At 37.7% G+C, this 72,089-nt stretch overlaps 1 protein-coding gene across 3 annotated transcripts; it reads left to right on the plus strand.

Annotated features, from left to right (window-relative positions):
- Window positions 1-4,136: 4,136 nt before the first annotated feature.
- Window positions 4,137-14,337, plus strand: MMH-1 (MUTM homolog-1). 3 transcript variants are annotated; one of them, XM_086417977.1, is made up of 11 exons: window positions 4,137-4,471; window positions 4,610-4,661; window positions 7,609-7,666; window positions 9,225-9,293; window positions 9,385-9,510; window positions 10,119-10,169; window positions 12,106-12,183; window positions 12,295-12,365; window positions 12,455-12,557; window positions 13,677-13,711; window positions 13,797-14,044. In XM_086417977.1, the coding sequence occupies exons 1-11, from the start codon at window positions 4,243-4,245 to the stop codon at window positions 13,828-13,830; spliced, it is 906 nt and encodes a 301-aa protein (XP_086274103.1). In that variant the 5' UTR covers window positions 4,137-4,242; the 3' UTR covers window positions 13,831-14,044. The 3 variants fall into 3 exon arrangements, with proteins under 3 accessions (XP_086274103.1, XP_086274102.1, XP_086274101.1); XM_086417976.1 differs by lacking the exon at window positions 12,455-12,557 and having other exon boundaries at window positions 4,142-4,471; window positions 12,295-12,394; window positions 13,797-14,337; XM_086417975.1 differs by lacking the exon at window positions 12,295-12,365 and having other exon boundaries at window positions 4,147-4,471; window positions 13,797-14,337.
- Window positions 14,338-72,089: the final 57,752 nt, after the last annotated feature.

Here is a 72,089-nt window from a genome sequence, read left to right on the forward strand (position 1 = left end):
ATAAACAAAAGTTGATTGAGGCACGCCTCCTTATTGAGTACGAATGGTGTTAGTAACCATTAATTGTAATTGTTGAACGGAAAAAGAAGCAGTAGAAGTGTGCATAGCATCCTGTGTATGACAACGTGAGCTAGAAATGTCTCTTTGCAATTTTTCCTTAAGAAAAAATAGAGGTGGTGTTATGTCTGTGGTGAATCTAGGAAGATACGAAGGTCCATTGCTAGATTTACCTATTTTGTCTTTCAATTCCAATTTGCTAACAAAAGTAGCAATTTGGATGTCTTTCTCTTCGACTGTCCTTGTCAATTTGGTAATAAGTCATCTGAAGCGAGTTGACCTTCAATAATCGTAGCTCTAATCATCATTGCGGCCCTAAAAGATGTGCGATCCTAAGATAGAGAAGTGGAAAATAGAAATCTAGATGACCCCTTACTGGAATGCATATCAGATGCAAAGTCCGAAAAGTTTTCTTCTTCGATCTCAACCCACGTCTTCTTTGCTGAAAGCTTAATTTTGACACATTTCTTGTAGTGTTGATAGAGAGGCTTTACCAAGTGGGAGCCACCAGTTTTTGGCGTAGCCTGCATTATAGGAACATCACGACTAATAACTGGAGTTGATTCAAGACTTGAGGTGATTATCTTATTGTATTTCTCTGTTATAGTGGTTATGATGGTGTTGATGTCATTGGAAGTCATCAATTTTGTTTTTGTTGGTGTCGTTGATGTTGACTAAGAGATAGGAGGCTGAGAAGGTCCCACCAATTATGATAGAAATTTGTTGACAACAAATTTCTCAAATATACCTCATGATTCATAAAATAAGATTGCAAATGATTTTATATTGATTTGATGAAAATGAGAGTACAAATCTCAGTATTATCCTCTGATTAACAGTCAAATGTAAAAAAAAAATAGTGGTGACGATGTGTGTGTGTGTAGTTTTCTTCTCTCCAAGCTTCGCACGTGATCAACTAAGAATACGACTTTTGACATGTAGATGATTGCTTTTGAGGCTTGATTTTCTTTAGAGATTTATATAGATTTTCTTTTTTATATAGATTTTCTTTTCTTCATGCTTCGCATGTTATCAACTGAAAATGATTTATTGACTTTTGAAGAAGGGCTTTTAGGCTTGATCTTCTCTTGAATCAGAATCCAAGTTTCTTTTAAAGAGATTTGCTTTGTCTCTAGAGAAAGGTTTGAGAGTTTCTTTTTCTCTAGAGGGAGAGCTTCTATTTTTTTAGAGAAAGTGATCTAAGATCTCCTTCTGAATGCCAAGGCTCTGGTATTTGTAGAATCAGGTATAATGATTTTTCAATTTTACCCCCAACTTAAAAGACTTTAATAAAAAAAATTTGAGGTCAAAAGAGTCTCTTCCCAAGTCAAGTAATTATAAAGACTTCTTAGTGGGTTTAGCCCATCTTTATAACTATAGGACCAAGATCAAGTTGTTTAATGATTTATCAAACCCATTTAGTGGGCTTTGATGGTTTGATTGTGGATTAACCCAACTTACAGGTGTGTGGGCCTACAACATGATTTCTATCACTTGGACAAAGAAAAACCAATAAATTTTATTTGTAAAAATTTAATTCCATGCCATAAAAAGCAATTTATAACAAGCATGCCCAATTTAGAGGTATAAGGCCCATTAGTAGTCTCAAGGACCCTTTTTATTATTTATGAAAAATAAAAAAAGGTTATCTGTAAATTTGAGAGAATTTAGAAACTAATATAAAAAAATTATTCCTACAGGTTTAAACCCATTTTTTTTATAAACGTCAAAATTTGTTTCACCCTCCTAATCTAAAATAACCATTTTCTTGTAACGATTTTCTCCCCTACTTAGTTTGAACCACGAGTACACAAGGGTCTAAGAAGTATTGCCTTTAGGATATAGAGAAGCTTACACTTAAGTTGTTAAATCAGATTATGCATGATTTGATTTAACCTAGAACATTAAAAAATTATAGAGAACTGAAGATGCCAATTACGTTTGGAAATAGGATAACTGAAGATTTTTTTGGTGTATAAAACTGATTTCTTGTTGGTTTTTTTATAGTTTTTTCTATGTTTGCTGACCAAGATGATGCATACATGAAAAGTGCAAAGTGAGTCACAAAACGCCCTAAAGGCCCAATTGCTCTTTAGCACGACGAGGGTGCACCACCTCGAAACATCATATCAAAGCTCTAAAGATATGGCACAAAGAGAACTAACTTTTTTTACTCCTTATTAGGTATTCCACATCCTTACTTGTGATCAATGTGGAACTAATCCTTATACACAAAATAATCCCTAAATTTCTAACTTAAAGAAAACAAATTAAAGAACAAAAAAACAAAAGTTATTTATATATTTTTGAAAATTTTCAACAGTTATCGCGGGACGTTAATTACCTTGCATGGCTTAAGAATTTATCATTGGGTTTTTTCTAAATCTTAGAAGAAAAAAAATTAAAGGTAAGAGCACCACAATTTCTCATCCATGAAATAATCATCTCATAATAAAATCAAACACACCACAAGAAGGAAATGAAATCAATATAAAATTTCCATTTTAGATGTGTATTTCTAACGAAAAATCATTTCTTGAGAAAATGGCCCACAAAAACCACAAATCCAGAGAAAATATTTGTTGTTGTTTGATTGCACTATGAAAATGGAAAGAAGAGAGTTGGCTTTTAATTTAGAGTGAGACTTATCAAGAGAATAAACTAATTAGGTTTTCTTGTACTTGAGACAAAATCAATTTTTCAAGGAGACAATGTGTGGCGAATACTTTCCCACCTTGATAAAAATTTATTTTCTTTAATAAAATAAGTTTTAATTAATTTGATATTTTGTTATCTATACCACATTCTCATCCTCCTTCTAAGCATGGTTTTAAAAGACGTAATGAACCACAATGATCAAACTAGGGAGTCGGTGTGAATTTTCCATCACAGTGACTAGTTCAAGATCTAAGATGAGATGATTAATCCAACATTTTGATAATTTGGGTGGGTTTAGGATTTTGATACTTTCACCTAAAATAATTAATTTTAATTATCTAAATATTTATGATCGTTGTTAAATGAATATTTATATATTTAAATCTATTTTAACAAAATGAGTCAATAGATTCAATTCGATACTATTTGTAGTGTGATGAGAAATCGAGTTTGAAAACCATTTTTTGAAGATGGCTAAATGTTCTAGCACGGTTTTAGATTTCATCTGAGACCAAGATGACTTGCTTAAGTTATTTCAGCATTGTTGAAGAATGTGTATTCAATGTGAATCTTTCCACATTCTCATTTGACAATCGAGGTGATTCGGGTGATATTTTGAAGATCGTAAAGTTGAGTTAACAAAATTTGTCTGACTCAATCAGATTTACGTGAATGAACATCTTCTAGCCTTTCATATTTTATAAAATGATATTTTAGGAACTCCACTAGTTAAATTGGTGATATTAGGTTTACCCACTTGCAAAATGTAAAATTAGGTTTACCCTCCTTGACCTTAAGTCCAAGTTGATTTGTTTTCTTCATGATTTAAGGTGAAATTTTGATTTAGTAATTTAAGCCTTTGATTGCATTTTGAAAAAAATAATAATCAAAGTTTCACCCTTAAATCCTAAAAAAAAAAAAAAAAAAAAAAAAGCAAAGTTGACTTATGGTGAAAGGAGTAAACCAAATCATGCATTTTTGCAAGGGAGTAAACCTAATATAAACCATTTAATAGGGACTTTCCTAAATCATTAAAATACCCTTTTATAAAAGAAAAGAAAATTATAAATTTTGAACCTAAATGCAATTTAATTTTTAGAAGAATTATATGAATGTATATTAATAAAAAAATGGGTGGGTTCCATTGAATCAAGAAATATGACTTAAGAAATGATGCAAGAATTTGACTGTGTAAACATAAAATCCAAGAATTGAGATTTTTTGGATAATTTTTTTTTTTTTTTGAATTATTAAATTTTATGTTCACATGATGAAGATCTTAACTGTCTCATATATTGGGTCAACCAAACCCAATCCTAAATAATCATAACAAAATTAAGAATGTGATTATTAACTTCACCGATACCGAGTCAAACAAGCTAGGTATCAGTGAGTGACGAGATGAAATGCAAAATACCGAGTTTTAAAGCAGATGGTTGCCACTGCCACAACAAGTCGGTGTCAGAGCACCAAAGTTGAAGTTGCAGAGGAAACAAAAAGCGCGCGAAACTCTGCTTCATCTCCGCCATGCCTGAGCTTCCCGAAGTAGAGGCAGCGAGAAGAGCAATCGAGGAGCATTGCCTTGGAAAGAAGATAAAGAGCTCCATTGTTGCAGACGACTCCAAGGTCATCGATGGTGTCTCTCCTGCTGATTTCCAGGCTTCTCTTCTCGGCAAAACCATCGTTGCTGCTCACCGAAAGGGCAAGAGCATGTGGATCGAACTCGAATCTCCCCCATTTCCTTCGTTCCAGTTTGGTCAGTTCATTCAAACCCTAGAAAGAAATTTCACCTTTTTTTTTTTTTTAGGGTATTATTTATGGGACTGTACGTCTCTCCTTTGATTAATAGACATAGTTATTAGTGCCTGGTTTATAAGCTTTGGTGGTGGTTCAGGAATGGCCGGTGCAATATATATTAAGGGTGTAGCGGTTACAAAGTATAAGAGGTAAGGCTTCCTGACCCTTTTTTTTTTTTTTTTTTGTGTGTGTGTGGATAATTTAAAAAAAAAATAATCCGTTACAATCGTAGAACAATTTAGACGTCAAGAACATAGAAGCCTTTATAATTAAAATATTAGCTTTGATCAAGGTTTAAAATTTTGTCTTGAAGCAATGTTTTTTATCAAGAGAATAATCGATACTGTCTCTCAACCGAAACATTCACATAACATTTAATGTTTGGTATCGATCTTGACTGATCCCGATCCTTTGAACCATGCTTTGATTATTTCCCTCCCTTCCTCAAATACCCTTTTATTGTGCTTCTTCCAAAGGTCACGATATTTTGCAAATGGGTGCATTTTCCAAAGGGTTCGACTGATTAAATAGATGGTGGGTACCATATTTTGGATTTTGATCGATTTAGTTCACGGATAGTGTGCCTGTTGCAGTGAAGTAGTAATTAATCAAATTTTACAAAAGAATTTGAAATTTTGGGAATTTTTTTTTTCTTGCTTTTCGATAATCTTAAATTTCTGACAATTAAAAATTTATCCTATTCTGGCCAAGTCTTTTATAGAATTTATAGCATCTTTAGGAGAAATTTTGGGATTATGTGATTCCATTTTTTATTTCAGCCAGGAGTTTGGAAATCAGAATTTAATTTAAAGTCTTAATTGTATATCTGATTTTACTTGTTTTTACGTACTATAAAGTTTTTATCATCAAACTCTATTAAATTGCTTTTTAGTTATGCTTTATCTGTCCGTACTAGATATATGTCTGAGCATATTGCCGGCCTGCATAGGAGAGGAGCTACTGATCTTGCAGTGGTCCTTGAGATTTGCACTGCACAAATTTCAGAGACCATCAACCATCTGGATCCCAGAGAGGATGTCCTCAGGATGATAATATCACTTTCCTATTAAAATTATGGTGCATACACTAATTCAGTACAAGTTTGGATTTTTTCATAGTATTTATAGTTATTTTTATGAACATATCTGATGCAAAATGACACCTTAACATTGTTAAGGCGACCCCTTTATGCCACGACATCCCATCAAAGATTCCTGAATAGAGTGGCACCTGAGAAAACACAAGAAAGTGAGTCTTCCTTACAAAGTCCTAGTGTTTATGCTATCGAGTTTCTACTGATTTTTCTAATCTAATCTGTATTTTTTTTTTTTTGGAATGTTTCTGGACCCAAAAATAGTAATCTAGTAACTTTAGGGTTTTAATGAGCTCTTTGCTTTTGTAATTTTGAAGATTCAGGTTGATTGTAGAATTTTTACTATTTTAACTTAATGAAATTGTTATTTGGTAGGGTTGAGCAGGGACTTGTTTTGAATTAATTTATGTAGGAGTTAATATGGGTAGGACATTTATGTAATCAGGAAAAAAGGTGATTGGTTGGATAGGATTAATATTACTGACCCCAATATTTGGGGAAAGTTATGTATGACTGTGATGGTGATAAAATTATGTCTAAATACACTCCATATTCTTATTCCTGGTGTAAGACCCACAAGGTATGGTTTAAATTAATGAATGATCCTGAATTGGATAGCCTGATTTAACTTGGGATTGTCTAGCCCCATTACGTTAAGCTCATGTGACACTAAGTCAAAGTGACTTGGGTTTGTCTTGCTTCTCATTTGTTCTACGATCTTGACTTGGTCTTACTCGATTTGACTTGGACTTAACTCAGTTTAGACTCATCCTTTGTATGCACTTCTTCTCACATTAATTCTAGTATGGATCTTTTCAGTCAACTTGGTCTTGACATTGGACAGTTAGGATGCTTGAGTTCGAGACTTAAAACATACCATTAGGAGAATATTTTTAACAATCCAACCGCAATGTGAATAGTCCATGAAGTAGGGACCATTCTTACAAATGATCAGTCCATTCCTATGTAACTAGTTCGTGGGTTCGCTTGGTTTGACTTTGAGTTCACAGTTCGCCACTTTAGTACAAACCCAGTTCATAGGGCTAGGCAGTGATAATTCATTTTGTTGGTTTGCTTGGGTTTGCTAGTTCGATTTGCTTTTACTGTTAAATAGAAAGAAAATAAAAAATCTAGATTTGCTTTTCTTATATATATGGATTTTGTTAACGTGTGCCCTAAGGGCACAAGTTAAACTGCAATAAATACACTTTGGAAATTGGAATTCGAGGGTATTTTGGTAAAAAGTAATTTTTTGAAGGTCATTTTCGGTACAAAATCCAATTCCCAAAGTTTATTTATTGCACTTTAACGTGTGCTCTTAGGGTACACATTAACAAGACCTTATATATTTTTATATACATGAAGGAAGTGAAGATTCCTAATTGAATTTTTCAAAAGGATACACTGCATCTTCACCATTTGGTTCTTTGAACCCAATGGAAAAAATTCAGCGAACCAATGGTTTGGTTCGCAAGTTGGTTCATATGGGGTCTATGCATTCCATGAACCCAATATGAACCATACCAAGAACGGGGTTCATTTCTTACGGTTCTTGGTTCGGTTTATTATGAACTAACATGGTAACATAGGTTCATTATAACGTTCCCAACCTCTTGAAATGTTGACTTGAATTTGTAAAATCTGGACCATCCAATAAAAGTGTTAGTTTACATCAACTTTTCATATGGTCATTAATGTCAAAGTGGGCTGGTTTTTGGGGATGATGATCATTATTTTATTTTATTTTTTTGATAAGTATGATGATGATCATTATAGCCAGGGCAACCCCATAGTTGGGCTGCCAACATGATCTCTATGTGAACCCACCACTAGTAGTAATAATAGAGACTGTATACCTATTATCTTTCTCTATTTGTTGAGTTTGAGCCTAATGGCACAATTTGTTTGTTACTAGTGAATTAACCTATTAGTATGTCGAAACTGGAACGTATCCATGCATGTGGAGGTTTCCAATTATTTATTTTCATGAGTGGTGCTTACAGGTCTGCAGTAAATGATACTGACGAGTGGCCTTCCAAATATTCCAAGTTGTTTATAGAAGTAAGATTAATCATCTTTCCCCAAGAAATAATTTTACTTTTATTTATATTCATGAATTAAATGATATTTAAGTTTTTAAAACTGATTAAAGTTACACTTAATTTGCATTGTGGCGTTTCATTGAACTTTTTTTCTGTTGTCTTGGTCTAGAGTCCTTGAAGTATTGGTGTTTTGTGTCTAACATGATATTACTATTTCCTTGATACATAAAAACTTTGTGTGTGGAAGTTATGATGTTTTATATCAATGTTTATAGATGTTGAAGCGTGAGGCAAGGTGCTCGACTTGCACCTCAAGGCATAAAGTGTAAGCCTCACACGTAGGATATTTTTAAATAGTTAAAACAATTAGGATAGCCACCCCATATTTTTAAATTTCAAATCCACATAATCAAATTCTAAGTTTTTATACATCACAATAAATAATAATATAAAATACTGTTTTTTATATTTAACAAAAAAATATTCTATATTTGAATAGTTGAAAGTTTCTACAATAAGTAATTATTTTATGTTTATAGCAAAAAATATAACTAAATATTATTTTTCAATAATTCTCTCTGTATAATGCTAAATACCACAAAAAATTATTTATGAATCAAATCAACTCAATGATTTTCATTACATATATAACTATTTTGTATTAGAATTTAATTTTAAGTATTCCAATTATGTTGGATGCTGATAGCAACAAAAATGGAAGTAAATAAGAAATTTATAAAATCTTAGTGACAAGGAAGTGAAGAAGCAAATAAGGGCTTTAGACCCATAGCTTAGTTGGTTTGACATATTGCAAAACAACTTAGAGGTCGTGGGTTCAAGTCCAACTTACCCATCCAAAAAAAAAACCAAAGAAGTGAAGAAGAAAGAAAAGAAACGAAGTAGAAGTGTTTAAAAATATATTATTTAAAATAAAATAAAAAAAACTAACATGAAGCGTAAGACTCGACCATGCGTATGCCTCAATCACGCTTTACACCGAGCTGTATGCCTGTTGCGCTTGGTCTGAGGCGTAAGCCTTAGCTACTTCTAGGTTTCAACCTTACACCTCATGGGTGTTTTTAATGAGCCTCATTCCGAGGTGCTCCTTATGGCGTAAGCCTCACATGCATGTACAATGTAAAAAACATGGTTTTATATAGTGATCCAATTTTAACTTATGTAAAGTATTTGCACTTTTGTAGAGTGCAAATTCTTGATTTTTCGAGCTCACCTTTTGGAACAACTGGGGGGGGGGGGGAATCTTTTTGGCCCATGGAATAAATGTTGGTGATAAGGTTGCAATTATAGTTTAAGACTCAAGAAATTTTTTTACTGAAAAAATATGATCATGTGATTAAATGGAATTTCCCCCCTTTTTATGAATATGCGATGGACATAACTATTCAATTCCAAGTTCACTTTGTTTTGAATACTTAACCGATTTCGAGTTAGATTGCTAGGCTTGTCATCAAAATGCATCTTCACTTATGTCCACTTATTCTCTTGGATTTTAACACTTTCTCCATTATTCTTTCATTTGTTGTTCATAACAAGAGGCCAATATTTGTTGTTTGCAGCTAGATGATGGTTTAGAGTTATCATTTACTGATAAAAGACGGTTTGCAAAAGTCCGCTTGCTCAAAGATGTATTATTTTGATCCCATGTAATTTTTTTGTTCATAATGTCATGCTCTTTGTCAGGTTTTCTCCTTATTTCTTGGTGGTGGTTTTTTGTAGCCAGCATCTGTTCCCCCAATTTCTGAGCTAGGTCCAGATGCATTGTTGGAGCCTATGACAACAGTCGAGTTTGTTGAATCCCTGAGCAAAAGGAAGATTGCAATTAAGGCTCTATTACTCGATCAGGTTAAAACAGATTGCATACTCTCAGGGCTCTGCCAATTGTTATGCTTATGTGCTTGCTGAGTAATGCATAGAATTTCTTTAGTAACTCGGCACTATAATTAAAGAGGTTCCACTTTTGTATCCTATACACTACTTTTGGAAACTTAAGAAGGTTCAGGTACTACTGTACTAAACTAACGATAAATGAACTATTGTTTGCCTAATTTGCTTCTAATGAGTGCACATCAGTGTTACTCTTTAAATAGCAGCCCTCTTTTCTTTTACAATATTGATTCCTATAATTTGTTCTTAAATGTTTGCACATGAGGGGATCATGCTTACATTATAATTAAAAAAGTGGATTGACCCGCAGAATGCTCACATCTTAAAAAAGTGGCTGAAACATATCTGCAATTGTAAATCAGTATATAACTTTTTCCATACTGAGGTGCATTATACAATGTTGACCATATTGAGGAACTGTCAAAGGTTACCTTGGACACTATCACAATTAGAACAATTTTAGTTTGTTGAAAATAAGTAGTGGCCTAGTTCACATGTCACATTTGGAACATTGCTTTGGTGCTTTACTATTTCAATGATGACTTTAAACGACTTCCACTATGCAGAGTTTCATTGCAGGCATCGGGAATTGGATCGCGGATGAAGTACTTTATCAAGTTAGTGCATTCTCTGCCTCTGGCGACATCCTGTTTTTTGTTATTTACATTTGCAATTTCATTATGCTTATCATTTCTTCCTTTTTGTTGATGAGGATGGGCTTCCATGCAATTCGTTAATTCATCAATGAATTCAAACTTTGGTAACATATATATTTGTGTTTCCTTTTGTAATGTATTACTTTATATTGATATGGATCCACTTCCATATAAATTCATTGATGAATTCAATGTTTTGTATCTTTTCACTTAAAATAATGTTCCTTTCAATTTGGTGTGGTTGAAAACTGGTATGGCTTAATTTGGGAATACGCAGCTTCAAGGGCATTTCTCTCCACACCACCACCATCGCACAGACATGCACCTAGATATAGGGTTTTGTATGATTTTGTTTTCTGCAGTTTTATTGTTTGAATCCATTGTAATTGGTTTTAGTCAGACAAACTAAGAATAGTTGTGCAAGTCCAAACAAGAACATTGTCACCATTGAATTGTGAAGTTTACGGCGTAAGTTATTATTATACATAATTTTTTTTTTTGGATAAATATTATTATACATATTACATAATAAAAGCTACCAAAATAATGCACACAATTAAAGTTAAAATGCATTACTGACTATGATTTTTTTATTGGTATAAACGTGAAGGCGGGGTTTCAGGTCTGTGGTATTGGCACTATCTATAAATTATGATATGGGTGTCTTTTGATTGGATCTAATTGTCATAATAGTAGATTTATTATGTGAATCTTCATGCCGATTATTTATGAAAAAAAACTTCAATCAGTGGTGAATCATGAGCTGAGTATCTTTGGATTTTCTTTAATTTCGTAATTTATATACTTGTAAGTGAAATCTTCAATTCTCTACAGCTATTTCCTTGATGGTTGGTTGATGATTTTGCAAAATCAATAACCCACTTATATGCTTGCATGTTGATGAACTAGTTGTGATATGTTGAACTATGAATTGACCTTTAATTCTTTCTTCTTCATTTTTTTCATCTTCTACATTTCTTGGATTCATTAGGCCCTACATTGCTCGGCCTAGCACAAAGTGGTGAGGTGTAAGCATAATAAAGTATTAAGATTTGATATAAGGATTAGAATTCAAAGTAGATTAGATTTTCTCTATTATAATTAATTTAACTTTCTATGTTTGGTTGTGTGATTTTTTATTTACATCCTTCTCGAGGTTTTGCGTTTGATATGTGGAGTTTTTTTTTATGTTGACGTGGTTTTGGATTAGAGTAATGGAAATCTGTTTTTCTATGTATTTTAAATTGTAGTTAATATTGTTGGAATGTATGGAGTTTTGGTAATTGAGATCCTCTTGTTTCCAGATGGAAACTAATTCAAAAGGTCTAAAGGCAAGTTGGAATTCTAACCATCACAAAATATGGGTTGAAATAACTCTAGACTTGGTGAGAAATTTGTGTCTAAAGGCAACTGATTCTATTAAGAGAAAGAAGAAATTTCTAAGGGCAAGTTGGTCAGAGAGTTCCCTGTGTACAAAACAAGTCTCTATATCATCTTCAACATCTCAAAGTATAAGAGAGGATAAGAGTCCATCTCCCAACTAACTCTATTGCAGTCTCTGGTATTCACCAACATCTATGTCCTTGAATCCTTCTCACTAACCTGAGCCAGTGAACTCAAGCCATTTTCACTAGACAACGGCATCTCAAATTATCCTTAAAATTTTGAGAAGTGACTTTTATCTTCGCTTCACTCTCATCCGTCACCCTTATCAAGCCAGATATTGTAGCAACTACTATGTTGCATTTTTTTTTCGAGAACCGTGTTAATTGTGTGTTTGAGTTGGCCACTACTTTCTCATGTTTCAATCGAACATACAAATGGTTCTAATATGTAAATGACTGTTACTTCAAAACAATGGAGTCTTGATTACCAACATTCTATTGTTGCCTCACAGGCAAGAATTCATCCGCAGCAAATTGCTTCCAACTTGTCCAAGGAATGCTGTGAATCTTTGCTCAAGAGCATCAAAGAGGTGGGATTAGTGTTTTGGCTTGTATTGTTTTCTTGCACTTACAGAATTTTTTTTCTTCAAAAGCAAGCATTCATGTGATCTTTATAGCAAATATGGAGTATACTACTGTAGGTTATAAAATTTGCCGTTGAAGTTGATGCTGACTGCAATCGCTTTCCAATTGAATGGTTGTTTCATTTTCGGTGGGGGAAAAAGTCTGGAAAAGTGAATGGTAAGATAGTTCTATTATATATAATGATCATTTTGATAAATAAATCAGTTGATTTTACAGGTCATTGAAAAGGCAGTTGAAGTTGGAGCAGATAGTAGTCAGTATCCTAATAATTGGATTTTTCATTCTCGCGAAAAGAAACCTGGCAAGGCATTTGTTGATGGTTTGATTCCTGACTTTAAATAATGACCAGTCATCGCATGACATTTGTTGATGGTTTCATTCTCTGATTTCTGAATGTTCAGGATTTTGATTCACTTATATGGACTTTAAATATTCAAAGTCCATCGTAGCCTAAATCACCTAATCCTTTATGTATCTGCTGATTTACTTATACTGACCTACGTGGCATGTAGCTCACAAATATTGTCGACTCAGGGGCTGAGCCAGGATTTTCTTTTAGTGGGGGCAAACTTATAGTTCATTGGAGGGGGAGGGGGAGGGGGCAAAAATTGGAGGGAGATGAGGGAGTAGGGGCAACAGTGTCAAATGGGGCATGTCAGTAGTTCAAAATGCAGGGGTATCTCAAATTTAAGCATAAATTCAAGGGTATCTAAAATGTCCAAAATAGTTGAGTGGGGGCAATTGCCCCCAATGTCTCCTTACTAGCTCCGCCCCTGATTCTCGTGTGCCACATCCTTTTGGCCACCAATCCCTCAAACTTTTAGCCGATTTCTTGGTTGACCTCTACACCTAAAATCAGCTTGATTGATGATTTATAACCGTTGGATTTGAACATTTTTCATCTACGGCTTCAAACCGTAATATTTTTTACCTGTTCTGGTTCAAACAAAAATGTGGATCCTTTGTTCAACCTCAATGAATTATCATCCAAGTGAGTTTTTGAAGATTTATTTGATCTTTCATAAATCCTACACAAGACCCAGTTCTTGAACTGTCAAGAAGAAAGGAAGAAGAAGAAGCTGGTAAAAGATAGGCTTTCTACTAAAGCATAAACCCAAAATTGAAATATCAATTCCACTAAGAAAAAAAGGGTGGGGGGTGATTTTGGTGTAGTATTTCTACACACAGCTCTGATTTTGGTTCACGATCGAAAATGCTTAGATGCAATGTGTAGAAATCATCAATCAGGCTGATTTTTGGTCTAAAGGTTCACCAAAAGTTTGATGGTTTGGTGAGCTGGAAGAGGCTCACATGACAAAATTTGGCATGACCAATAATGGGTTCTTAAATTCAAGGAACCTTTTTTCTATTTTCAAGACGCCTTTGATTACCAAAAAATGAAGAAATTGAAGCCTTTGTGCTTTCCATCTGATTGCAGGGGAGGAAATTGAATTTATCACTGCAGGTGGTAGGGTAAGTCATTCTAGAGCACAGCCTCTATTATTCTGTTTGTTTGCTTTGAACTGTTGATTTTATGGGTTCATCTCTTTGACCTCAGACAACAGCCTATGTACCAGAGCTACAAAAGCTAACTGGAACCCAATCGGTTAAGGCATCACATAAACCAAGAAAGCAATCTTCTGATAGACATGTCGAGGAAGAACCCGAAAGCGAAGAGGATGAAAAAATAAAGTTAAAGAAAGGCAAGAAGAAAACTAAAGGTGAAGCTAAGCCGTCTTCCGCGAAAAGGAAAGCCAAGTCAAAAGACAGTGATGATGATGATGACAATGATGATGATGATGATGATGAAGATGAAGTGCTCGAGAATAAAATGGCGAAGGTGACTAACAATAAACAATCGAAGGAGATGAAGTCATCGAAGAAGCTTAAAACCAGTCAGAAAAGTACAAAATTGAAGAAAAAACTCAAGTAAGATTCTATGGAGATGGTGTAGAGGACTGTGGTGAGGTTTACAGAAATTGAAACCTTTATCCTTTTTTGACATGCGCTTAATGAATATTGGTGGAGACTTCACCACCCCTTTCTCCCAATTCCGTACTTTGGAAGAAGTAATTGAAGGAAGTTTTTTGCAGATCTTACTTTACTTGTTGGGGTTCGATATTTAAACTATAGTTTTTTTCTTGGTAGTAATGCTTTATATAGTGGTAATGGTTGCTTGGGCTGAGTACTCAGTCCTTGTTTATCAATGATAGCCTCTCAATCTTGTCATTCCTCAGGGTTTTGACTGAAAAGAAGAAAACAAGAGGGTTGGGTTTTGATCCAAAGATTGGATTTTTCTAATCTCAATTCAGGTTTGACATGCTGAGATGGGAGAACTAATACTCTGCATCACCAACTCAAGTGAAACTAATTTTTGTAAGAGATTATGGGAGTTGTTGATCTTTTCTCAGGCAACTTCATCTATGAGTAGGGGTTCAACTTGAAACTCTCAAGTACAAGTCAGAATTCTCTGAGTATTGCAATAATTTATGATTGAGGAGATGAATTCCTATTAGTGCAAATCAAACCGGTTCTAATTGTGCTAATGTTAACGTCTCTTTGAATTTGTTGAAACTGTGATTCTTTGGGTTGGGGAGGGGTATTTTTGCATTGTATTTCACAGAAATCTGTACAACCTATATGATATGAAGATCACAATAAAACAATAAGTTCATTCTGAAACTTCTAAACCTACCAACTGCTGGTAAGAGTTTATTTTGAAATGGATGTTAGTAGTTTCAGAAATAGATGCTTTTTGGAGTGGACACAAGTGACAGTCCTTACATATCTTCATATGGGTATATAACACAGACCTGTGTAGAAAGATTGCGTGGCAACTAGACGTGCAACTTGGTTCGGTTTGTGTCTAAATTGGAACCGAACCAACCCAAACCATACTAAGGTCAGTTTTGTTCGGTGCCAATATCCTATAAATCTAATGTGAAACAACAATTTTTTATGAAAATAAATAAATAACAACATAAAATTTCATATAATAAATCCTTAATCTATTCATAATTATTTATCTATAAAGAAATTATTATATTTCTCTATTTATTTATTTATTTAATAAGGGTTTGGTTCTCCTTTTTCTTAAGCCAGAACCAAACCACAACTTGTTCCAAACCGAACCAAACCAGTCCAAATCTATCAGTATTGTTTGGTTCTCAGTTTGAACTGGACCAAGTTGCACCCCCTAGGGGAAATTGTTTACAAATAACTAGTCTCATGGTCCCCCTAGATACATCTAGGTATCAATCCAGAGGGGTTGACTCAATGAATTTCAGACCGATAAGTGGTTAATGTCTCTGGGTCATGAGTTTGATACCTAGTATGAGCCTTAATTCCTTATGGGCCACTCGCAAAGGTGCACCCTCACTTACCTGGTGCGTGTGATGTGCGGGTGTTGCACGTACCCCGGGACTAATCCTTGGACAAGCCCAGGTACGGCCTGGTCTGATGTCTACATGATATCCGGTTATAAAAAACATCTAGGTATTTGATGTTTCATAAAATTAAGAGAAAATTAGTTAATGCACCTTGTGGTAGGGACTTCAATCTAAATCGGCTGTAACTTTACAGTTCGTTAGTAGTAGTTAACTTTTTATTTGTTAATGCCCCTAACCTTAATAAAAGTTTTAAAGAACCAAAAATATCCCTCACTTTTCTTAACACATTCAGTTTTTGAACGAGCATTGCTCTCCATTTCGATGATTTATGAATCTGAATAACTAATGGAGACCTAACTCTAGACCCAAAATCATATCTTCATACTTTACGACATTATTATAACATTTGAAATCTGCTTTGTAAGGAGAAAATGACTTCTTCACTCGTTTATGTTTTGAATACAATTCTTATCTCTCCATCATGGAAATTGTAGATGTAATTTCTTGTAGTACCTCAAGATCTTCAACGTATGCCTTGAATCTGTAAATCCTATGCTCCTAGGTGTGCCTGCAACACAACCTCTCCGACGCCCTAATCAAATTTAGTGTAAAAATTTGCAGAGTTTCTGTATGTAAAAGGAAAGCAAACCTTTTGCGCCATTTTTCTCGCTTATTATAGAGATCTCATCTTGATCTTTTCATATCCTCTGCTGATGTCATCTTCCTCTAAATTCAGAGTTTTAGTTGGAATGTATCTCCTTTTGAATCACGTCTGGGTTTACTAAACTAAATTTATCAACGGATTCCACATATCTAAGATAATTCCTGATTTTTCGTCAATTAGATCCCTTATATTTTGAGTTTGAATCTGCTTTGTTTCTCTGACCCTGAGATACGATTTTGAGTCAAGCATTGGTTTTATCTCTTGTTTTATGTTTCATTTGGACACATATGGTCGTGTCGTTACTTCATGACCTTGGGGCTTGATTTTACCCTTTGCTACTTGTCATCATCAATGTCATCACAAAAATAATCACCCACAATTACTCCTTGTCGGGGGTTCGAATTCTATTTGAATCACTGAGATCCGAGTTCAACATCTATGGCACGTGGCCTCTCCCTATTTGCTTGTGTGCTTTAATTGTAGCACCAAAACATCCTTAGGAAGCTAAAACGACATAATGATGAATATTTATTTTGGTAACTCAAAGGCTGTTTCGTATGCGAAACCTGATATCGATGCACTTATTACACTTTGCACGTGTCCATACTTGACTGGTTCTTTGGGCACGCTTGTTTTTATTGGTCGCATCGATCGATACATCTTATTATTGTGGAAGCTGCTCGTTATTGTCTCTTTCTTTTATGCCATCTTGCCCATTAATTTTGAATCAAGAATCTAGATGAATTTTGGTCTATAAATACTCTCAAATCCCTCATTTTCTTTTATGATCTATTTCATTCTCTTTTCTTCTTCTTCACCCTTTTTATGGTTCACTGCCTAAGCTTTCATTCAAATTTTCAGAGAGGTTTAAGGAGTTGCTTGTCTTGAATGCCTTCCAATTTTAGGTAAAAATATTTTTCTTTTAGGGGTTTTCTTTAATCGTCTCTGTTTTCTTCTTGAGTTTCCTCTATGACTAAGGGGAAGTCTTATTTCCCTTCCTACCCTCCCATGAATGCGATAAGGGATGCTTATGGCCTTCCTGAGGAGGTTGAGACTTTCTACACTGAGGAGTCCCCCTTTTCGTAAGATTTTCCTTGGTATACCACACTGGTGTTTTGGGAATAATTCAAAGTTGGCCTCTGAGTTTCGCTTAGTCTGCTTCACAGGGAGGTATTAAACTATTATAGGAGGGCTCCAGGTCAGATGAGTGGTAATTTCTACCTACTCATGCATACTATCGAGTAGATTAATGCTTGGCTAGATGAGGGTGAAAAGTTCAGTTTATTAGATATCTGATCTTACTTTACCCTCAAGAGGTGCCTTGGGAGGAAGGGCTTCTTCTATCTGACCAAGAGGAAAGGGAAAGCCCCCCTTTTTGTTCTACCCAACTAGGATAAGGATTGGTTCCTGTTTTCGATAAAATTGGTCGGGGAATTGGAGCGTGCATTTGGGAACGAAGGTCCCTTATTTCTTTCAATACTTTCAACCAAACCAGTAAATGTCTCGACCTAGTGTTATTTTCTTTTTTGCAACTATGCATACCTATTACTTAACTTCATCGTACCTTTTCAGATCCAAACAAGGACAAGATAGTTCTAAACTCAGTTGTCATCGCCAACCTCTTAGCTGACACTGTCCTTTACAACAAGGTTATCGACTTCCTTTCTACCAAGGTTGACGAGGTTGTGAAAAGGAGCTCTCTAGCGCATCCGAGACGAGGAGGAAGATTTTGGTGACATGGCCTTCATCCTCTCTAGAGCTTCAATTAATGACTCCGACATCGAGTCAGATGTTCAGAAGACTCAATCGACTCCTCCTCCCACTGCTATAACGGCTGAAAAAGAGTCTTCGAGGCCTTTGAAAAAATTGAAGAAGGGTGGCTCAACCCCTTCCATTCATATGGAGATAGTCCCTCCTAAGGAAAAGGAAGGTTTTATTGTTCGTCCTTCTTCTTTTTCTATCACCCCATACTCTGGCAAAAGATTAGGCTCGAGGGGTTCTTATATCTCCGGGGCCCCTTCGTTGGTAATCCCTAAGGTTGATGACCTTCAGGTTACTGACCAACATTCTACCTTCAACAACTTGTGCGTAGTGAAGGCAATCATGGAGGCTGCCTGCCTCTTGAGGGATCTGGCCATCATAGGTCAGAGCTGCACTGATAACCCTTCAAGGTTCATCAATGATGTTTTTCGGGCCCCAGTCATGGTAAGTTTTTAAATAGATTTTTTGTCATTTATTTTTTTATTTTCCTCGACCTTTTGCTAATTCTTGTTATTTTGGAGGTTCAACACAGACTAATCAGGCTCGATCAATCCTAAGATGGCGTTATTTCGACGAAAGAAAAGGCTGAGGTAACCGGCCTGAAGCTGCTAAAAGAAAGAGATAATCTTCAGGCTCAGATCAAAAAGTGCAAAACAAAGCTCGAGACTTTGAACTAGTAGCTTCAAGCTGAATATAGATTTAGCTCCCTATATGAGCCCAACCTTTAATTGTAAATTGACCTCTGTTAGTCAAGCTTGGCTCCCTACAGAAGCCCCAAGGCTTTTGTCATAAATCGACCCCCTTATGGCCAATCTTATTTCCCCTTGCAAGCCAAGACTTTCGTAAACCGACCCTTTTTTAGTTAATCTTAACTCCCTTTTCGAGCCAAGGTTTTTTTCGTAAATCAATCCCTTTACGGTTAGGCTTGGCTCCCTTTACGAGCCAAGGCTTTTGTAAACTGATCCTCTTACGGTCAGGTTTGGTTCTCTTTACAAGCCAATGCTTTTTTCATTAACCGACCTCCTTATGGTTGGGCTTGGCTCCCTTTGTGAGCCAAGGCTTTTGTCGTACAAATCGACCCCCATTTGGTTGAGTTTGGCTCCCCTTGCGAGCCAAGGCTTTTGTAAACCAACCTCTTTTCAATCAGACTTGGCTCTTTTAGTGAGCCAAGGCTTTCTTAAACCGACCCCCTTACAGTCAAATTTATGCTGAAAAAAGAAAAAAAAAGTAGCATAAGGATTGATAATAATGGGAACAGTCTTTATTGATAATGTTTCTTTAAATTAAAAACATTCCAAGGCGAAGAGATTGATTCTCCAAATACTATTTGTAGATAATATGCCCCTATCGTTTCAAGCTTTTGAACTACATATGATCCTTTCCAATTTGCATTGAGTTTTCTACTACTAATCTCTCGAGTGTTCTGGAACACTTTCCTCAACACCATATCTATTGATTTGAAGGTCTTTTTTGTACTTTCAAGTCATATGCCCTATTGAGTTGTTGTTGATACCGACCCAACCTCTCGAATGCTCACTCCCTCGTCTCATCTAGCAATCAAGATTTCGAGCTATCAACTCCTCATTTGTCGTGGTTTGGGCGACTTGCATTCTTATTGTTAGTACTTGTATCTTGGTAGATATAATTGCTTTTGAACTATAGGACAATGTGAATGGTGTGAATGTTGTTCCTCTCCCTAGGGTCGTTCTATAAGCCTATAAAAACTAGTGGATCTCGTTTATCCATTTTTCATTGTGCTTGGTCAATCATTTCTTTAGGTTTTCCAGTATAGTTTTGTTTGATGCCTCGGCCTGTTCGTTCCCTTATGGGTACCTTGGTGATGACTACTGAGACTGAACCTCATATTCTTCACAGTAAGTGTAGACACCCAAATTTGACCGGGCCCTCGACGCAAAATGCCCCAAAAATCGAAACAATTTGGAATGGGCTCCGAAGTCCAAACCTACAAAAATCCAATTTATTTTATCACTATTTTTCAATAAAATGGTCCGAGACTTCCCACGTGGCCTACGGACCAAAAATTCCTCACTACCCTCTCAACCCAATACAAGCCCAAACTCATTCTTATCCTACACTTCCCAACCCAAACTAAACCCATTACCTAAGCCCATTTAAATTAACCCTACCCATCAAAACACCAAAGCCCAACTTACAACCTAAAACCCAACCATTATTTAATCCAATCCATTACCAAAGCCCAAAGTCCAACTCAACCCAATCCAACATCACAACCAATCACCACAATCATCAAGGTGTGACACATGTCATCACCCCATCTCACCTCCCTCATCCCCAACCTATCCCATCACCTTTTCTTTAAATATCATCTACCCACACCTTCAACCTACACCTCTCCCCTAACCTATTCTATCCATTCTCTCAAATCAAACACTTACAACCTACACCTTCCCCTAACCTACTACCATCACTCCCTACTAACCAACTATCACTCTTCCCTAATTTATTCCCATCATTCCCTATAAAACCTACATCTACAACCTAAACCTACACCCATCATCTCAAATCAAACACTCATCATTTCCTATCAACTCATCTCAACCCCTCATTTCCACCCACTATGACACATGTCATCATCCCCATCACCCTTCCAAAATATCATCAACCACCTCCTTAAATCCTCCATTCTTTTAAACCAAATATCATTTAATCACAACCACCATCTTAAACTCACCTCACCAAACACTCAACCCAAATGGGTTGGGTAGGATCCAACCCATTTGGGTCAAAACTCACCCATTTAACCCCCCTTCCCTAAATACCCTCCAATCTCCTCTAAATTACACCCATTTATTTCTTAAACTCATAACCATTCTATCATTTTTCTTTACTTCACCCCATTATACCCTTAAAATAACCCTACAACCTCTATAAAAAGCCCATCACTCTCAACTCTCAATCCCTAATGAAAATTTGACAAAAAACTCTAAAAAAATCACAACTCACCTCAACTCTCAACTCTTACTCTACTCCATAACCACCATCAATTCTCAACTCATCTTACCACTCTCAACTCTCAACCTTCTCTAAAACAAATCAAGGAAGAAAAGAAAAGAAGACTCAAAGGGGAACATCAAGAAAAGTAAAAAGAAAATCAAGATTGAAGCAAGGTGGGTTTGAGAAAGGAACACCCATCCAACTCCCCTCTTCTACTCTCCCCTTCTCTACACATTTGCACACACTACTATGGTCTAAATCACCCAAGGGCCCCTTCTTCATAAATGTGCCCTCAATGATTTGACCCGATATCGAAAGCCCCTCACACTTGAGGGCACACATCGATTTTCTTTCATTTTAATTTTCTTTTTATTTCAAAAAACCGAATCCGAGGTTACCACATTACGTGGATGGAGTAGGGTGCCTAACACCTTCCCTACTTCATAAATGGACCCCCTTACCTTCGAATCAAAGGTTGGACCGAGCATGTTATATCCATACGAGAGTCATCAAAGTGTCAAAATGACATGTTTTTTCAAAAATACAAATTCGGGTGACCATTCACACAAATTTCCGAAAATGAATGGTGACGACTCCAAAACACCCCAAAGTGGAGGGATGTTTCAAAAATGTCGAAATCCCATGTCCACAGCTTGACGACTCCACTGGGGAGTCAAAACTAGTGGATCCGACCCTCTTTCAATTCAGTCATTATTTCTATTCAAAAAATGTGTTTTCATTTCCGTATTTGTGCTTACCTTCTAACATTTTTCATGTCTCTTTTTTCTATTTTTATTTTCATTGGAGAATGCTTGTAATATTTACTTATTTCGTGCTTTGTATATGTGTTTTATTTTGTTGGACAAGGGATGTAAGGATGGATACGTTTTGCAAAAAAAAAAAAAATGCACGCACATGCACATGTGATTCATACCCCTATGCATAATCCACCCCCTTCCTCTTTAAATTTCTAACCCCGGATGCCGGTACTCTCAAGCCCCCGAGATCGCTATTTTGGGTGGCTGGGAGGAGAACATCCACCCTATTCACCAACCTAAGATGGGTGCACTTCGGTGTCCATCAAGGTTTGAAGAATGGGTAGTCGGAAAACTACCTACAAACCGCATGCATCGAAGCGTAATTAATAGACAAAGGATACTAAGGTTTCCAAAACTTAATTCCGTATCCATCCCACGTGTGTGTGTTGTAATTTTATTTTATTGATTTTCTTGTAGCCCACAATGGCAAGTTGTATAGATATTAGGAAGTTTCCCGTTTTACGTGTTGTTTTATATCCCCCTAGGTAAAGGGGGAAGTCGTTTTATTTATGATTGCATCATAATAAAAAATGACATTTTTTGTGGCCCAAGCCAAAAAACAGAGGCTATGTGCCTCAAAACCCAGAAATTTTGGGCCAAAATGGGATGAGGATCAAAAGTAGGGCAACTTTGGAAAGTTAGAAAAGGTTTTGGTCCGTGTTTGAAGCACGGACTCAAGCAAAATTGTTAAGTCCGTGCTTAGAAAATGGACTGGGCAAATTTTTTTAGGTCCGTGCATGAAGCACGGACCAGTGTAAAAAAAAAAAAAAATTCTGATGTTCTGGTCCGTATTTGAAGCACGGACCAGCCAAAAAGTGTTAGGTCCGTACTTGAAAAACGGATCCAAAAAAAAAAAAAATAATAAATAATATTTTTTTTGATGTTCTGGTCCGTATTTGAAGCACGGACCAGCCAAAAAGTGTTAGGTCCGTACTTGAAAAACGGACCCCCCCAAAAAAAAAGTTTTTTTTTTTGCTTATTTTGTTCCTTATGTCAGTCCTGACAAATTTCCTTCTTGGAGTTTTTTTTATTTCAAGTTTTAAAGATAAAAAATGATTAAATGAATTACTTTTTTGTAAAACTCAGGGCCTACCACACATAATTGATCCCGCTCAAAATGGATTTTGCTCAACGTAGCTCACTATCGATGTCGGTCATAATCAAACCCGTCCTTCACTAGGTATCCATACCAAGCTGGGTCCACGACCCAGATCCATGTCAAACTGGGTCCACGACCCAGATCCAACCAAACTGGGTCCACGACCCAAACCCATGTCAAACTGGGTCCACGACCCAGATCCAATCAAACTGGGTTCACGACCCAGACCCATGTCAAACTGGGTCCACAACCGAGATCCAATCAAACTGGGTCCACGACCCAGATCCAATCAACTGGGTCCACGACCCAGATCCATTTCAAACTGGGTCCACAACACAGATCCATTTCCAACTGGGTCCACGACCCAGATCCAACCAAACTGGGTCCACAACCCAGATCCATGTCAACTGGGTCCACGACCCAGATCCATTTCCAACTGGGTCTACGACCCAGATCCATGTCAACTGGGCATGACCCAGATCCACTTCAACTGGGTCCACAACCTAGATCCACAACCAATCGAGTCCACGACCCATAGCTAATCAAGTTCATGATCCATCTATGATCTAACAAAGATAACAACTGATCAATCGACTCCAATGCATTCGACTTTTTTTCAAAAAAAAAAAAAAAAAAAAAATTCAAAAAAACACCAATTGCAGTCCTTGATCAAAGTCGGTGCCTAGAAAGATCTTACCCTGTTGATACGAGGGGGATAGACTACGTCTATTCAGGGAACAAGGTGATTTAAGAGTGCCATTGTGCGCCGCCTCTTCCTTGGAGATCTGCCTGGCCGACGATGATTTCGGAGAACTGAATTGGGGACTGCCAAAAACATGGGTTATTCTAACTCAATTTATCTCGGAAATTAATTTTTTTCAAAATACTTTCCCGACTCCGTGTCAATGCTAGCTCCGTACTGATGAAATTACCTTTTTCAAAATGTTTTACCGACTTCGCGTCGATACCAGCTCCGTGCTGATGTAATTTCTTTTCAAAATATTTTATCGACTCCGCATCGATGCCAGCTCCGTGCTGATGCAACTTCTTTTCAAAATACCCTACCGACTCCGTGTCGATGCCAGCACCATGCTGATGAAATTACCTTTTTTCATAATACTTTCGCGACTCCGTGTCGATGCCAGCTCCGTGCTGATGAAATTACCTTTTTCAAAATGTTTTACCTACTCCGCGTCGATGCCAGCTCCGTGTTGATGCAACTTCTTTTCAAAATACCCTACCGACTCCGTGTCGATGCCAGCTCCGTGCTGATGAAATTACTTTTTTTCAAAATACTTTCCCGACTCCGTGTCGATGCCAGCTCTATGCTGATGAAATTACCTTTTTCAAAATGTTTTACCGACTCCGCGTCGATGCTAGGTCCGTGCTAATGTAATTTCTTTTCAAAATGTTTTACTGACTCCGCGTCCATGCCAGCTCCTTGCTGATGCAACTTCTTTTCAAAATACCCTACCAACTCCGTGTCGATGCCAGCTCCGTGCTGTTTTAATTTTCTTACCGACTCCGTGTCGATGCCAGCTCCCTGCTGATGTAATTTCTTTTCAAACCATTTTACCGACTCCGTGTCGATGCCAGCTCCGTGCTGATGTAATTTATTTTCAAATTGTTTTACCGACCCCGTGTCGATGCCAGCTTCGTGCTGATGTAATTATTTTCTCTCAAAAACAATCCAGCTCCGCGCTGACGAACCATGTTTTCAAGCTCACCTAACTAAATTTCCCTTTTTGAGTACCATCCCATAATAATTACCGGACCTAATAAAACATCATGCATTTTCCTTTTTTTGTAAATAAGATAATAACACTTGGTCTTCTGTATCCACAGGTGGCCAAACGAAAAAAGTACAAACATCCTGAGAAGCTTCCATACTTTCTCCGATCATCTACATCAGCTATGAGTAACTCAGATGAACCACAACCTACTAAAAATGAACTGGCCGAAGCTAATGCAATGATAGCAAAGCTGTTAGAAACAACGAAAAGGCAGGAACAAATCTTTGCGGCTGTCTTGAGTAGCACTAATTTTCTGCAAACACAGGCAACTCAGCATCAAGCATCCGGGTCAAACCCCGAACCCCCTGAGCAAATACGACCAGACCAACAAACCACCCCACCTCCTACTGTGCCAATATATCAGGGTCCTCCGCTCTATATACCATAGAATCAACCACCTCCTGTGGTGATCCCAGATGACGAGTGTGACTTTAGGGCTCCTGAAGCTAAGAGTGCTACCGACGAAAAAATGGCCCGACAGATCGAATCTCTTCAAGAGAAAATGCGACGGATAAATGGCACAAATACCCTAGGAGGAACAAGATTCAGGGACCTATGTTTCTATCCCAACGCACAGCTACCGGCTAAATTTAAATGCCCGGAATTCGAGAAATATAATGGTGTTGGGTGTCCTCTGTCACACCTCAAATTGTATTGTGGGTCAATGTGCCAATATGGCGAGGATGATAGACTGCTGGTACAACTGTTCCAAAGAAGCCTAACAGGACCGGCGCTCAAATGGTTCTCAGGATTGGACCATACCCTCATCAAGAGCTGGCAGGATTTAGCTGAAATGTTCTGGCACAATTATCGATTCAATACAGACGTGGGTCTGGATCGCAATGATATGGCTAAGATGACGAGAAAACACAAGGAGACAGTGGAAGAGTATGCCCAGAAATGGCGGGAGTCCGCTTCACAAGTGCAACCTGCAATGACTGAACAGGAGATGAACACTACGTTTATCTCGACACTGAGGCATGTCTTTTACACTCATTTGGTTGGACACACTACATGCACATTCTCGAATTTAGTTCAAGTAGCAGACCGGGTTGAGGACGGGATCCGAACCGGTCTAATATTTGACTTTACAGTCTTGAGTGCAACAGTGGGGACCTCGGCACAAAAGAAATCAGTGCCTTTTGTCAAAAAGAAAGAGGATACCCAGGTCAATAATGTGCAACCCAGCCAACCTCTCATCATTCAAGCACCAGCTCAGCGGCCACATGAACCTCAAGCCCCTTGGGCGCCAGTACCTCGAGCTGTTTGGGCTCCAGCACCGCAGAATTCCTTCCGGATGGTTCCTCCACAAGTCATGCCAGCACAACCAGCACAACAGTATGGACAGAATCAACAAGCAAGACCGAACATGGTTAATATAGTGTTTACCAGGCTACCCATGACATTATCTGAGTTACTGCCAATCTTGCTCAAGGGTGAGTATCTTGCAAAACGTCCACCAAATCCTGAAGCTGCCAAAGGGCCAGGGTACAATCCCAATTTGTTTTGTGAATTTCATATGGGTGCACCTGGACATTCCACAGACCAATGCTGGCAGCTCAAACATCAGGTGCAGAATCTAATCGATAAAAAAGCTCTCATCCTAGATGGGCCCGCCAACCCGCCCCAACAATAGAACATCAATCAAAACCCCCTACCTACTCATAATGGGGAGGGGAGTGGGCACAGGGTAAATGTCATCTGCGAAGAATTTGACTTCAATCCTTCAGATCTAATAGCACCCGTCGGAACGAAAATCAGGGTCCACTTAACCCAAAAATAAAGATGTCAGCGATTAACACAGTTAACCACTATGCAACAAATCCATCACAAAATTCACAGCTACCTCTCAGAATGGCCAACCTCACCATCCATCCCCCTCATCAAGATACTACCACTCGACTACCTTTAGTCATACCTTACGGATCACCCCATCATCAAAATACGACCCGGCCTCCCCTTGTTATACCCTACACACCACCATGTCCACAAGGATCAACTCGACCCCCCCTCCATATACCATACACTTCATCTCCACGTCCACCACTCGTCATCCCATACACTCCATCCAAATCACCACCACCTCCTCTCATTCTCAATATGAAACCCGATCCGCCCCCCATAACCATACACTCACCTAAACCATTCCTCTATAGCTCCGATCAGGCAATTCCTTGGAGCTATGAGACTACCATCATCGCCGGGGTTGAAACAATGAAGAAAGTAATGGTGGCTGATATCGGCCATATAACCAGGGCGGGAAAGTGTCAGAAATTGTCAGAAAATGGGTTAAAAATAGGGAAGAAAGCAAATAGACTGCAGAAGAAGTGACCGACGAAGAAAAAAGAAAAGCAAAGGGAAAAGGCAAGCTGTATAAGGATGAGAAGATGGAAGAAAAGGTGAAAGTGACAGACAAAGAAGCCACAGACTTTATTAAGCTCATCCTCAAGAGAGAGCATAACATAGTAGACAGATTGAACAAGCAGCCAGACCAAGTCAGCATCCTAGGACTAATGCAAAAATCGGAAGAGCACCAAAAGGCATTATTGAAAGTCCTAGGGGGATCACATGTACCTTCGACCACGACACTAGCGCAGTTAGAACAAACAATTGGCCAAATCATGGCCCCCAATCCTATTACTTTCACAAAAAATGAGTTTACACCTGAAGGAACGGGGCACGTCGAGCCACTAAACATTATGGTCATATGCAAGGGCATGATGGTTGTCAGGGTGCTGATTGAAAACGGCTCAGCGCTTAATGTTTGTCCACTTGAGACCTTCCGAAAGCTGAACGCCAATTGGTCGTATGTGAAACCCAACAACAAGGTTGTTCGAGGGTTCAATAGTTCGAGAAGGGACTCGCTGGGCGAAGTAGACCTACCAATCACAATAGGACCTTGCACCTTTGAAGTGACGTTTGAAGTCATGGAAATACCAACGACCTTCAACTTGTTACTGGGCAGGCCTTGGATCCATACTACTGGGGCTGTGCCTTCCTCGTTGCACCAAAGAGTCAAATTTATCATGGGGCAAAGGATGATATCAGTATTGGCAGAGAACCTTATTCCAGTTGGGAGAGCCCCAGACGTGCCATTCATTGATATAGAGATGACGAAGGACAAGACACTCTACCATTCGTACCAATTCACGCCTGTTAATCACATCGAGAAGGGGAAGGAGAAGGTAAGGGCAAAGCTATCGAGAGCAAACATTATGATTGGTCGGATTATGAAAAGGGGAGGCTACCGATCCAAGCGAGGGTTGGGACTAGGAGGAAGAGGAAGAGCTACACCGGTCGAAACAAGGAAGCATACTCCTTATTTCGATCTCGGGTTCAGGCCCACAAAAAGGGACATCGTAGAAATGAACGATAAGAAGAAAAAGCTTCGACTAACAAGAAAGTAAAATCGTGAGCCGAACATCTGGAATCTCGGTCGAGTCCCTCACATCAGTGTTAACTTCCCGAAATCCCATATCAGTCCTGATGGTTTATCAGAACCGCCATTGGCAAAAAGGCCAAAAAAGGTAAATATCGCACCACTGCACAAAGACCCCATCGTCGAGTCCCAATCATCCTTCGTAGAAGCATTGACGTTTTGTTCAATGGGGATTCCAATGAAAGTCTATTAGAGACTGCTTTAGAATCCACCAAAGTAGAAATCACTACTGGTCATGGGAACAAATCACCCTTTCCAAAGGGCATTGACTGGGCATCAGTCATCATCCCACCAAGTTTGGGAGGGACTATGCCCCAACCTGGCAACAACAACAATCATTCGGAGATCATGGTTATCTCCGAACTACCAACCAAATCACCCAACACATCACTTTCACATCTCATCCGCCCCCTCAAAGAAGGGGAAATTCTAAACAATTGGGAAGAATTCCCTCTAACCCTTGAGGCTACCATAGCCTCCAAAAAAAAATGCCGTTAGGCAACATCAGTTTGCCCAAGGATCATAACGAGCCCTCTTCCTCGGGTAAAGACTGTTTTGAGGGCTCCCTATCTTTACTAATGCATGACTGCTCTTTTTTATTTCAGATGTCCGAAAAATAGCACTCAAAAATAAAAAAAATCAAAAAGTCTTCAAAAATCAAAAAAATTAAAAAACCTTCAAAAAGCAAAAAAATCAAAAAGCTTTCAAAATCTCAAAAAAAATAGATATATTCCAAAAAACTAAAAAAAGAGTTTTCACAGAATTTAAGGGATTTGTCTCATAGACATTTGGACAGAACAAAATATGAAAAGGATGAGTATGACTTCGATCTCGAACTCGACTTTGATCTCATGGGAATTAAGGAAGAGTCTAAGGACGAAGTGGAATACCCCCCTAAATAAATCAAGGACATGTTAGAACAACATGAAAAAGGTGTTCAGCCAAACATTGAGGATACAGACTCAGTTAATCTCGGCACTGAAGATGACCCACGTGTTGTAAAAATCAGAGCCTTGTTAACCCCTCAGCAGAAACAAGAAATGATTGAACTATTGCGTAACTATCAAGACATCTTTGCCTGGTCCTACAAAGATATGCCTGGGTTAGACACGGATCTTGTTGTTTATAAGTTGCCGATCACTCTTGGGAGCAAGCCTATTAAACAAAAGTTGAGAAGACTCAAGCCAGAATGGATACTCAAAGTCAAAGATGAAGTGATGAAACAGTTCCAAGCAGGATTTCTCGCAGTCTCCACGTACCCCGAATGACTAACCAATGTCATTCCGGTACCAAAGAAGGACGGGAAAGTACGAATGTCTGTCGACTATCGGAATTTGAACAAAGCCAGTCCTAAGGATGATTTTCCATTACCACACATCGATACTCTAGTCGATAGCACAGCGGGGCGTGGTATGTTCTCATTCATGGATGGTTTCTCTGGGTACAATCAGATAAAAATGACAGAAGAAGACCAAGAGAAGACATCATTTATTACACCTTGGGGCACTTTTCATTACAAAGTATGCCGTTTGGGCTTAAAAACGCAAGGGCAACCTATCAACGCGCAATGACGGCTTTATTCCACGACATGATCCATAAAGAAATGGAAGTCTACGTAGATGATATGATCGCTAAATCAAGTATAGAAGAAGACCATCTGGTAAATCTAAAAAAGTTATTCGACAGGCTAAGGAAATACAGCTTAAGGCTCAATCCAGCTAAATGTGTATTCGGGGCAACATTAGGCAAGTTATTGGGCTTCATCGTCAGTAGAAGAGGCATTGAGATAGACCCAGCAAAGACCAAGTACATTCTTGAAATGAAAGCACCGGTATCAGAAAAGGACGTCCGAGCATTTCTGGGTAGAATACAGTATATCAGTAGATTCATCGCGCAACTCACGCCTATCTGTGAACCAGTATTTAAGCTACTCAGAAAAGATATGCCGAAAGCATGGAACGTAGACTGTCAAGAAGCCTTCAACAAGATAAAGAAATATTTGCTCAATCCACCAATCTTGGTTCCTCCTACGCCAGGACGACCCTTACTGATGTACATCTCGGTGCAAGAAACGTCTATGGGCTGTGTACTGGGACAACATGATGAGTCAAGTAGAAAAAAGCAAGTCATTTACTATCTCAACAAAAAGTTCACTGATTATGAGGCAAAGTATTCGGCACTCGAGAAGACTTGCTGCGCATTGGTCTGGGCATCTCAACGACTACGCCATTACCTCCTCAGTTACTCGACCATGCTCATTGCTCGAATGGATCCTCTCAAGTACCTCTTCGAGAAACCAGCACTGACAGGTCGTACTGCAAAATGGCAATTACTGCTATCTGAGTTTGACATCACCTATGCCACTCAAAAGGCCATCAAGGGGCAGGCCATTGCCGATCACTTAGCTGAGCATCCACTGCCTGATTATGAGCCATTGAAGACAAACTTTCCTGACGAGGCCATATTACTCACTGAGATTGAGGACGATGACGAAGAACCAGGCTGGAAAATGTACTTCGACGGAGCAGCAAATAAAAAAGGAACGGAATGGGCAGTCTTGATCAAACCAGATGGGTCCCACATGCCAATTGCAATCAGATTGAAGTTCCAATGTTCTAACAACGAGGCTGAATACGAAGCGTGCATAGCAGGATTGAAAGCGGCACTAGATCTCGAGATAGATGAAATCCATGTTTTCGGAGATTCAAGCCTAGTAGTCTATCAGACGACTGGAGAATGGAAGACTCGAGAGCAGAGATTGATCCCTTACCATGAGTATCTAGAGGAACTAAGCTCATGCTTCGATAGAATCTCATTCACTTATATGCCGAGAGCTAAGAACCAATTTGCTTATGCGCTAGCTACGCTAGCTTCTATGATCAGTATTTCGGAGGACTTAATCATTGATCCTATTGAGATTGGACTGCAAGATTAGCCAGCATACTGCCTACCCGTTGAAGTTGAAGAATCTGAAGAAAAGCCTTGGTACTCAGACATCAAAGCTTACCTCGAAGATCGAACTTTCCCATCGGACGCAACGTCAAATGATCAAAGGACTATTCAGAAGCTAGCAGGCCAATTCTTCCTAAGCAATGGAATTCTGTACAAGAAATCACATCATGAAGTCTTACTCCGATATGTGACAGAAATATAAGCAAAACGACTGATCGAAACCGTGCATGGTAGAGTCTGCGGACCTCACATGAATGGTCACATACTTGCTAAGAAGATCATGAGAATGAGATATTACTAGACTACCATGGAAAGTGATTGTTATCAACACGTCCGTAAATGCCATCTCTGCCAGATCTATGCCAACAAGATCAACTCGCCACCGTCAGAATTGCACAACATGACTACTCCTTGGCCCTTTTCACTCTGGGGTATGGATGTTATTGGACAGATTTCGCCAAAAGCTTCAAATGGGCACCGCTTCATCCTAGTCGCTATCGATTACTTTACGAAATGGGTAGAAGTAGGTTCTTATGCCAATGTCACAAAGAGCAGTGTTTTGAAGTTTGTCAAGAACAATATTATCTGCAGATATGGGCTTCCCAACGGGTTAGTGACAGACAACGCCAAGAACTTCAAGAACAAGGATATGATCAAGATGTACGAAGACTTCCAAATCACTCATCACAACTCTGTACCTTATAGGCCTAAAATGAACGGAGCAGTTGAAGCTGCCAACAAGAACTTCAAAAGAATCATCGAGAAGATGGCAGTCACTTATAAGGATTGGCACGACATGTTTCCTTTCGCCCTTCATGCTTCCCGGACTTCATTTCGAACCTCAACTGGGGCGACTCCTTATTCATTGGTATATGGGATGGAAGCAGTCTTATCCGTCGAGGTCGAGATTCCCTCCCTCCGGATCTTAAAAGAAGCAGAGTTGGATGAAACAGAATGGGTTCAAGCTCGATTTGATCAACTAAATCTGATTGAAAAGAAGCGTCTCGCAGCTATCTGTCATGGTCAAATTTACCAACGGCGAATTGCTCGGGCTTACAACAAGAAAGTCAAACCTTAAAATTTCTCACCAGGAGACCTTATCTTGAAAAAGATCTTACCGATACAAGAAGATGCTAGGGGAAAGTTCAGACCAAATTACGAGGGACCATTTATTGTGGAGAAGGTGATGACGTGAGGAGCCTTGATCCTCCATTGTGATGACGAAAGGCCATCTTTGCTATCCCAAACAAACTATCTAACCCTAGTCAACCCCTTTGAGCCATCACGTTCATTTCTTAACCTAAGAACTGGGGCAAGTCAACGTTATAAAAAAAAAAAGGAAGAAAAGAAAAGAAAATCAAAAAGTCAAAGCATCAATTACTCCTGGCCCGCATGAGGATAAACTGTGAACGGCTAAAATACAAAAAAAATTCAAAAAATTCAAAAAATTTAAAAACTCGGACACTTGATCTAAGCTCGACCCAAATCTCCAGCTTAAACAAGTTCGAGAGACGCTGGGAGGAGACGTAGATCACCTTTTCGAAACAAAAATAGACAAGTCCCATGTCTAAACCACGCTAAGTACATCTAGACCTTAACTTTTTTTTGTAACCTTCCACTACCATAAGCCTTGGCCAACACTTCGTCCCATCAAAAGTCCTTTCGGATCAGGAAAGTTCTAAGGCATCATAATGACGATGGTAACATCAATGATCTGGCAGCTTGATCCGAACCTCAAGTCTTATTAGTCGTTGGGAGACGCGAGAGGGAGTCCAGGTCGGATATTCGAAAAAAAAGAGTACTCGAAGTGTAGAGTAGCCGATCTCGCGGCTCAACTTGAGTTGCCGAACCACGAATAGTCGTCAGCAAACTCGAGAGGGGAATCTAGATCTGTTATTCAAGAAAGAGCGCCACTACAAGAGTAGAGTCGTCGATCTCGCAGCTCAACTTGAGTCACCAAGCCACAAAGACACAGAGGCTCCAAACAAGATTTGTAATGTAAAAATCCAAAAAATACAAGCATAGTCTGAAAGGGCATAGTGAAAACCTGAAAGGGCGCTATAAGTAAAAGAATCAGACTATGGCAAGATCAAAATCCAAAAAGGCGTCGATGCTCAAAAATGTGGAAATCGGGTCTGGTGAAAATCGTAACTGGCACCAGGGGCAATAAGGGAATAAAAAAATAAAAAAAAATTAAAAATTAAAAATTAAAAAAAAAAAAAAGCAAAATGAAGAATTCCTGGTCCGCATGAGTATAAACTGTGACGACGAAAGTTTTCCAAAATCTCAAACCCCCTGCTCAATCGATATCCACCCAGTACTGGGGCACTGGGGATGACTCTAAAAAGAACTTGAGAACTACTGACACCTATATCCTCAGTAGTTGGCAAAAACACAAATATCATCGAGATAACAAAGGTTTTTTTTGAAAAACTTCATATTTTGGATCTACAATATCTATTCGACAAAGACAAACCACCAAAAATTCAAATGTTTTCAAAACTACTATTTTAGCCAGTGATGAAAAATCTAAGACTTACTCAAACTTCATGTTTTCAAAGCAATAGATACACCTGAGGCCGAGTAAGTAAAAACCTTATTTTCTCTTTAAAAGTTTTTTTAATTAATTAAAAAGAAAAAAAAATGTGCCAATCACGCATCTCAACCAAAAATGAAAAAAAAAAAGAATCAAATCTCTCTTCCCAGGGGGCACGGATTCCGACAGCTTGTCTCATCACCACCACCTCAGCGCCCGAAACATCATGACTCGCCAGGTAAGACGCGAATGTATCAAAATAGGGACCCTGAGCAAACCTTTCCTGAGATCACTCTCCGGGCTTACTGAGGGGAACCATTGTGGGTACATAACCTTAATAATGCTTATGGATCCTAACTGAAGATGAGTACATGCAAACATTCCCGAGGGGAATTGGGCCAAAACCATTTGGATTGAAATCAGAAGCTTCTCGAGAAACCACCGTTATTATCATGAATCACATTAACCTTTTTGAGATCCTTATGGATGTGAATCAGTGGCCCACCGTGTTTTCTAACATTGTTTCAAGAGCAATGACTCTTGAGGTCGTACCAACAGGCTAGTAGAAAACTATAATGGATCCCTTCAAGTGATGACAGCAGAATTTCAAGTCTCTCCACCTCTGATTTTGACTTGAGAGATTTTCTTTGTAAGGTATTGTAACCAACATGCCGAGGGGATTAGCTTGTGGTCCAACAACAGCAAAACTCTCTCTTGGATCAGTGACAGCTGTTAACAACCATATTGCATGTGATCCAACAACAGTAAAACTCTCTCTTGGACCAGTGACAGCTGTTAACAACCATATTGCATATGGTCCAACAACAACAAAACTCTCTATTGGATCAGTGACAACTGTTAACAACCATATTGCATGTGGTCCAACAACAGCAAAACTCTCTCTTGGATCAGTGACAACTGTTAATGACCATATTGCTTGTGCACCAACAACAAAACTCTCTCTTGGATCTGTGGCAACTATTAACAGCCATATTGCTTGCACCATTGAGAAAAAATCAAAAATCAAAAAAAATCAAAAAAATCAAAAAAATCGAAAAATAACCTTTTTGCAAAAACTCAACTCATTTGTCTAAGACTTGTTAGAAAACTCCCGTTTCAAAGTTTTTCTCCAAACTACCACAAATCCGAGACCTCACACGAGCTCTGCGCCACGAAGTCGAGAAAATCAAAAGGCTCACCCTGTCAGACCCCGAGCTTGGGTAGTCACTTCTTACCATCAAATTTGTCAAATAAAATCAGTGTTTTCAAACTTGTCTAAGCAAAATCCTCGGACCCGTACAAATCAAGGTTTCGTCTATTCTTTGCAGTTCTTTGCACGCAATTCTTGCAAAGAGGGGCAGCTGTAGACACCCAAATTTGACCGAGCCCTCGACGCAAAATGCCCCAAAATTCGAAAAATTTTGGAATGGGCTCCGAAGCCCAAACCTACAAAAATCCAATTTATTTTATCATTATTTTTCAATAAAATGGTCCGAGACTTCCCACGTGGCCTGCGGACCAAAAATTCCTCATTACCCTCTCAACCCAATACAAGCCCAAACTCATTCTTATCCTACACTTCCCAACCCAAACTAAACCCATTACCTAAGCCCGTTTAAATTAACCCTACCCATCAAAAACACCAAAGCCCAACTTACAACCTAAAACCCAACCATTATTTAATCCAATCCATTACCAAAGCCCAAAGTCCAACTCAACACCCAAATCCAACTCAACCCAATCCAACATCACAACCAATCACCACAATCATCAAGGTGTGACACATGTCATCACCCCATCTCACCTCCCTCATCCCCAACCTATCCCATCACCTTTTCTTTAAATATCATCTACCCACACCTCCAACCTACACCTCTCCCCTAACCTATTCTATCCATTCTCTCAAATCAAACACTTACAACCTACACCTCCCCCTAACCTACTACCATCACTCCCTACTAACCAACTATCACTCTTCCCTAATCTACTCCCATCATTCCTTATAAAACCTACATCTACAACCTAAACCTACACCCATCATCTCAAATCAAACACTCATCATTTCCTCTCAACTCATCTCAACCCTCATTTTCCACCCACTTTGATCATGTCATCATCCCCCTCACCCCCAAAATATCATCAACCACCTCCTTAAATCCTACATTCTTTTAAATCAATATCATTTAATCACAACACCATCTTAAACTCACCTCACCAAACACTCAACCCAAATGGGTTGGGTAGGATCCAACCCATTTGGGTCAAAACTCACACATTTAACCCCCCTTCCCTAAATACCCTCCAATCTCCTCTAAATTACACCCATTTATTTCTTAAACTCATAACCATTCTATCCTTTTTCTTCACTTCACCCCATTATACCTTTAAAATAACCCTACAACCTCTATAAAAATCCCATCACTCTCAACTCTCAATCCCTAATAAAAATTTGACAAAAAACTCTAAAAAAATCACAACTCACCTCAACTCTCAACTCTTACTCTACTCCATAACCACATCAATTCTCAACTCATCTTACCACTCTCAACTCTCAACTTCTCTAAAACAAATCAAGGACAGAAAAGAAAAGAAGAAAAGAAAAGAAGGACTCAAAGGGAACATCAAGAAAAGTAAAAAGACAATCAAGATTGAAGCAAGGTGGTTTGAGAAAGGAACACCCCTCCAACTCCCTTCTTCTACTCTCCCCTTTTCTACACATTTGCACACACCACTATGGTCTAAATCACCCAAGGGCCTCTTCTTCATAAAGGTGCCCTCAATGATTTGACCCGATATCGAAAGCCCCTCACACTTGAGGGCACACATCGATTTTCTTTCATTTTAATTTTCTTTTTATTTCAAAAAACCAAATCTGAGGTTACCACATTACGTGGATGGAGTAGGGTGCCTAACACCTTCCCTACTCCATAAATGGACCTCCTTACCTTCGAATCAAAGGTTGGACCGAGCATACTATATCCATACGAGAGTCATCAAAGTGTCAAAATGACATGTTTTTTCAAAAATACAAATTCGGGTGACCATTCACACCCATTCTCGAAAATGAATGGTGGCGACTCCAAAACACCCCAAAGTGGAGGGATGTTTCAAAAATGTCGAAATCCCATGTCCACAGTAAGTTTGCACTTGTTTCCCCTTGAATTGTTTGCCATTGTTCGAAATGAGTGCATATGGAATTTTTAATCGAGTGATGATGTGTTCCCATATAAATTTGATGACTTCTTTTTCTTTCACATAAGCTAATGGTATCGCTTCAATCCACTATGTAAAGTAATCAATGGCTACTAATATGAACACCCTTCCTCATGATCCTCGTGGCATGGAGCCTACTATGTCCATTCCTTATATTGCAAATGACTATGGCATCATCATTGGGTGGAGCTTTCCTTTTGATTGCAAGATCATTCGAGCATATTTTTGACACTAATCACACGTTTTTACATGTCTTTTGCATTCTTCTTTCATCCTTGGCCACTAGTAACCTTGAGCGATCACTTTGTTGGCTAACAACCATCCTCTAGAATGATTTCTGCAAATTCCTTCATGTATTTCTACAACGATAAGCTCAACTTCATCTACGTTGAGGAATTTTAAGAGCAGTCCTCCATAGGATATTTTGTAGAGCTCTTCCTTGACCATAATGTACCTCAGAATTTTATACGTAAGACTCTTTGCTTATTTATTATTTTTTGACAATTTCCCTTCATTCAAGTACGTGATATACTCTTTCATCCACGAATGTGCCAAGTCAACCTGCATGCATTCCATTTTTCAATCCTTAATGCTAGGTATTTATTGATACTCCACTAGTATCTCCCTTACTTTTGATTTCCTAAGCATTGAAGCTACATAAGCTAATGAATCAACATGTTGATTTTCATCCCTCGGTATCCTACTTATGCGTACATTGCTAAAAATTTTGAGTTCATCTTTTAGTAAGATGAGTTATCGAGCCATCATTTGCCTAGCGCCCCCCCCCCCCCCCCCCAATGCATTTGTTAGCCACCAACTGCAAGTCTGTAAATAATGTCAACTTCTTTATGTCGACCTATTTTTCCATTCTAATTCCATTCACAATGGACTCATTCAACTTTGTTGTTTGTGGCCCCGAACCCCAATTTCACCATTTTTCCAATGATTCATTGCTTGGAGTCATGAGAACTATACCGATCCCTGTACCACTGTAATTTGAGGACTCGTCTATAAACAACCTCCAACCTGCCTCTACATTCCAGGCGTTTTCTTTTTCAATGTCAACTATCTCTACGTCATCTTCTTCCCAACTTGAATATTCGATCGGTAAATCCACCAAAAAGTCAACCAAGACTTGCCCTTTCTATTGTCGTTTGGACTTCGAACAATACATCTATTCCCTGAGCATGACTGCCCACTTCCCCATTTTCCTTGATTTTTTTCCTTCTGTATCATCTCCTTGAATGGGTAATCTATGATTACCCGGATGCGGTGTGACTGGAAGTAGGGTGCAACTTTTGTGCTAAATACACTAATGCTAGTTCGACCTTTTTTCTTCTAAGTATACCTTACTTTTGACTCCCCTAAAGTTTTATTGAGGAAGTAAATTGGGTATTCTCTTTCCAAATCGATCCTAAAGAGTACCGAGCTTAGTGAAAGTGGAGTGACAACTAAGTAGATTCCCAGTTCTTCCCCATCTTTTGGTGTACTGAGAACTGGTGGCTCCCCCAAATATTCTTCAAGTTTTGAAAAGCCTGCTTACATTCCTTAGTCCACTCGAACTTATTTCCTTTCTTCAGTAATTTGATAATGGTTTGCATTTATCCGTGACTCGAGAGTTGAATCTATTTAGTGTAGCAATTCTTCCGATTAAAGTTTGTACTTATTTGACTTCTTTTTTTGACTTGGCATATCTATTAATACTTTGATTTGTTCCAGATTCACTTCTATTCCCCTTCCTGTGACCATGTATCTGAGGAATTTCCCTGATGAAACTCTGAAAGTATACATTTTTTTAAATTTAACCTCATTTCATATTTTCTAAGCCTTGTGAACGTCCTTTTGAGGTCGCCTAGATGGCCTTCAGCATTTTTTTGCTTTTGATGAGCATATCATCGATGTAGACTTCTATTGTTTTGTCGATCATATCTCAGAACATTTTGGTGACTAACCTATGGTACGTGGCCCCCTACATTCTTCAACCCATGGGGCATGACTCAAATGCAAAATATCCCATACTCTATCACGAAGGAAGTTTTCTCCTGATCTTCAATAGTTAATGGTATCTGATTTTATCCCGAGTATCCAGCCATAAAAGATAGTCTCTCGTGTCTCGATGTTGCATCTACTTGTCTGCAATCCTCAACAATAGGAAGTTATCCTTCGAGTATGACTTATTGAGGTTCGTGAAGTCAATGCATATTTTGACTCTTCTGTCTTTCTTCGGAACCACTACTATGTTGGCAATCCACTTCAGATATTCACCTCTTGAATGAATCCGACTTTTAACAATTTATTGATCTCATCGTTTACCCCTTATATTAGGTGAGGAGGTAATCTTCTCAATCTTTGTTTGTACAGTTTAAATGATCGATCCATGATCAGTCTGTGGCATGCAATACTCAAATCTATTCTTGGCATGTCCTCAAATGACCATGCAAATACATATTTGTAGGCTCTTAGGAACTAAATTTATTCCTCTTACTCTTCAGCTATCAGTAGTGTCCTAATACTAGTGGTTTGCCTTTGCTCTCATCCAAGCTTGACAACTTCTATTTCCTCTATAACTACAAGCCGAGGGGAAAGTGGCATTTCCTGTAATTGCTATTAGTCGGCTTTGAGCACATGGCTTTTTTTCCTTTTTCTTTTGTTGTCTTATTTTGTCTTCCTACCAGTTTTCAATGATGTGTGAAGCATCTCTAGGCCATCTCTTGATCTCCTTGAATTTCCATCGGTCCTTGCTTACTCGAAAACCTTAGTACTTGGTGGTAAGTTGAAGTAATTGCGCTCATCGAGTGTATCCATTTCCTATTGAGGATTGCATTATATGCCGAGTCAGAATCTATAACAATAAATTTTGTCATTACCAGCCTCTAGTCCTACCAAAATTAGTAAGGTAATTTTTTCTACTGGAGAGGTTGGCATGCCGTTGAATTTGAACATAGTAGTTTGTGAAACTTGAGGCTTGATGATACTCCCATTTTCTTTACTGCATCGAAGAACAAGATGTCAACTGTACTCCCTACATCGACCAAAATCCTTCTTAGATCTACGTTTATAACCGAAAGTGTTACGACCAAAGCATCATAGTGGGCTGTGGCAACTCTTCGAAGGTCTTCCTAAGTGAACATTGTGGATCTACCCAGATTGACCATGGGATCTTTGTGACCTTATCCCTATCGAGCCCTGATATACTCCAACTTCATGTCTTATTCTTTTTGCTTGCGTTGGGCACCCTTCCTGATTGTCTCTCCACATTGTATTCCTCGTAAATTGAGTGGACTACTTTATGTCCTTCTTGTTCTCGTTTGTTAGTCTTCTTGGGGAAGAGGATGAGGCACTTGTTAATCTTGCCGTATTCACCATCCTCTTCCCTCTATGTTAGCCATCACATATCTCCTGAGCTTCTCATCTTCAATCATATATTGAATGATATTCTTGGGTTTACAACAATCATCTGTTGGGTGATCCTCGACCTTATGATATTCTTAGTAGGGCTTCCCTGGCTTTCCTTGGCAATCCTTTGATAGTGGGATAAAGCTTGGATCGTCTCGAATGTACCTTAGTATTTCTGAATTTTTGTGTTCAACGTTCTATAACTTCGCCTTGTCCTCCACACTGACCTCTCCCTTGTATCTCTATTCCTTTTGCTTCTGACCTTTGATTCTCCAAGTTTCTAAGTTTCTTTCACTGGCTCTACTAAGTTCACTATTCGTACCTCTGAGGTCTATCTCCTATTTTTCATCGTCTCTTCTACCATGATGTATTTTTCCATTTTCTGGTATTGAAAGCGCCCTCGATCCGCGGGGTGCGCGGATCCGCTTTTGACCCTTGAGGTTTGGGAGTCGCCACCTAGTTATTATGGTCTAGGAACCAAACTGACTCTAAAACGGATAATGAACTAATCTTCTATAGAAAATCTGAATCCGGGGATCATGTTACGGGGTTGGAAGGTGTTAGGCACCAACCCCGCCCGGCCATTGCCGGTCTCTACTTATCCCAAATAAATCTACATCGCTAATGACAAACCTAGATTAAAAAAGAATAAAAAATCTTACCTTCGATCTGCAAAAGTGCTATTCCCTCAGATCTGGTGAAAACGGTTCCTTGTACCATATTCCTTACTTCGTTCTATCTCCGGATCTGATTCCTGATATCCGAGGTAAGGTATCTCCTTCTTGGATCTGGGTGCTTCAAATTTGTTGTGGATTTTTGGGATATTTTTGAGAGGTTTTTGGGTGTTTTTTAGGCTAAAATCGGAGTAGGGGTGTTAGGGAAGGAGTTGGGACTCCAAAATTAGGGTTTTGGAGAGGTTGTGGAGGCTTCTTCACCTACTTTTCCTAGGGTTTTTTCTTTGATACGAAATAGGGTGTGGAGGCTCCTATTTATAAAGTTTTTAGAAGCATTAGGGTTTGATTAGGGTTTCAATTAGGGTTTTGACTTAGTCTTTAGGGTTTTAGGGTTTTGACTTTAGTCTTATGAGATTGACTTGATTAGTTTAGATTAGGGTTTTGATTTAGGGTTTTGACCTTAGTCTTATGAGATTGACTTGATTAGTTTAGATTAGGATTTTGATTTAGGATTTTGACCTTAGACTTATGAGATTGAATCGATTAGTTTAGATTAGGGTTTTGATTTAGGATTTTGACTTTAGTCTTATGAAATTGACATTAATACTTGACTCTAGTCTTACTTAATTGACTTTAATTTTAACTTTAGTCTTATTTGATTGACTTTAATATCTTGACTTTAGTCTTGCTTGATTGACTTTAAATTTTTGGAAAACCCCCCTCTATTATATCTTTGATTCTTTGGACCCACAAATGGAGGGGTCATTAAAGAAATATCTTGCGAACCATCAACAATTTTTCTTGAAATTCTGATTGATCAATTTTTTGGTTTACATTTTATAATTAATTTTATTAATGTTTCACTTTACATTATTTAATGATTTATTTATTAATTTCAAAATTTTTAATTATTAAAATTATGAAATTACCATTTTGCCCTCGGAAAGGATTTTTTACGTTTTAAGTCGTTTTTCAATGTTCCAGGATGTTTTGAAATCAGTTTTTCGTAAGGAATTCAATGGGAATGTTGGTTTTTTTCATTTATGAAATTTTTTGTGTGAAATGGTCGTGAATTTTATGAGGGGTATTTTCGTAATTTTATCAAATTTTGTGAAAATTGACGAAATGATTTATTTAGTTTCGATTTGTTATTTTATGTATTTGAACGGATTTTCCTAAGCGTAATGTAGGCTCTAAGGTTGTTTTGATGTTAGGGGTATTTTGGTAATTTGGTCATTTTTAGTGATTTTTATCGTGAGGCTTCTTTTTGGTTTGCAGGATGATGATTTCTATGTTTCTGGGGTAGTATTTTCCTAGCGTAGCGTGGTTTCTAAGTTTTGTCAGTTCGAGATACCTCATCCGAATTTCTGAAACATATCTGGTAACAAAATAAAGCATTGGAATAGACATCCATCATTGGGAACATTTGCGATCGGGTTGACGACTTGATTAATCAGGCGGATACAAAAATGGGGTGTCTACAGATGCCCCTCTTTGGCAGAGGGTTGAAGCAAACTAGATAGCAAATCTATTTTGGTAGATAGTGCGATATCCGAATGCCAAAGCTAGTGACAGTTCATTTTGCAGCCTGATTTAGCAATTCGTCGAGGTGTTCGGATCCTTGAGCGTAAAACTCTCCTCGAACTAGAAAAATGTCAGGTCCTTGAGCGCGAGCTCTCACTGGCAGTGTCAGATCCTTGAATTTTAGAAAAGTCTCCTTGACTGATGTAACAACTGTGCAAGTGTGTGGGCTCAAAATCTGAGATAGATTTCAAAGAGTTTGAGTTGGAAATGAGTCAAATATGAGCATGAAGTAAATATAAATTGAGCATAAACTGAGCATAATTCCAGGAAAACCCTTGGCGGTAACTGAGCATAGTTCCGAGAAAACCCTTGGCGGTAACTGAGCATAATTCCAAGAAAACCCTTGGCGGCATCTGAGCATAATTTCAAGAAAACCCTTGGCGGCATCTGAGCATAGTTCCGAGAAAACCCTCGGCGGTATCTGAGCATAGTTCCGAGAAAACCCTCGGCGGTATTTGAGCATAATTCCAAGAAAACCCTTGGCGGCAACTGAGCAAAATCCAAAATAACCATTCGCGGAAACTAAGTAAAATCCAAGATAACCCTTGGCGGCATCTGACCAAAATCCAAGATAACCCTTGGCGGAAACTGAGCAAAATCCAAGATAACCCTTGACGGCATTTGAGCAAAATCCAAGATAACCCTTGGCAGAAACTGAGCAAAATCCAAGTTAACCCTTGGCGGCAACTGAGCAAAATCCAAGATAACCCTTGGCGGCAACTGAGCATAATTCCAAGATAACCCTTGGCGGCATCTGAGCATAGTTCCGAGAAAACCCTCGACGGCATCTGAGAATAATTCCAAATCTAAGCATAATTCCAAGAAAACCCTTGGCGGCATCTAAGCATAGTTCTGAGAAAACCCTCGGCGGTATCTGAGCATAATTCCAAGAAAACCCTCAGCGGCAACTGAGCAAAATCCAAGATAACCCTTGGCGGCAACTGAGCAAAATCCAAGATAACTCTTGGCGGCAACTGAGCAAAATCCAAGATAACCCTTAGCGAAAACTGAGCAAAATCTAAGATAACCCTTGGCGGCAACTGAGCAAAATCCAAGTTAACCCTTGGCGGAAACTGAGCAAAATCCAAGATAGCGGCAACTGAGCAAAATCCAAGTTAACCTTTGGCGGAAACTAAGCAAAATCCAAGATAACCCTTGGTGGCAACTGAGAAAAATCCAAGATAACCCTTGGCGGTAACTGACCAAATCCAAGATAACCCTTGGCGGAAACTGAGCAAAATCCAAGATAACCCTTGGCGACAACTGAGCAAAATCCAAGTTAACCATTGGCGGAAACTGAGCAAAATCCAAGATAACCCTTAGCGACAACTGAGCAAAATCCAAGATAACCCTTGGCGGCAACTGAGCAAAATTGGCGAAGGAATGAATGACTTTTGGGAAAGAATGAATGAATTCGGAAAAGACTGATCAGAGTGAATTGAATAAATCTGGAAGATACTGAATCTGGAAGAGAAATGATCGAATCCAGGAATGATTGGATCTGGGAATACCATATTAGTTGATCTCTAGACACAGTCAAATGTGAGATCCGAAGTGCTTTTGTTTGAACCTCAAGGATTTATCCAAAAGTTTTATGAATTTAAAACCTGAGTTTTTATTTCTTTTGAACCTCAAGAGTTTTTTGAAGAACTGTTATCAAAAGGGTAACCTTAAGTTTGAGGTTTTTAGGATTAACATTGCTCAAAAACAAAATGTCCTTAGTTTGACAATAAACATGGCATTGAAAATAATTGAACACATCATTAAAAAATGCCCCTGGTATAAGGAGGGAAATTACATAATTTAGAGGAAAAAGAAAAATGCCCCTTGTATGAAGGTTTGAAATATTTGATTACAACAAGTGCAATAAAGATCCAACTTTTAATTTTGATTAATTTTATTGAAGATTTTGAGTCAGACTCAAGAAAACAAAATATTTCCTTTTGAGACTCATCATAGAATTCACCCTTCTCTCCATTAATTCACTTGGGGAAGTAAGAATTTTCAGATCGATCATAGACAAGATACTTGTGACTTCTGAATCTATGCCTGGTTTAAGCTGAGTATTGAACTTGATGATTCGGACTTCTGATGTTTCAGCTCGGGCCGCTTTCAGCTTGGGATTTTCTTCTATTTTTCTTTATTGCTCTAATTTTTGTCTAGATCGCCTTTTCAAGTTTTCAATCTAGCGAGCTTGCTCTAACTTTTGCCTAGATCGCCTTTTCAGGTTTTTGATCTAGCGAACTTTTTCTTTTTTCTTTGCTCTGATTATTGCCAAAGTTGTCCTTTCAGATTTTCAATCTTGCGAGCTTGCCTTAATTTTTGCCTAAGTCACCCTTTCCGGGTTTTCAACTTAGCAGGCTTCTTCATTTTTATTTTTTTATTTATTTATTTTTTTTAAATCTTTTTCTTCTCCTCTGAAGTTCTAAAATTACTGTCTGATCATGCTTCGCTACCCTCCTTGACTTTTTCACACGGTACTTAGGAGGACTTTTATAGGTAGGCTTGGGACTAGGCATAAAAAGAAAGGAATTTTGAGGCTCAAAAACCTAAATGCCCCTTGTGTGGCATTTCATTTAAAAATTTTTCTTGAACTTTCTTCCCCATTTTGGATGATATTTTTTTTTCTTTGAATTTTTTTCTTTTTAGATTTTTCCTTTGTCGGGGAATCTATATATATTTTTTATTTTGATGTGGTCGGGCCTGAAGTAACTTCTCAGGTTGCCTACGTACCCCAAATTTTTGGGATCAGACCAAAACGTAGTTCAGATATTCCCTCCCCTAGGTTAGGTGATCAGGCTAAGAAATAAAAGGCACAATTTTTCTCTTTTTGAACAGGCTGCAAAAGGGGTTGAGAAAGGAGAATAAAGAACTAGGTAATAGGAAAATTGATTCGACCAAAAATGGCCTCTTTAAATGTAGTACCGTTTGATTTGGTCAAGGTTAGTTGGTTCTGGTAACTCGATTCCATCATGATCTTGAAGTCTGACAGCTTTTCCTGACAGTATTTCCTTAATGAATGAATTTCTCCAATTGGGTTCAGACTTTCTCCTATAGTCGAGGAGGAGTGTTCAATTTTCTTTGAAGTCTGATAGTTAAATCCTTGACTTGTAAATGATGAGCTTTGACCTTTTTGTCAAATGCACGGGTGACTCTTCTTAGATAAGCTTGCACATGATACAGGGCTTTAACTCGTTTTCTTCGATCAAGTTAATTCTTCATACTGCTGTCGAACCCAATCTGTTTCTAACAGAAGACCCTGAGAGACGAAATTTCCATTTCAACTGGCAAGACTACTTCCATGCCATACACTAAGGAGTATGGAGTAGCTCTAGTAAAGGATCGAATTGAAGTTCGATATGTCCATAGCGTGAATGATAATTTTTCTGACCAATCTCAATGTGATTGACATATTTTCCTGATGATAGTCTTGAGACTCTTAATAACTGCTTCAACCGTTCCATTGATCTGAGGATGGTAGGGGGATGATTTGTGCTTCCAGATCTTCAACTTTAAACATAGAGTAATGATTTATGCTTTGAAGTACGACCCATTATCAGAGATCAGTTCAAAAGGTACCCCTATATCGACTGATAATATGTGATTTGAAACTCAAGATGTAGTAAGGATAGTACTGATAAATTTTATAACATCTTCTTTAATTCCATCGATATAGACGAGTATCTATTCCGTGTTGAACAACACCCAAGCTTGTACCTAACATACCCTCATATGATCACACGAACAAGTTTTTTGAAATTTCTGAGTAAATTCATTATCTCCTCGTGTTCCTTTAGGGATAAGATGGTTTCTATTTGAATCTCTTTAGGAATTATTTTTTGTTTCAAGGTCAAAGACCTTTCCTTTCTCGATTAAAGGTTGAGCCCGACTCTTATCTTTTTGTTCAGAAACGAAATCTATCAAATTATTAGTTAATTCGTTAATGCGCTCGAGGTATTCAAAAATTTTCTTTATCCGATCAATTTCAGATGGGGCAACAAACACCTCTATAGACTCGATGAACTAACTTGACTCAATAGGAAAGAGTAAACTCAATCTAAGGAAGACATGACCTTGTTGGAAAAAAGGACTCGAGCTAACCCAAATGACTCATGAAAACTCAAGACAAGTACCCACATGAGTTTGATTAGGACTGAGGACTGAGATATTGCTTATAACCGGTAGGATTGAAGCACTATGATCTTCAAAGAACAACTGGACGATGTTGAGAAATTTTGAGATCATTTCTGACTGTTGACTTGATATTGACATTTACTCTAACTGACCGGATTTACAACCCTAGCTAGACGATGGACGATTGAGCTTAGACACAATGATAACCCTTAAATCTCTTTGAAAGTGAATTTAACCAATTTCAATGTCACCCCCTTGATAACATTTTAAATGAACCCTGAGATTTTATTGAATTTTGTGCACCAATCCATTAAACAATTCATCCATTCAATGATTATTTGAAAAGGAGATATTTATTCAAAAAGAAAGATAGTTTTATTGAAAATGATTGACAAATAATATGTTCTTATTAAAACATCTTTCAACAAATTTGATTTGAACTATTTTTACATGGACGCTTGGCTTTGTCTTGATGGTCATCAGGATTGCTGTCAGGTTTGACCCTTTTGGCTCTAACAACTGGCTTTTTGAATTCTGCTGGTCCGTCTGGATACCCTAAGGTGCGCTTGTTCCAAGCTTTCTCAATGAGGTGTACTAACTTTTCAATCAAAGGCTCGGGGGAAAAGAAAGCTTTGTGCTGAGGTAAGGATAATTCTGTAGGTACATCGTACTGTTCTAGGATCAGATTAGGATGGTAAAAAGATGTTTCTTCTAAACAAATCAGACGGACATAGTAGGATCCTTTGGTTCCTAGAACAGGGGGATCAGTCATCCACCAAGGACACCTAAAATCAATATGACAGGTGAGGCGAGAGTCTAACCATTTGCTCCAAGCTTTGACTGAGTTGTGACGCACTAACAGGTTTCTCTTGGAAAAATGTTCTGGCCCATATTCGAGGTTTGAAGGAACCTCTACGACTTTGAGACGGTCTCAAAGCCACATATAGAGTAAGTAGGGGCTTCCCTTGAAGCTTTCCCACTCACCATTTTTTATGGCATCTAACCCTGAGAAGGTTTCAGCTAGGATGAGAGGTACTGGGTTGGCTTTCCTTGAGAGACTATATCTATGAAGGATTCAGGGATAGTTTGGCCATCACTATTGGAGGTCAGTATGTATTGGGCTAGGATTCCTAAGCATAATCGATAATCCCTAGTGGCTCGCCAGGCTTCGGGTTTTACATTGATAGGGTGACTGCGGGAGCGATACGGGCCCAGTAAAGGTACTAAGTTCAGTCTCCCGTCATTGACTAAGACCTTGGCTTCTTCCTTGGAAATGTTTAGTCCTGTGGCGAGTTTACCAGAATATCCAGTCTTCAATGAGGGCCTGACTAGAGGTCCTGAAGTGGATATCCTCATGATGCCGCAATAATCCTCGTGAGTAAGGCATAAATGCATATACCCCATATGGAATATGTGAAGATAGGGGTTCCATCACTTAGCCATAGCATGTTAGAGGTTCCAGTCTATCTCAAACTAATGGAAGTAAATAGCACTCCTTAACATGAATCTCCCAAAATTGATCTTCTCTACAGAGTGCATCCCTACGATGGTTGTTTTGACTAACTGATCGATTGGGTTATCGCTGGAGGCTAACATCCTGGTTTGACACAAAAGGGTATTTTAGTACTCTTCCAAGGTCCATGTAAAAGATCAATTTTCTTTTGGAAAATTTTGTTCTTATGGAAAATATTTTTTTGGAAAACATTTCTTCTAGAGAACATTTCTTTTGGAAAACAATCTTTTCTGGAATTTGATTTCCATTTTCAATTTAAATGGCTCGGTCCATCATGATTGTTGGATCGGGATGGACTGGGTCATTATTGTAAAAGAATGGGTTCTTTATTGGGTTGGTGCACCCATTTTAATTTTCAAAAATAAAATTTTAATCCTTGAGGACAATCATGCACTCTGATCTCACCATTCACATCACTCACATACATTCATCAAGCAACAGGCATTCATTCAATAAACAACCCGGGAACACCCACGATAAGTTCAAGTCGTGACCTATAGGGAAGGTTTCTAGACTCTAAGCTTACTACGTGCAATGCATTTTTATCTGGCCACACTTGCCCAAACACACCTATATACCTTTTGGTACGTGGTGACTTGGTTTGATATACTGTATAGGTGATAATCTAAAACCTCAATTCACTTCTCTAAAGCCAAAAACAGCCAGTTTGATCTCCAGTTGAGAGGTGGCGCACAATGCTGAGCAAGGGCCCACTTAAATACCTCTCGTCTAGAATAGACGTAGTCTATCCCCCTCGTACAGTAGGGTACAGCGGGGCAAGATCTTGCTTAGGCACATGTTTTGACCAAGAAGTGCAATTGATATACTTAGATTATCTTTTATACCTACGGGTACGAGTCAAGAGTTGTAGTTTTCATAAATGGTTTGGCATCCCACGAGGGGACCGACCACGTACTAGTACTACGTTGACAATCGGGACATGTGACTGTGTGGCTTACAATAGGTCAAAGACTCAGGTCGCTCCAACCTGGGTGCATCAATATACTTCTCAGAATCACCTGATCAGACGGTATTGATGCCCCAGTTTGATATATCCTAAGGTACGTGACTGGAGTTGTGGGTTTCATGAATGACGTCGCATCTCCGAAGAGACTGGGCCACGCACTAGTGCCACGTTGGCTAAATGGGACATGTAAGTGAGTAAAGCAGTAAACGTGCATGTGGTGTGTGCGAAACAGGGTGGGGTGTGCCCGGGGTTTTTTCAAACAAATGGGCCCATGGGTCAGATTATGTCATCACATATGGATATCAAATGAATATTGATTAAGAAAATAATACAAAACCCATCACATCGAAATTAAGATGAAAGCAAACACATCCCAAATATATCTGTAGAGATCATGGCACATTATATGGGCATATAACCCAAATAATAATTAATCTGATCCAACATTAAAAAGGCCCACAAATTTGTTGTCTATGGTCTAATCAAGGATTACTTTTGGGTGATCCAAAATAAGTCAAGATTCCAATAGATGTTACATTGATGATAGAATGACAATGGTTGAGATGAGCTCACTCTCAGGAACATTAATTGTGCTAACATTAGATAAATTCGGATTTTCTGTGAATTTGGAAAATATAATCCGAACTTACATCGATGATATCTAAGGCTCCCGATAACGAAATCGAGTGAACTCAAGTTCTAAATTAATCTACTCAATGAGATCTACATTTTATTAAAGGTGCCTAGACTTAATTCTCATCAGAATGTTCTGTAAAAACGTTTTAACGTTGCTATCCCAACCTTCATTCAGAAACAATTCCAGATTTACAGATTGAACTTGCATCGATGATATCTAAGGCTTCTGATAACGAAATCGAGTGAAATCAGGTTCTAAATTAATCTTCTTGATGAGATCTACGTTTTACTAAGAGGTTCCCAGACTTAATTCTCACTAGAATATTCTGTGAAAACGTTTTAACATTGCTGTCCCAACCTTCATTCAGCAACAATTCCAGATTTACTGATTGAACTTGCATCGATGATATCTAAGGCTTCCGATAATGAAATTGAGTGAACTCAGATTCTAAATTAATCTACTCGATGATATCTATGTTTTATTAAGAGGTTCCCAGACTTAATTCTCACTATAATATTTTCTAAAAAAGTTTTAACATTGCTGTCCCAACTTTCATTCAACAACAATTTCAGATTTACAGATTGAACTTGTATCGATGATATCTAAGGCTTTCGATAACGAAATTGAGTGAACTCAAGTTCTAAATTAATCTACTCGATGTGATCTACGTTTTATTGAGAGGTTCCTAGACTTAATTCTCACTAGAATATTTTGTAAAAACGTTTTAACATTACTGTCCAAACCTTCATCATTCCATCATTTTCATATGTCAATTTGAATCTTTCATTATTTAGGAGTCATCAAAAAGTGATCCTTAATTGGAAAAAAAAATGCAATACCCAAAATCATCTACAATCAAGACAAAAAAATAAATAAACAGAAAAAATAAATAAAATAAATCCAACTAAATAAAAAAAAAAACTAGGTCATCTTGGCAATGCTTCCATACTTGGGATTTTTCAAGTTTGATCCTCAATAGTCCCCAGCAGAGTCGCCACTAATAGCGCCCTCGATCCGTGGGGTGCGCGGATCCGCTTTTGACTCTTGAGGTTTGGGAGTCGCCACCTAGTTATTATGGTCTAGGAACCAAACTGACTCTAAAACGGATAATGAACTAATCTTCTACAGAAAATCTGAATCCGGGGATCATGTTACGGGGTTGGAAGGTGTTAGGCACCAACCCCGCCCGGCCATTGCCGGTCTCTACTTATCCCAAATAAATCTACATCGCTAATGACAAACCTAGATTAAAAAATAATAAAAAATCTTACCTTCGATCTGCAAAAGTGTTATTCCCTCAGATCTGGTGAAAACGGCTCCTTGTAGCATATTCCTTACTTCGTTCTATCTACGGATCTGATTCCTGATATCCGAGGTAAGGTATCTCCTTCTTGGATCTGGGTGCTTCAAATTTGTTGTGGATTTTTGGGATATTTTTGAGAGGTTTTTTGGGTGTTTTTTAGGCTTAAAAATCGGAGTAGGGGTGTTAGGGAAGGAGTTGGGACTCCAAAATTAGGGTTTTGGAGAGGTTGTGGAGGCTTCTTCACCTACTTTTCCTAGGGTTTTTTCTTTGATACGAAAATAGGGTGTGGAAGCTCCTATTTATAAAGTTTTTAGAAGCATTAGGGTTTGATTAGGGTTTCAATTAGGGTTTTGACTTTAGTCTTATGAGATTGACTTGATTAGTTTAGATTAGGATTTTGATTTAGGGTTTTGACCTTAGTCTTATGAGATTGATTTGATTAGTTTAGATTAGGATTTTGATTTAGGGTTTTGACCTTAGTCTTATGAGATTGACTCGATTAGTTTAGATTAGGGTTTTGATTTAGGATTTTGACTTTAGTCTTATGAGATTGACTTTAATACTTGACTCTAGTCTTACTTAATTGACTTTAATTTTGACTTTAGTCTTATTTGATTGACTTTAATATCTTGACTTTAGTCTTGATTGATTGACTTTAAATTTTTGGAAAACCCCCCTCTATTATATCTTTGATTCTTTGGACCCCCAAATGGAAGGGTCATTAAAGAAATATCTTGCGAACCATTAACAATTTTTCTTAAAAGCCTGATTGATCAATTTTTTGGTTTAAATTTTATAATTAATTTTATTAATGTTTCACTTTACATTATTTAATGATTTATTTATTAATTTCAAAATTTTTAATTATTAAAATTATGAAATTACCATTTTGCCCTCGGAAATGATTTTTTACGTTTTAAGTCGTTTTTCAATGTTCCAGGATGTTTTGAAATCAGTTTTTCGTAAGGAATTCAATGGTAATGTTGGTTTTTGTCATTTATGAAATTTTTTGTGTGAAATGGTCGTGAATTTTATGAGGGGTATTTTCGTAATTTTATCAAATTTTGTAAAAATTGGCGAAATGATTTATTTGGTTTCGATTTGTCGTTTTATGTATTTGAACGGATTTTCCTAAGCGTAATGTAGGCTCTAAGGTTGTTTTGATGTTAGGGGTATTTTGGTAATTTGGTCATTTTTAGTGATTTTTATCGTGAGGCTTCTTTTTGGTTTGCAGGATGATGATTTCTATGTTTCTGGGGTAGTATTTTCCTAGCGTAGCGTGGTTTCTAAGTTTTGTCAGTTCGAGATACCTCATCCGGATTTCTGAAACATATCTGGTAACAAAATAAAGCATTGGAATAGACATCCATCATTGGGAACCTTTGCGATCGGGTTGACGACTTGATTAATCAGGCGGATACAAAAATGGGGTGTCTACAGGTATAAGTCTTCCAATGGCGTGGGGATAGTCTTAATTAACGACTTATGTAGTTGAGTCTCCGGTGTAATCGCCGTCATATAAGCCGCACAAACGATTACTTCATCTGGGTCATCCACTATTAGTAACCTTGTTTTGAACCTAGTAGTTAAAGCTCAGATTGACTCGCCTATTTCTTGTTTTAAGTGAAACAAGACGTTCACTCCAACCTTTCCCTTCTGATTATGAATGAACTATGTGACAAAGGTTTCTTTAAGCTCAGAGAAATTGTTGATTGACCTTGGAGGTAAGCCTTAGAACCATCCAACTACTCTTTGCCTGCGCATTGATGGAAAATTTTTGCAAAGTAACCTATCATCTCCTTGATATAGGATCATATGGTTTCGATAATGCATAACGAGGTCCAAGGGGTCCCTTATCCGATCGAATTTCTCAAGCTTTGGAAGATGAAAGTTTCTTGGTGGGTCGATTGCTAAAATTGTTGAAGAGACCGATGTTCATCGAAGCTCCCTAATAATGCCACGAGCAAGTCAATTTGCATCCCTCCCCCGATTGTTTTCATCGTCCCTTTTTCAGAGTAATTCTTCGACTTCCTCCCTTGTGACATGATTATGAGCCTCTAAGCTCCTTTCGCGTGTGTCAGTTCTTATTGAATTCATAGTTCACTCGAGTTTCATATGTTTGGTTCCATCATGCTGAGGTTCGCTTTGTTGCTCCTCCCTTGTTTCTGATCTCTTTGAGAGCATATATCTTAATTGCTCATTCTTTCTTTTGATTGCTTGAATCTCGTCCCTCTGTTGTTGAAGCCCTTGTTATGTCCACGTTCTCATCTCACCCAACATGCATTGGACAACCTACGTTAGGTCTTGCGAAACTAAGGGAGGATTTATTGGCTAATGATTTATTGGTAGAAGGTTTGTGTAAAACCCCGAGTTTTCGATTCATATCTCGAGGAAAAAATAAATAGTGGAATTTTAAGAAAATCCTGAAAGTGGGACTTAAGGGTAAAATTTTAGGATGTTTTTGATCATTTTTAATGGAATTTGACATCACCATTAGATTCAAAATGATTAAAAAAACATACTTTAGCCTGTAAACACGCTCAAATGCAAGTCCGAACGGAAAATTGTAAAATCCTCAATTATCGAGTCGGACTAGGCTAAACTAATGACTTTTTGTTATAGCAAGAATTTTTAAGATTTGATCATATCATTGGGTTCGTAACTAAAAATTATTAAACATTGACTACTTATTTGTCATTTTTGGAGCATAGAAAGTCGAATTATCGTCAAAAACGAAAATGACATCAATTTAGGGGTCACCTTAGGTCAAAAATGTAAATTTTTGTTAGAAATAGAATTTTTAGAAATTGATCACAACATTAGATTCAGAAAAAAAAAATTAGGCGAAATAGAGTATTCATTCATCACTTTTAGAGTCCAGACAGTCAAGTTATCGTCGATCGATACAATAGGCAAAATACCGATTTCGTCCCAAAATTTATATAAATAAATTGTTTAATTTTTTTTCACTATTCATCTTCCAAACACGTTAAAAACCAGCCAATGCATTTTTTTTTTAAATTTCATTTTTTCTTCGACTTTCAAACTTAGATCTATCGCGATCGACTCGTCGTTGACGACCGACGCAGGAGGAAAAAAGATCTGCAGCCTCGACATCTACGAAACCCACCCAAGATCTTTTATTTCACTTTCTTTTTCACCCCGTATCGTCAAAAATCAGTCACATTTATATACGGGAGTTTCGAAACTTCGACCTCGGATTTCATCCGTTTCGAGATCAAACCGTTTTCCGTTGCAGAATGGAGAAAAGACAACGTCATCGAGATCTTCAAAACCATCCAGTCATATTCAAAAATCATCCGGCTCGAAGTTTGAATCATCTCAATTTTCGTACCAATCGCCTCGATTTTCACGCACGTGTTTCAGTTCCATCGCCTAGAGATTGTAAGGAACTCTCAATTTCTATTAGTAATCGTAGATTGTGAAAATTTCATTTATGATTTTATTAAAAATTTGTGGTGAGTTTCCAAAAATATAGAATTCAATTGGTTATTTCAAATTCACACTAAAACTTGCATATTTGATATGTTTAATTGTATTTAATAATAAATTATACGTGGATAGGATATTTCAATGGGTTATTTCTGTCAGTTGGGTCCTATGCACCGCTCAGACCCCATTTTGATCTAAGTTTTGTATTTTTTCAATGTTATTGATAAAAAATAATTTCATAGTTGGAAAAATGATTTAATATTCAATGAACTTGTATTGAGTTGATGAATATCAGAAAATGGATATTTTGTTTGAGAGATTGAAAATTGGAAAAATTGAAAAAGAAAAAAAGGTATGAAACAGTAAAATGTCAAAGTCACACCCGAGGGGTGATGTCTGCATTTTACATTGTTGTGTTGTATGTAGGTTGGTGAATGGATATCTAAGGATAATGTTACTGGTTGCATGTTTAATTACTTTCTGTTAGCGCGAGGCGTTGTTTACTCTTCTGTTCTGTTATTTATTTTAGGTCGGGTGGCTACACTTGCATGGTAGGAAATTGGATATCCATTTTCAATCTTATATTGTTAATTTCTCTTTTGTTTTCAAATGAAAATAATATAAATGTAGATATTTTGTGAGCTGTTAAAGAGTCTATTAATGCTTGAAGGGATAGTGCGTCATATCATCCAGAGTGATGTACTATCTTGGGATGTATGGTATGGACCACCAAGCTCATATGTAGTATGTGAGGCATATGAGAGTGGAGTCACAACTGAAATCCGGGATATTCCTCTCTATCTTTACCAGTGAATTTGTAATGTAAAGGTAGTCGTATACGAATGGTTTATATATTTGGGAATCACGTTGTAGACACCCCATTTTGGCATCTACCTAATTCGACAATTCGTCTTCCGGTTACTGTGAATTCCTAATGATGATCGCAAAGAACTCGAAGGCTTGTGAGTATTGTTTCTGACTTTTCCCATTCCTAATCTTTTCACTCCCCCTACTCGCTACAACTCGACAAAGAAATCTACGCACGCTTAGGATCGCCACACGTTACACCCAATTTAGCAAGCACGCACGCTTAGATTCGCTACACAGTTCGATAACCTAGAGATCTCGCCATGCTAGGAAAATACGACTTTGAAACATATAAATAATCACGTTGGAACTGAAAGAATCCTCACGTTAAAAATCGTAAAAATCTGCAAAAATAGATAAAATGACGAAAATACCCTTTATAAATTTCGGACCTCCGAAAGACCTCGAAAGTGCCTCAATTGCACTCAGAACATGATTTCAAGTCTAACGGGACCCAAACCGACAAAAACAGAGAAACTCAAGGAAAATCATAAAAATGACCGAAATGCCCTTCAACATCCCAATTCAACTTAGAGATCCCAATCCTTAGGAAAATGTAATAAAAATTGAAGTCCAATTAAAAATCCAATCTAACTAAAAATAAAACTCAAATTAAAATCAAACAATTCAAAATTAAAATTAAACAATTAAAATTAAAAACCATACAATGAAAATAAAATCGAAATCTAATCAACAAAGTTAAAATTCAAAATCGAACCCAATCAAAAAATTTTAAAAATCGATTAACCAATGGAACCAAATTTAAATTTCAAAATCAAATCCAATCAAAATCAATCGATCAAACGAAACCTAATCAATTAACCCAACGAAAATGAAATTGATTAATCAAACAATCGATCAAATTAAAACTAAAATGCAATCAACAAATTAAATCCAACTAAAAAATTTTCAAATTAAAATTGATCAACCAAAATAAAAATTTCAATTAATCGACTCATTTAAAATTCAAATTAAAAATTAAACTTAAAATAAAATTATATAATCAACTAAAATGAAATTAAATTAAAACTTAAATCAAAACGTCGAAGAAACCCAATTAGAATCAAAACTAGATCGCCATTCGTTAATGGGGGACTACTAATGCGCTACGAGTAGTCGGGGATCGCCCCACCATCATTCTCCAAAAGGGAATTAAAAAAAAAAAAAAAAAAAGGTAAAGACGTGTTGGCTAAAAAAAAAAAATTATTAAAAGAGAAAAATAAAAATAGAAATTTTTTTCTATTAAAGAGAACGTTCTCTCTTGCAAGGGGGAGCTTCCTTCACGATTTAATTTTCCTTCCAGCACACGTCTTCTTCTCTAACGCCAAGGGGGCTGGGATTCTTGACGTCCTCTACTTCCTTCTTCTCCGCTCTCGAACCCCAAGGAGGCTAGGACGTTTCCTCTCTCTCTCTCTGCACTCTATTACCTTTTCTTTCTACAACACTTCTCTCTCTGTTCAGCCAAGAAACCCCCCCCCTCAGCCTTGTCTTTCTTCTTTCTTGGCTGAACCTACAACACAGCCAACTGCTATGAGACCTGCAACATCCTTTTGCTGCCCAACATTCGGTACAGCCACCTTCTTCTACCCCCAACTCTCCACTTCACCGCAATACCATCTTTTTCTTCAACGTCTTATCCTCTCTGCAATCTCCTCTCCTTTCACTCTCAGACCATCTTCTTCTCCAACGAAGTTGCTGTCCAACATACATTTTCTCTCACGCCCCATTGCTGCCCAGCTCCTCTATCCACATCCATCCAACACCCTGCAACAGCCTTCTACTCAGCCCTTCTTCATCTCTTTCGCAACATCCCAACACACCCACGTTTTGGCTAAACTAGAAAGCCCCTTCGCTGTCTTCTTACCGCACTCATTCTCATACTCAACTTGCTGCTTTTTGGTTGCACTCATCACCTTCAACAGCCCTCTTACTGTCCAACGTCTTTCTCAGATTTTTCTCCTTCTCCACGTCTCTTTCTCCAGCGAAGAAGAAGGTTCTCCCTTTTGCTACCTTCGTCTTCCTCGGCGGGTACTCGCAAGCTATCGAAATCATACCTGAAGGAATCAGATCCATTCATCTCTCTATAGGTAAGTTTTATTTTTTATTTATTTTTTATTTGTACTTTATTTTTATATCAATAGGATTAGTAGTTTTTTTTTTATGCATTTTGCTATTTTCTTCTTTTTTTTTGTATGCCGATAGGGTTAGGAGAAATTTAGTTTACGTTTTTTTTTATTCATTATTTTTGCATAGAAGAGTTTCCTTTTTTTATATCTCTCTATATTTTATTTTTTTGTATCTCAATACGGTTAGGAAATATTTTTTTTTTTATATATACTTGTCTATGATTTTTTTTATTCGTCTTGGCATATTGATGAGGACAATACATATATATTTTTTAGGCTTTATTCATTTTTGTATGTTAATAGGGTTAGGGGTTTCTTTAAATTTATTTATTTATTTTCATATTATTAGGGAGAGAAAAATGTTTAGGGTTTTATGCTTTTTTTGTTCATTTTATTTTCTTTATGTTTTGTTCTTATTTTTGATTTTTATTTGTATTCTTTGCATGTTAGTAGGATTAGGATGATATTTTGTTTGTATATATTTTTGTGTTTTTTTTTTTGCATATTGATAGGATTAGGAAAATGTTGTTTTGATTTTGTCTCTATTTTATTTTTATTTTTTATGCATTTTTTATGAACTTGCGATAACATGATCTTTGTACTTAAGCATGATGGTCCTATACGTTTACAGTGAGTTTGTGATGATATTTTTTAGCATGATGAGTATGCATGTCATTGAATGATAAATGTTGCTGAAAAATTGAGATATGTCATTGCATGATAGTTGCTTTGGAAAAATGGATGGTCCTAGATGCTTGCTCGTTTGAGTCGATTTGATAATAATTTGAGTTTGAAAATTTCGTATGCGTTAGTGTTTGTCGATCTCCAATATTTTGTATGCATTGGTACTCATTGATCTACAATTTGGTAAGCATGGTATTGTGAACTCTTTTCTTGTTATTTCATAAATTTCCGAATTGGTGATCCTTGGTAAATCCACATTTTTTAATTCGGAAATTCCTATTCATAATTTCGCTTTGAAAATCGGTATTTGGAATTTTTCGATATGAAAATTGCATAATTTTCTATTTAAGGAAGCAATATATTTACAATTTTCTATTTTAGGAATTTCACATTTTATCAATTTCTAATTTAGATGATTTTGCAATTTCATATTTAGAAAGTTCAAGGATTTAGAAGTTCTAATTCAAAACTGTGATATCTTTGGAAACTTCTATTTTGGGAAAATTCCACTTTTAAAAATTCTAATTTGGGAATTCAGCATATATCTCTTGATTCTAATTTAGGAATTTTCACATTCCTAATTTGGAAATATTATAAATCCCAATGTGGCATGTTTTTATTTGTAATCTTCCATTCGGAATATTCTCATGAGTTTCTATTATGGACAATTTAGAAAATACTTGCAGGTGGAATTTCTTAATTGATTTCTGGTCATGGAGCTGATTAGGGTTTTTTCAAATCCTTTCATATTTTGTGGAATTCAAAGAAGAATCATGTGATAATTGGGATAATTTTTAGCCATGGGATTTGGTTAGAAAACCCAACATAAATTGATGATGTTGATTGGACTGTGACCTTGACTGTAGTCTTTGTATGTTGACCATAGGATAATTTTGGATCGTAGTAGAGACCGATCATCTTGATCGGGCGGGTTCAGTGTTTAACACCTTCCGAAACCTGTAATCTGACCCCTCACCCATATCTTTGATCCGTGGATCGATCCATATCCATTTAGAGTTATTTATGATTCCTAGACCTAAACTAGGTGGCGACTCCTTATTCCCTAAAAATCCCCAATTTACTAATTGGACCCATATCCACTATTTAGTGAAAACGGGTCGAGGCAATTTCAGTGGCGACTCCACTAGGGATTTTAGGCTCAAACTTGACCCGATCCAAGACTATCCTTAGGTTGACCTTTTGATCGAGTCAACCCAGTTACTCAATGAGACGCTCAGATTAGGTTAGATTTTGTCATTTCTTTCATTGGTTTGTGATTGGATGTAATCAATTGTTGTATTCATTGTGATGGGATTGATGATTGGATGTATGTGGCTTGTATGATTGGATATTCGCGAAAACGCCCCGGGCGCACTTTGTCCCTTTGCACACACTCACGAGCATGCATATATATGTTTGCATCACGATATGTCCTTATAAACCCCCGTAGCCGGATCCAAGCTAACCTGGTCCTTTGGGACACAGGGGATGACAGTGAACGCTACAACTTCAGTACAGTACCTTCGGGTATATCAAACTGGAGCACCACATACTGCTTGACCAAGTAAAACTGGGATAGTATATCGGTGTTCCAGGCTGAAGTGACCTAAGCTTTATCCTAACCTAGCCTCAATCATATAGTGAGCTTAGAGCCTCGAATTTAGGTACGGTCCCACTAGGCCACGACTTGAATCGACTAAGAGTGCTCCCGGGTTGCTTTACTTAATTTAACCAAAAGGTAAGAGGGTGAACTGATCCACACCGCTCAAATTGAACCCGCAATACCGGTCCAACCCAATAAATAATTTATGAGACATACCGATCAATGTCAACTTAAACCAATTAGCCCAATTGGTAAACGGATCTTATGGATCAAGACATGGACCGGTTGGACTAATTAGCTTAAAAATATTACATGAGATGATTGAAATAGAATATTCAGATCCACTGGGTTGAACCGGCCTAAACTCAAATGGGTACATAGTCCCAATCACTTTTTATTGGCCAATTTAATTCAATGGATTGAATATTTGACAATCAATAAGATCGAGATTAGTAAAGAGTCATATTAAGGGATGTATCGATTAGTACAATCTGGATCTTACTTTCTGAAGGTCGTGCAATCCTTAATTACGATTCAAAATTTTTTGAGATTCTTGATCAATCAGCAAATCATCTTCATGTAATCCTTTACTCGGAATGTTTCATCGATTAGAGATTTTGAATCTAAGGGGTAATTTAATAAATGCTATCAAGAGAGACCTTTAGTTCTAATTGTTAAAACATGTCCTCGAGAATGTAACAAATGATCCACTATTGATGGGGTTTCAAGATATCATTGCTCCTAAGCAGCGTCTACCACCTAGTTGGAGTCGAGAGTCGGGTCGGTTAGAGCGAACATCAACACCCAAGTGAACCATCAGAAATGGCCTCTGAATCTGAACTTGCGGAAATTCGTAAGATCTTGACCGTTTTTGCAGTGGACACAAACAACATCAAAAGTAATATAGAAGTATTAGAATAGATCTCTGAGTCAACAAGAAATCTCCTTAACGATCATAGGGCAAAAGACCAGAAGGAAGCACTGTTAGAAATCTAGAAGATGTCTACGAGCTTGATGGAAATGAGGAACACTTCAATGAAAATCCGGTGCTGGCTAATAGAATGACCCAGCTGGAAACAGTTTTGAAAAGTATAAAAGGGATTGATGAAATCACAGCAGGCATCGAGGCTTTAAATCAAATCCCTAGAATTTGTTTGCCTGAAAAGTTCGTAATGCCAGAAATGGAAAAATTCAATGGGGTAAGTTGTGCGAGAACGCACCTCAAAGTATATGTCACTAACATGCGTACTTTGGGCTTAAGTGATGAGCATATGACATTACTATTCCAACGTACCCTATCAGGATCAGCTTTACGATGGCTGATGTCTCAGGATCCGTCTGCAATCGGGACATGGGAGAATATGTCAAAGCTTTTTTGGCACCAGTACAAGTATAGTACCGAGGTCGAAACCTCTCGAAGGGATTTAGAGTCAACTAAGCAAAAGAACGGGCAAACATTTATTGACTTCATTGGTCGTTGGAGGGCCAAAACTGCACAAATGTGGGATAGACCATCAGAAAAAGAACAAGTGGCGATAATATTGAAAAATATTTCACAAGGGTATACTCAGCATTTAGTTGCCCAATATCTCCCCACATTCGAGTCCCTTTTACAAGCCGGTAGCCAAATCGAGGATGCCTTCGCTTCCGGGGTCCTTTCCAACCCTTTAGACAATAAGCTCAAAAAGCCCATCCCCAATTCCAAGCCTAATATTAATCATGCCTATGTAGCCAATACATCTGCTACACCTATCCATTCTACTATCTCACCTATTAATCAGGCTAATTCTAACCAACCTCGACCGCGCAGGAAATTTACTAATCTTGGGATGTCATTGAGTGTGGTCTTTCATAAATTATTAAGTAAAGGGCTTATTACACTTCTTCAACCTCTACCTCTACCAAGTCTACTCCCCGCTTCTCACAATCCTAACTTATTTTGTGAGTTTCACCAAAATCCTGGTCATCTTACTGATCAGTGTGTTGCCCTTCGTCATACTGTTCAAGACCTCATCGATGCCAAAAAAGTTACCGTCTCTACCCCTGCGCAGCCAAATGTTACCACCAATCCTTTACCCATGTACCAACCTCCTCAGACCTTAAATATGGTGTCTAATACCCATCTCCCATTTGATCCAGTTCTCCTCATCCACCCAATCAACCTTAAATCACCTATCCCTCCCCTTATTGGAATGATAGTTCCCATGGATGGTCTCACTACTGGTTGTGAGCCATTCAACTTAACTTCAGATGAAATATATTGCTTGTCCCCACCTCATCGTAACAGCTCTACTTTGATCACGTATGCTTCAACACAGATGGACTTGGAAGAATCCAATTTCCTAAGAGAAGAAAATCCTTACTTATTGGACCAAGAATATGAATACTTCTCCCTCTATTGCAATGAATATGAACATGTGGCTCGGGAAGAAAAAACTTTCAAAATATCTGAACTCGATACGACCTTGGTCAAGGGAGAAGAATCAAGTCTAAATAAGAAAATGTCAGAAAAGGACAAAGAATTTGAAGAAAAAGATCAAGACTGGCAAATTACCACAGAATCTCTCAACATTGCTCAGTTGTTCCTTGAAGATTCTCATGCTTCAGTCCTACCGGTTGAAAGCGACGTCCTGAGTCCTCAGTCTGTAATCAAATCCATTGTGGGTACTTGTCTTTAATTTTTCATGAGTTATGTGATTTAGTTTGGGTCTTGTTTTTTTATTATTCATTTCGTAATTCTTGTTAGATCGAGTCTAGCCTTTCATTTCTGCTGAGTCAAGTTAGTTTGTCGAGTCTGCAATGGTGTCTGTCGCCCCATCTGAATTTAATCGAATAAAAGGAATTTTTGAATACCTTGAGCGCATTAACGAGTTAACTAATAATCTTGCTTTAGGAGAGGATCCTCTAACAAGGAATCCCTTCTTGAATCAATCAAATTATTTGAATAAGAAGACAAAGGTCAGGTTCAACCTCTAATCGAGGAAACAAAAGTCATTGACCTCGGAAAAAATAATTCTCAAAAAATTCAGATCGAAACTAACTTACCCCCAGAGGGACACAAGGAGATGATGAATTTATTCAGAAAACTCAAAAGACTTGTTCACATGGTCCTATGAGGATATGTTGGGTAAGCTTGGGTGTTGTTCAACAAGAAATGGGTACCGTCCTATGAACTAGAGCGGAATCATATAATCAGAGGACGAGTCACATCATTGCTAAATTTCTCAAAAATGAAAAGGAATCCAAAGTGGAGCACTGTTAAGGCAATTAATAAGAATCTTGAAACTTCTATCACAAATGTGTTAAACACATTGAGATTGACAAGAGAAATCATAGTTCACTCCTTCAACATGTCAAACTTCGACTTAATTTCTATACGGACTACTCAAGGTATTATGTTATGTGGCATGAAAGGAAGTTTGAAATGGAAAGTTCGTTTTTTAAAGTGTGAATAAAATACCCATCGTTAGAAGTGAATTTGATTTATCGCCATGAATCATTGGTATTGTGATACGAAAGAGAAAATGCAGGACATGCAAGTTGAAGATTGAGCCTTTAAAGAAAATCAAGCTGTTATCTTCAACCGAATAAAAAATTGTGAATCCAACAAGGAGGTGACTCCCGTCACCAAGATAAGACTATTTGGAAAAGCTGTCAGACTGCAAAGATCATCACGATGCCAAAATGCTAGAATCCATCAACCTTGACCAAATCAAGCGGTACTGCATTTAAGGAGGCCTTCTTTGGCTGAACCAATTTTCCTATTACCCATTACCCAGTTAAATATTTCCCTTTTCAGCCCCTCGCAGCCTTTCTCAAAAAAAAAATTTGTTATTTCTCAGCCCGATCACCTAACCTAGGAGAGGGAATTTATTCGAACTACGTTTTGGTCTGATCCCAAGAATAATTGGGGTACGTAGGCAACCTGAGAAGTTACTTCAGGCCCGACCATATCAAAATAAAAAAAATAGATTATCCCACAAAGAAAAATCCAAAAAGAAAAAAAATCTAAAAAATATATTGTCAAAATGGGAAAGAAAATTCAAAGAAAAAAAAATGCCACACAAGGGGCATTTGGGTTTTGAGCCTCAAAATTCCTTTCTTCTATGCCCAGTCCTAAGCTTACCTATGAAAGCCCTCCTAAGTACCGTGCGAAAAAGTCAAGGAAGGTGAAAAAAAGCGTGATCAGATAGTAACTTCAGAAGTTCAAAAAGAAAAATAAAGCCTGTTAAGTTGAAAACCTGAAAGGACGACTTAGGCAAAAATCAAAGCAGGCTCGCAAGGTTAAAAATCCGAAAGGACGACCTTGGCAACAATTAGAGAAAATAGAAAAAAAATATAAGAAAAAATGTAAGCTCGCTAGATTGAAAACCTGAAAGGGCGATCTAAGCAAAAATCGGAGCAATCAAGGAAAATCTCATTCTAGACAAGAATCTAAAAGGCGGTCCAAGCCAAAACATCGAAAGTTCGAATGACCAAGCTACATCGACTTCGGGGCGAACAATTGATCATCGTACAATCAATACCCAATTCAAACCAAATATAGACTCAATGGATACAAGTGTCTCGTCTACGATTAATCTGAGGAGCTTCACGTCCTTAAGTGAATCGATGGGGAGAAAGAACAGATTCTATGATGAATTTCTAAAAAAAATATTTTGTTCCAATTTCTTTGGGCTGACTCGAAGTCTTCAATATAAAAAGTCAAAATTAAAAGTTAAAACTTTATTGCGATTGCGGTAATCAAAGATTTCAAACTTTCATAACAAGAGCATTTTTCTTTTCTAAAGAGTGTAGTTCACCCCTTACACAAGGGGCATTGTTTGTTCTCAAACCATGTTCAGTTATCCCCAATGCAACATTCCCTATCAAACTAGGGGCATTCTGTTCTGAAGCCTGATCAATTTCGATTCCAAAGGATAAGGTTGACTTTGAATTGAAAGTTATCCTCTTGATAGCAATTTTTGAAAACCCCCAAGGTTCAAAGAAAACTAAAATGTTGACCGAACCTTTAGAAAATCCAACTTTTGCAAAAGGTGTTGTTAATCTCCTAATTGTTTTGCCCAGATAAGCAATTTATTACTCTTCCACCCCGAGTAGGTAGAATATTACTCAGAGACACAGTTCATCACTCTTCCACCCCGAGTAGGTAGAGTAGAACTCCCAGATTACTCTTTCACCCCGAGTAGGTAGAGTATTACTCCCAGACAACAGTTCATCACTCTTCCACCCCGAGTAGGTAGAGTAGAACTCCCAGATTACTCTTTCACCCCGAGTAGGTAGAGTATTACTCCCAGACAATAGTTCATCACTCTTCCACCCCGAGTAGGTAGAGTAGAACTCCCAGATTACTCTTTCACCCTGAGTAGGTAGAGTATTACTCCCAGACAACAGTTCATCACTCTTCCACCCCGAGTAGGTAGAGTAGAACTCCCAGATTACTCTTTCATCCTGATTAGGTAGAGTAGTACTCCCAGACAAAGGTTCATTACTCTTTCACCCTGAGTAGGTAGAGTAGGACTCCCAGACAACAGGTCATCACTCTTCCACCCCGAGTAGGTAGAGTAAAACTCTCATAAAATAGTTCATTACTCTTTCACCCCGAGTAAGTAGAGTAGAACTCTCAGAAAATAGTTTATTACTCTTCCACCCGGAGTAGGGAAAGTAGGACTCCCAGACAAATCGTTTAGTACTCTTCCACCCCGAGTAGGTAGAGTAGAACTCTCAGAAAAGGTTCATTACTCTTTCACCCTGAGTATATAGAGTAGAACTCCCAGAAAAATGGTTCATTACTCTTTCACCCTGAGTAGGTAGAGTAGGGTTCCCAGAAAAATAGTTCATTACTCTTTCACCCTGAGTAGGTAGAGTAGGACTCCCACAAAATAGTTCATTACTCTTCCACCCTGAGTAGGTAGAGTAGGACTCCAGACAACAGTTCATTACTCTTTCACCCCGAGTAGCTAGAGTAGAACTCCCAGACAACAATTCATTACTCTTCCATCCTGAGTAGGTAGAGTAGGACTCTCAGAAAATCCTTCATTGCTCTTCCACCCCGAGTAGGTAGAGTAGAACTTCCAGATTACTCTTTCACCCTGAGTAGGTAGAGTAGAACTCCCAAACAACAGTTCATTACTCTTCCACCCTGAGTAGGTAGAGTAGAACTCTCAAAAAATCATTCATTACTCTTCCGCCCCGAGTAGGTAGAGTAGAACTCTCAAAAAATCGTTCATTACTCTTCCACCCCGAGTAGGTAGAGTAGAATTCCCAGAAATAGTTCATTACTCTTTCACCCCGAGTAGGTTGAGTAAGATATTCAACTTTTGCTTGGATTATGCTAAAATTATGCTCAGAGTACGCTCAGACCTTATGCTCAATGTATGCTCATATTTTACTCAGTTTTACTCAACTGTTAATTCATAATGTCCTCAGGTTTTGCTCAGATTTTATTACGTAGTTTTCCATCAATAGGTTTGTTATCCTCTGATCATGAATACGATGAATGGAGATGCGCCTTTTCAAAATCATCACTACATAATTGCACACACACGTACTTGCATGCACTTGCATCAGTCAAGGAGAATTTTCAAAATTCAAGGATTTGACATTTTTAGTCCAAGGAGAGCTTACCTTCAAGGATCTGGACATTTCGACAAATTGCCGAATTAGGCTGCAAAATGAGCTGTTACTAGCTTCAACATTCGGATGTCACACTATCTATCACAATAGATTGGCCATCTAGTTTGCTTCCACCCTCTGCCAAAGAGGGGCATCTGTAAACCCATTTTTGCATCTACCTAATTCGACAATTCGTCTTCCGGTTACCGTGAATTCCTAATGATGATCGCAAAGAACTCGAAGGCTTGTGAGTACTGTTTCTGACTTTTCCCATTCCTAATCTTTTCACCCCCCTACTCGCTACAACTCGACATAGAAATCTACGCACGCTTAGGATCGCCACACGTTACACCCAATTTAGCAAGCACGCACGCTTAGATCCACTACACAGTTCGATAACCTAGAGACCTCGTCATGCTAGGAAAATACGACTTTGAAACATAGAAATAATCACGTTGGAACTGAAAGAAACCTCACGTTAAAATTCGTAAAAATCTGCAAAAATCGATAAAATGACGAAAATACCCTTTATAAATTTCGGACCTCCGAAAGACCTCGAAAGTGCCTCAATTGCACTCAGAACATGATTTCGAGTCTAACGGAACCCAAATCGACAAAAACAGAGAAACTAAAGGAAAATCATAAAAATGATCGAAATGCCCCTCAACATCCCAATTCAACTTAAAGATCCCAATCTTTAGGAAAATGTAATAAAAATTGAAGTACAATTAAAAAATCCAATCTAACTAAAAATAAAACTCAAATTAAAATCAAACAATTCAAAATTAAAATTAAACAATTAAAATTAAAAACCATACAATGAAAATAAAATCGAAATCTAATCAACAAAGTTAAAATTCAAAATCGAACCCAATCAAAAAATTTTAAAAATCGATTAACCAATGGAACCAAATTTAAATTTCAAAATCAAATCCAATCAAATCAATCGATCAAACGAAACCTAATCAATTAACCCAACGAAAATGAAATTGATTAATCAAACAATCGATCAAATTAAAACTAAAATGCAACCAACAAATTAAATCCAACTAAAAAATTTTCAAATTAAAATTGATCAACCAAAATAAAAAATTCAATTAATCGACTCATTTAAAATTCAAATTAAAAATTAAACTTAAAATAAAATTATATAATCAACTAAAATGAAAAATTAAATTAAAACTTAAATCAAAACGTCGAAGAAACCCAATTAGAATCCAAACTAGATTGACATTCGTTAATGAGGGACTACTAATGCACTACGAGTAGCGGGGGATCGCCCCACCATCATTCTCCAAAAGGGAATAAAAAATAAAAAATAAAAAATAAAAGTAAAGACTTGTTGGCTAAAAAAAAATGAAATTATTAAAAGAGAAAAATAAAAATAGAAATTTTTTTCTATTAAAGAGAACGTTCTCTCTTGCAAGGGGGGGCTTCCTTCACGACTTAATTTTCTTCCAGCACGTCTTCTTCTCTAACGCCAAGGGGGCTGGGATTCTTGACGTCTTCTTCTTCCTTCTTCTCCTCTCTCGAACCCCAAGGAGGCTAGGACGTTTCCTCTCTCTCTCTCTGCACTCTATACCTTTTCTTTTCTACAACACTTCTCTCTCTGTTCAGCCAAGACCCCCCCCCCCTCAGCCCCTCTCTCTTCTTCTTTCTTGGCAGAACCTACAACACAGCCAACTGCTATGAGACCTGCAACATCCTTTTGCTGCCCAACATTCGGTACAGCCACCTTCTTCTACCCCCAACTCTCCACTTCACCGCAATACCATCTTCTTCTTCAACATCCTATCCTCTCTGCAATCTCCTCTCCTCTCACTCTCAGACCATCTTCTTCTCCAACGAAGTTGCTGTCCAACATACCTTTTCTCTCACTCCCCATTGCTGCCCATCTCCTCTATCCACATCCATCCAACACCCTGCAACAGCCTTCTGCTCAGCCCTTCTTCATCTCCTTCGCAACATCCCAACACACCCACGTTTTGGCTAAACTAGAAAGCCCCTTCGCTGCCTTCTTACCGCACTCATTCTCATACTCAACTTGCTGCTTCTTGGTTGCACTCATCACCTTCAACAGCCCTCTTACTGTCCAACGTCTTTCTCGGATTTTTCTCCTTCTCCACGTCTCTTTTTCCAGCGAAGAAGAAGGTTCTCCCCTTTGCTACCTTCGTCTTCCTCGACGGATACTCGCAAGCTATCGAAATCATACCTGAAGGAATCAGATCCATTCATCTCTCTATAGGTAAGTTTTATTTTTTATTTATTTTTTTATTTGTAATTTATTTTTATATCAATAGGATTGGTAGTTTTTTTTATGCATTTTGCTATTTTCTTCTTTTTTTTTGTATGCCGATAGGGTTAGGAGAATATTTAGTTTACGTTTTTTTTTATTCATTATTTTTGCATATTGGTAAGATTAGAAGAGTTTCCTTTTTTTATATCTCTCTATATTTTTATTTTTTTGTATCTCAATACGGTTAGGAAAATATTTTTTTTTTATATATACTTGTCTATGATTTTTTTTATTCGTCTTGGCATATTGATGAGGACAATACATATATATTTTTTTAGGCTTTATTCATTTTTGTATGTTAATAGGGTTAGGGGTTTCTTTAAATTTATTTATTTATTTTCATATTATTAGGGAGAGAAAAATGTTTAGGTTTTATGCTTTTTTTTGTTCATTTTTATTTTCTTTATGTTTTGTTCTTATTTTTTGATTTTTATTTGTATTCTTTGCATGTTAGTAGGATTAGGATGATATTTGTGCTGAGCATTAGGACTTTTATTAGAGTGAGGAATTTTTGTATAATTTCGTATATAAATTTCTTCTTCCGCACTCTGATCTATCGTTCATTAGTAGATATATATAGGCTTCCGTTGTTATTATATTTTGTATATGTATGCAGGATAATGTATGTTGTTTATCAGGTGCAGGTTGAACACCTTGAAATGCTAACATAAACATAGGAGACTATGCCAAAATTTCGAAGTGCCACCTTATGCCTCGAGATCTGACATGGGACTTTGTGTTAGTATTTGGTGGGGCGCCACATATTGCTAGTTCTTCAGGCCCTTCTCGTCTTAGCCTTCCCATGTTGGTCATTTCTCTTTGTATCATTTTCCACGGACGGTGCCAAATTGTAAATGCAATTTTTTGCACTACCTCGAGATCTTCAAATTCTGCCTTGAATCTGTAAATCTTGTGCTCCTAGGTGTGCCTGCAACACAACTTCTTTAACTCTCTAGTCAGATTTAGTGTAAAAACTTGTAAAGTTTCAGTATGTAAAAGCAAAACATACCTTTTGTGCCATCTCCATCCCTTATTTATAGAGATCTTATCTTGATATTTTGTATCTTCTGCTTATATCATCTTCCTCTAAATTTGGAGTTTTAGTTGGAATGTATCTCCTTTTTGAATCACGTTTGGATTCACTGAACTAAATTTAACAATGGATTCCATGTATCTAAGATAATCCTTGATTTTTCATCAATTAGATCCCTTATATTTTGGAGTTTGAATATCTACTTCATTTCTCTGGCCCCGTGATCCGACTCCAAGTCAGGCATTGGTTTTATCTCTCGTTTTATGTTTCATTCAAACATGGATGGTCGTGTTGTTACTTCATGACCTTGGGGCTAGGTTTTATCCTTTGTCATGTGTCATTGTCTGATGTCATCATGAAAATAATCACACACAAAAATCAACTTGATTTTGTTGTTTAACTTCTTTTTTGCATCATCAAGGGGATTGGTCAAAATGCATTAAATACCGTAGATAGGCCGATTTGTCAAGGCTTGGATCCTGATGGGATTCTTGATTGATTCTTCATCAACCAAATCTTTTGTTGGAAAATTAGCTAACCAATTCCTAATACCTGAGCAATTCATTTAGATATGTTATTATTTGATAACTTTAATTGCACTTAAGTGGGTCTCAACAGATTGATTCAAGTCAGCAATGCATATTAGGTCAAGTAATGAAAATTTTCTAATTGAAATTGGAGAATATCCAACATTGGGGAAAGATGGTCTTAAATATCCAAATCATACATATGATTTTACTCAAAATGTTCCTTTGAAAGATTTTATGACTTGAAATATTTCTTATTATATTATATGTGTGTTTATAAGACAGTAATTTCCTTGTGAGAAGAGTCTCTTAAAGTATCAAACATATAGTCTTGGAGCCATAATGGTATCTATATGGGTAATGGGTTGGTAGTAGAATTAAACTTTGAGGGCCTATACATATGATGCTCTTGTGGAAGGGATCGTTTTTCTTAAAACCTAATCATGAGAGTTCGATTGCAATATGAATATCTCATGTCAACTGCAATTCCATAATCAATTAATTATAGTTAGTTAATTGGTTTAGGGCTATGTAACCCATGTTCAGGGTTTCAATCGAACCAGTTCAAGGTTCGATTCATAGTGGGTTCGTCCAAAAACATTGAACCTAACGAGCCCTCTTATATTTTGTTAAATTTTAGAGATGCCCCCAAGATTTCGTCAATATTATAGATAATCCTTATTTTAGAAATCTCAAGATTTGGTCAAATACTAAAGATACCCCTTTATTTTTAAACTGACAATCCCTTGACCCAAGTCTTTTTCTATGAGATTTAACATAAATTACTTAAATACCCACCACGAATGGATTCATTAACGAGTAGCATTAGAAAAGCCACGAACTCAAACTCGAACCGAGCAAAATGAACTTGGTTTAATCGAGAAAAAGTTTTTTTTTGTAGCCGAGGGTGTATCCCATCAACACTCTCAAGTAAGCGTGACAGACTTATCTCCCTTTGAGGGCCACACGAGTTTTAAGGGGATGAACCCAAACCCATTTAAGTGCCACACAAGGTGGTGGGCAGGGGATTCAAGGACAAAACCTGGGGAGCACACCCAGTCTTACCATCAAGCCCAACCCCGGTTTGGTAAAAGTTGCTTTACAAATTGGAGAGGTTCATAAATTCCTGAGACCCACTGGTTAATTGACTCCTACCTTATTGGGGACCATCACAGGGGAATGATGGTTCAAACCTTATGGGTCCATTAATGCTTTTAATGCTTAAACATGACATCAAAAATTGGAAAATACTGGAATGACACAAACGGAGGAACAAATGTGACAAAAATAATGTGGTGGCACGCATATAACTATAGATGTTTTTTACTCAAATCTCGTGGAAAAGCATCTACGATAATGTGCGCGACACCACATCATTTTGTCACCTTTGCATCTCCGTTTGTGTCACCCCAGCACGACTCATAAAAGTTAGGAATATTACAGGTGAGAGCGTTGGCAATCTAGTTGGATTTAGTTGGCAATGTGTTGGATTTGGTTGACAAGAGAAAGATATTGTAAAGAAAATTGACCAATTTCTTATTAAATTCTACTAGTACCTAGCATGTGCATTTGCACATATATTACTAAAATTAGTATTTATACATTATTAAAATTTTATAAATACTTTTAAGGGAATATTTTAAATTAATAATTTACTTTTATATTATACTTATACATTTTTTAATCCTTGTCGACAAGGAATCGGGCATGATCTAGGCTTTGCCTAATCCATAGACCATGGTCTTGTCCAAGAATTAGTCCGAGGGCACGTGCAACGCCCACACATCACACACATTAAG

The sequence above is a fragment of the Akebia trifoliata genome, chromosome 12, assembly GCF_017979445.1.
Source record: "Akebia trifoliata isolate Shusen 1 chromosome 12, ASM1797944v1, whole genome shotgun sequence".
Lineage (NCBI taxonomy): Eukaryota > Viridiplantae > Streptophyta > Magnoliopsida > Ranunculales > Lardizabalaceae > Akebia > Akebia trifoliata.

Excerpts from the sequence above, each read along its gene's own strand:
- MMH-1 (XM_086417975.1), top strand. The coding sequence starts at position 4,243 with ATGCCTGAGCTTCCCGAAGTAGAGGCAGCGAGAAGAGCAATCGAGGAG. Across the intron at positions 12,184-12,454 it reads TGCTCAAGAGCATCAAAGAG|GTCATTGAAAAGGCAGTTGA; the intron begins GTGGGATTAGTG and ends TTGATTTTACAG. Across the intron at positions 12,558-13,676 it reads TGGCAAGGCATTTGTTGATG|GGGAGGAAATTGAATTTATC; the intron begins GTTTGATTCCTG and ends ATCTGATTGCAG.